Genomic DNA, 72,089 nt, shown 5'->3' on the forward strand with positions numbered 1-72,089 from the left:
GCACTTCGTCACGAGGACAGTACTCTTCACGCATCAGCTCCTTAAAATCGTCCCAAGTAGTCGCGTTCGCCATTTCAATACCCAGCATCTGAACTCGGGCATTCCACCAAGTTAAGGCACCATCCTCGAGTGTGCCTGAAGCATACTTCACTCTGTCCCCAGCAGGACAGTTACACGTCGCGAACACCGATTCCGCCTTCTCAAACCAACGCAGTTGCCCCACAGCTCCTTCAGTCCCACTGAACGTCTGTGGCCTACAATCCATGAACGTCTTAAACGTGCAAGCAGGCGGATTGTTTTGATTCTGATTTGCTTGTTGACCTAAGGACGAAAGAAAATACAGCACACGGGTAAGAGTTGAGTACGTGACACAAGAATAAAGAGTATTTGGCACATATCGTACCAGCTTGATAGGCTGCCAAAGCCTCAGCCACACGTGTGTTAATCAAGTTTGTCAACTCGGCCTGAGTCATCGCAATGTGACCACGCCCATGGCCTCGTCCGCTCATGATTCTATATAAGAAAGGGGAAAAAGGTTAAGAGTCGAGATAAAGTAGGAGTCAAACCTCACGATGACTTCTACAGACTACTAAGTTTACACCAGACAATAGAGCGGAACCCCTTTCACACTCGTTAAGCCTCACTGGGACTCACATGCACCCCACATTATTATTATTATTATTATTATTATTATTATTATTATTATTATTATTATTATTATTATTATTATGTGTGCACCCATAATAACAATGCAATTTGCATGTTTATCTCAGCTCCTCCCAGTTCGTGCTAAAAGGTTCCTCAAATTCGAGTAGTAAGAAAAAAATACTACAACATAAATCAGGAAGGTTTTAGGGAAGTATCACACTATCAATCACGTAGCGTATGTTAGTAACATAAGAACTCGTACTATAGTGCTAGGTGTGTATTCACATGCAATGTCAAACTCAAGTGTTCACTAAATATGATGTGCAATAAGTAAACGAGAGACGAATCTTGCAATCTGGAGCTGAGTGTCATGGTCGCTTTCTGAACTGTTCGGTTATAGTCTGGTTTTATAAAAACGTTTTAAAACCTAGTTCACTAAAACCAGTGGCTCTGATACCAAACTGTCACACCCCCAAAATACCACATGCCGTGACCTCGCTAGGCGTGTGACGTAACAAGATCTAGCCACTAATCACACTGAACCAGTATCAAGTTATAAAACAAGTTTCCATTTATCATGATAAAACATTCATAACATAATTCCAAGTTTAACATATTCAGCGGAAGCAAATAGTAAAACATTGTTTAAATGTTTCAAAACCAAATGTATGTGAAATCAGTAAACAAGTCATGCATATCCAAGCAGTGCGACCCATGACCACTCCAGCCATCCAGATAACAAGTTCCTTGTCCAATGTACCTAACGACCTGGAGCATGCAACAAGTGTATCAGATAACGCTAGTGAGTTCATAGTTTCACGAAAACGTTAGTTACCAAGTGTTTAGTTCAGTTCAGTAATTATAATGTTGATAATAACTCGAGTACCGTACAAGATGGCTCCAGATTATTTTTGCTCTTCCCCAATGCCCCTATCTAAACATTGGTCATGACTGGGTCATTAGTTCACACCCGTCCTCTCATGTACGGGGTGAGGGTGCCAAACCTAAATAGCGCTATCAACTAGTACCCCGTTACCTCTCAGGCATGGTTGCAAAAGTCGCTAGGCGCTTCCTAGTCGGATTCGGGAGTACTCGGGAAGTACTCGGCCTAGGCGGAGATTACTCGGGGAGTAATTGGCCTGGGAGACCAGTACTCGTGCCTCGGCAGCCTACCTTGTAGCAAGTACTCGGAGAGTACTCGGAGCCTAGGCGGGACTTTTACAACCATGCTCTCAGGTAACAAACAAGATGGGACTTAATGGTGATAGGAATTGAGTGTATTATCCAAAATTCCAGTTTTTACCCAAATGACTTATTCCTCTCAGGAATACCCAATGATTGTCCCACCCACTGGGTCGCATGCTTAGGAGGAATGAACTCACCTTTGATTTGCTCGGTATGTTAAGTTACCCGTCCAAGTTGGTCAACCCAAACCCTATCGTGGTTACCAATCAACATCAGTTTTACAATCAATCAAGTTATTAATTTCACCCAGTTTACATCTATCACAAGATCACCTTATGTTGCACATTGAGTACTCAGTTATCATAATAACTTATAACAGATGGATTGACTACCCACATGAGTCAAGTCAAAACCCTCATATCTAGTTAACATTACTATCATGCCACAAATAGAATGTCACAACACATGTGTCCAATAACATAAACATCACTGATTTACTATTCTGACCATCTATCTCCTCGGCGAAGAACCCTAGCGAAGAAGTATCTATTCTTCGTCGAAATTACATGTGACGAAGTACCTAATCTTCGTCGAGGTTACATGTGACGAAGCACTTAATCTTCGTCGAGGTTATATGTGACGAAGTACCCATCCTTCGTCGAAACTAGGTGTGACGAAGTATCACCAAGGTTCGTCAAAATCAGTTAACGAAGCCTTGATCACATAACAACAGTTACACATTTTCAGCAGGATCAATTGATCAAACAACAGTTATTGCACACATTCAAGCAAATCCTATATATCGTTCATCATCAAAACCAATAATACCACAATACAATATCCTAGGTTAACATAAGTCTTATTCATATATAATCACGATTCCAATCCAATCGCTAACATACTCATTCACATGTAAATCAGATTATCACTTCTATTATAATCAATAATTACATCATGAATATGAACGTATTCAGATCATCAACCGTCGTCATGCAAAATTCTAGATTTAGAATTTTATTAATGAATCCCTAATCTCACACAAAATCACAACAATAGAATCACAACATCAGCATCTCATCGAATAACAACGTTTGGACACTAACCGTGATACCAAAGGGTTTAGATAAATTGAGATGAAAAAATGCTTCGAGATTTCCTACTGCCGGAATGGGGAGAGAACTTTAGGGTTAATGTATTTACGGTTACAAGATTTTATACAATTGAACTCGTACTAGGCCGTGAACCTTCCTGGGCCGAAGGCCCTCTTCGGCGAAGGACCTTCTTCGACGAAGATCCATTCTTCGTCGAGATGAGGGTGGCGAAGAATCCCATTCTTCGTCGAGGAGAACTTGTGGAACCCTATTATTAATCCTTAAATGAACTATATTTAACACTACACATTTAACAACCAAGAATTACACATAAAACATTAATCATTCAGTTAAACTACACACGACACCACATAAATCAAATTGTAAAAACAGGATTGTGAAGTCAGTGATGTGTATAGGAAAGACCTTGAAATCTAGGGTTGTCACAGTTTTCTCTAAATCCTGACCCAACATATTATATATATTATATATAATTATTACAAACGTTAGTGAATAGTAAGTTCATTATTTTTATTTCTATTTATATTTTCACCATTGTATTATATATAATATGAGTTAATGCAAATCCGTGCGTTGCGCCGGGTTGTTGATAGGAATTCAACGGACATTAGTTCGCTTTCTTGCGGTACCAACACATATTATATTATACAAAAGTGATAAACACGCAACTTCCACAAATTTCTTACATCGCATACGTATCCTCATTACCATCCTCTATTCCTCTCTCTCAGATCCTCTTTCATTAAATAAAAAACATATCATTACATAATATATAATATTACAAACTTTAACCTTAAGCCAAATATTCTTATTGTTTAAACTTTATACATCAAAAAATCTATGCTTTTCCAACCACCAATATCTAGGTATGAATCTTTTAGCTTTTGAAAATGGCCTTCAGTAAGAAGCAACATCAACAAAAATCTATGCTTTGAAGCACCATCAGCAAGAAGCCAAGAACCTCCCCTTACAACAAAAGGGCCGTCACAACAACATGTATATACATTTGTAAAGCATACTTCTTAGCCAATGATGGAAAAGATATGAACAAACAAAATTACAATATACTTTTGTCAAATTGTATTCATGTTTCAACATCATCTCTATTAAAATCTACACACACACACGCACAGAGGATCATGAAATGTTTTAATATATGTTATCATATAACCATATAAACCTGACAAAATAACACCAACGGATTTAGCAAAATCAACCTTCAAAGCATGACCGTGTGAAACGACGCCATGCATTTTATTCTTCGCCCTCATTGCATCCACCTCATTCTTCAAGTACACAAACCCATAATATATTACATAAAGAGAGAATTATTCAACCATAGTATACAAAATATGAATTATAAGCACTCATTATTATTCATCGTATCGCATGAAAACATATTATATATAATTATTATTACAATTACAAACGTTAGTGAATAGTAAGTTTATTATTTTTATTTCTATTTATATTTTCACCATTGTATTATGAGTTAATTGTCATTTTATTCCCTGAGTTTTGTCCAATTTGCTATTTTAGTCCAAATAGGTTTTTTTTGCCTCTAAACCCCTGACTTTTCCCTTTTGTTGTCATTTTGATCACATACCCTATAACTTCATCCAAAAACCCCATTTTTAACCAGGGGTATTTTGGGGTTTTTTCATTTTAAATCTTTTTAATTGCCATTTTGATCCAATTCTAAAAAAATCAAAAAAATTCTAAAAAATCAAAAAAAAAAAATTCTAAAAAAATCCAAAAAATTCTAAAAAATCAAAAAATTTCTAAAAAATAAAAAAAAATCATAAAAATAAAAAAAAATCTAAAAAACAAAAAAAAATTATAAAAAAATCAAAAAAATTCTAAAAAATCTAAAAAAAATCTAAAAAATCAAACAAACATGGATAAATGGATTTCTGCCACTTTTTTAGAGTTATTATTTTTTTTACCATGTTAGATTCCCTGTTTTTTAAAATGAATAAATGGATTTCTGCCGTTAATCTGCTTAGAGACGGAAACAAAAGAGGTAAGGAGTCCATGACCCCTCTGTTGAACCAATTGATTATAAAAGAATAAAACTTTATAATCAATTTTTAACAGTAAAACTAACTTCCATTAAAACCAAAGACAATACAAATCAAAGTCTAGCAAGATGCTGAATGAAAGTAAAACTTTATAACTACCATGTTTCACCATCTTACCACTTCTCCAAAGTGACCGAGTCTAATAATTACATTATGTTACATGTTTCACCATCTTACTACTTCTCCAAACTTTATAACTACCATGTTTCACCATCTTACCACTTCACCATTTTAGAATTTTTCTGATTTTTTAGAATTTTTTTTTTATTTTTTAGAATTCTTTTGATTTTTTAGAATTTTTTGGATTTTTTTAGAAATTTTTTGACTTTTTAGAAATTTTTTGATTTTTTAGAATTTTTTTATTTTTTTCATTTTTTTAGAATTTTTTAGAATTTTTTTGATTTTTTAGAATTTTTTGATTTTTTATAATTTTTTTATTTTTAGAATTTTTTTATTTTTAGAATTTTTTTATTTTTAGAATCTTTTTTTTATTTTTATGATTTTTTAGAATTTTTTGGATTTTTTAGAAATTTTTTGATTTTTTAGAATTGGATCAAAATGGCAATTGAAAAGATTTAAAATGAAAATACCCAAAATACCCCTGGTTAAAAATAGGGTTTTGGATGGAGTTAGGGTATGCGATCAAAATGGTAACAAAAGGGAAAAGTCAGGGACCCAGAGGCGAAAAAAAACTATTTGGACTAAAATGACAAATTTAGACAAACCTCAGGGACTAAAATGACAATTAACTCTATTATCTATAATATATGCTTTTATCCATTCGGTTTACGAATTCCCTCGTAACTTATGTTCACTAATTTTTTTATGAAAGATTGAATAAGCAAACTATGTTTAATTTTTTTTTTCAATATTCCGGTATAATATATTTTTTTTTTCGAAAGATTGAATAAGCAAACTATGTAAAAATATTTTAGGCTAAAAGTTTTAAACCGATATTTATTAGACAACTGTTTTTAGGGTCAAACATTTAAATCTCAAATGTAAAACCGAAAAATGGACCTATATGTGAACTGAACCCATACGCAAAACTGAAACTGTGAAACGTAATTAATCGATTTCCAAAACCGAATATCCAAAATTCAATTCCGTTCAGCTTTAGCCTCAAGCTGACTGATGGGTACACCTAGTTTGAAGGTTAGGACATGACTGTGGATTACTAGCGATGGTGATGTCTCTAGTTAAAAGATGGAGTCATGGAGATAAAGGGCAGGTGGGGGTCAGTGCGCCTTTTATTTAATAGCTTGAAATTTCTAGCATTTTGTATGGAACTAGTAAATGCCCCGCCCGCGTTGCGGGGCGATGGCCGAATAATTCTCAACCAATTAAAAAAAGACTAATATAATTTTCCTAGGGAAAAAAAAAACCAAAAACGATGATAAGACCGTAGTAAACCAATTAAAACAAAAAACCTTTATACTTTTGGTAAAAAAAAACTAAAACGATGGGAAAAACGTAGTTTTTAACTGAGGGCGAAATCGTAAATTTAATTCGGGGATAAATTGTAAACTAAATGGACCAACGGGGAAGTGCTAGGAAGTTACCGACATGATTGTAATTTTACACTGTCACCAGGAAAACAAAACAAAAACGATGGGGAAAATGTAAAGTTAAGTTGAGGGTAAAATCGTAACTTGCGAAAGTATCAATTTATACTGGGCAAAATCGTAATTTTATCCGATGTGAAAATTACAATTTTTAGCCGGAGTAAAAACGTAAATTTATTTTTAAGCGTGGGCAAAAGCATAACTTTGAACTGATGGGAAAATCGTATATTTAAGGGAAAAAAACTAATGGCAAAACTATAAATTGAAACGGGTGAAATTCGTATTTTTTTACCGGAGGCAAAATTGAAATATTTAGATGGAAGCATAAGCGTAAATTTATTTTTAAGTGGGGGAAAAAACATAATTTGTAACTGATGGCAAAATCGTAATTTTAAAGGAGTATAAAATCATAATTTTGTTGGGCCAATAGGGGAGTGCCAGGCAGCTGCCTGGCACTATTAAGGCTGCCGCCCATTTTGCCCAATGAAGGGCCGGACCTATTGAAATCTTACGTAAGCAACTAATGTTTGTAGTATTTGATAATATGTATTGATAATTACCTTAATGGTCCCTTAGGTACTAACAAGTGATTTAAATGTTAATAGGCCTTATCATGTGTTAGTAAGTTGTTGTTGGTTACACAAAGTCGTGTTAGGTACTACCAAGTCATTTAGGTGTGTTAATAACATTAACGGTCCATATCAAGGTAGATTGAAGCATATGTCAATCGACTACATGTTTATGTTTCAAAGAACGTGGAAACAAATCGACCATTTGCTAAAAAAGTCTTAAAGAGATATACATGATCGTACTAGATTTCAATTGCGAAATCACCTATTCCAACAAGTTGGTACTACCTCATTAACTCCAATGAGGAGTTCAACATCATATTTTCTATTGGAAACAATTGAGGCTCGACAATATTTTAATTTTTTTAATGACAGAACATGTTATATGACTAAATCGGTAAGAATGGTACGAAGATAAACATATTAATTTTTTTTATCATAAGTATTTTTTTGTTAACTTGAAAAAGAAAAATATCAAGATAGTCCTTATGGTTTGCCCAAATTTTACCTTTAATCCCTAACTTTCTAAAACTACATCTATAGTCCCTAACTTTTGTACATTTATTCTCAGATAGTCTATAACATGAATGGAGGTTAATTTTCTCAATTAAATGAATAATGAAATTACTATATTAACAAAACAAATAGAAGCCACTTTAATATCATAAAAACATGTGGGGCCCACCCCACCCCACTCTCACTCTCTTTTTCTCTATTTCTTCTTATTTGCAACTCCACAATGTAAAACCTCCACCACCACACAAAATCACCAATCCACCTTCATACCAACACCATAACACCACCGCGTCATCGCCAGAAAAAGCACCACCATAACAAAATATATTTTTGGATTTTTTTGGGATTTTATCAAGTAAATGAAAACTAAACTAAGCTGTCACACACCAATATTTCCACGTATTACCGGTGGGCCCGGTGGGGAGTATCGTGACGTAGTTGATATCATTATAGACAATTTATCACAGTTTAATACACAGCGAAAGTCGAAAGATAAAATCATTATAAACCGAATGAAAGTAATATCAATTATTAAAAAAAAACGGTTGTAAAGGATCCACAGGCGGATCAAAGATAAAAAGATCATTGTTCAACAGATTAGAAACATCTAAGCTTGCAAGACTCTTTATTGATGCTGGGAGTAGCCAGTCTATTCCGTCTAGTATCTGCACTTAGCCTTTTGGAAAATACGTCAGTTTACACTGCTAAATACAATTAACCGACTCATTTTGAAAATGTTTAAGAAAATTAATTTGAATGCACAAGGCACAAAATATCTTTTATAACTTGGGACAATTATTTTAAAAATAATCATGTATACAGATTTATATGTTTGCCGTCCGTCAGGGCCGGTTAGAAGAGCCGGACAAGATTAACTGACACACCACAGGTATAATACCCACAAGGAATTTCCTCATTGTGGAGTACCTTTTTACATACGCAACTGTCAGGTGTATGCCTACACCCCGTGCTTAAGTCGTGGCCATTTCAATGAATGAGCCGAGGATATCCATGACATGGTCATTAACCCCCCAAAGGCCATATACCAAACAAAACAGATTAAAACGGGTTATGTAAATATATTAATCACAATCCAATTTAAATAACTACACACCCGACCAAGCGGTATTATTATAATACCGTATCCCAAGCCCATATAACGTAAAATAAGTTAAAAGTATTTACCTGAGCAGTTTATACAATTTATCCCAGCCATATACAATCAAGCAAGCACAGGTAGCTTTTACTGGTCCCCTAAATCTGGAAATGAAGCTTTAATAACCTATTAGATTCCAAACGGGTCTTTCTTAAGTTTAAACTTAGACCGGTTAGTTTTAAAGAAAGGTATACGGTTCAAAACGCAAGATTAAGCGAATACCGGATTAGAATGTGGTTTAGACCCAACAAGTTTAAAGACTTTTATAACATGGGTAAACTAAACACATTCTGGATTTTGAAATAAAAATGATGAGGTTTGACCCGTTTCAGTCAATTTATGCAAACTAGTTACATAAACCGTACCGAACGCGAAAATGCATAACGGGTAACCATAAGAGTCATATACAGGTTTCCTAAGTTAATATGCCTTAAATATGTTGTGATATCAGCAAGATACCTTCCATTATGCCCAAAACGAATTTAAACTCAAATTAAGCCCCGTAGGGGTATTTTGGTCATTTTAAAGGTTATAAAAGAGATTAAATATTAATCTGAGGTTAAGGTCTGATATAATCAGTAAAAATACCTAATTTAATAAGTTATATCAGTAGGGTATTGCATATATGTGAAATTTATCATTTATAACCAAACTATGCACCGAAGGGGCATTTTGGTCATTTCACATAAGCTTTAAAGGTCAAATCTGGAAATCTGAGTTTAAAACTTTTGCTTACTGTTAAAATATAAAAATTTACTAAAAAAATCATTAGGTATTAAGTTTTATATGTTTAAAGTAGTTTTAACTCATACTATGCGTTTTAAACGCGTAAAAAGTCGCTTTTAAGCGATTTTCGGGTTATATAAGAAAAGCTGATATTTTTATCATTCTAGAAGGCTTAAAATATTTTGTTTACCATATAAATCAGTAGCAAAAAGTTTGGTATCAAAATGTTATGTAAAACTCATTTTATTCAAGAAAAGGGTATAACCGACAATTACCGAATCAAAGCTAGAACCCTATGTTATGCTCAGTTTAAAAATAAATAAAAATCTTCAAAAATCCCAAAATATTATATTACATCAGTGGGTAAAAATTTCGTGTCAAAATTCGGGTTTAAATAGGCTTTATGCCAAATATGCCGTTTAATTAATAAAAAGCTTTCAATTTACGCTATTGAGCATAACTCTTAATCTAGACCTCAAACTAATGTCAAATTTTTAGGACATGTTTATAAATCAGTAACAAAGGTTTTTGTCCGCTCACATTTTCAAAAATCTCGTTTTAAGGTCAAAAGGGCATAATGGTCAACTTTTAGGCATATAACGGAAACATGCAAATGAATCGGATAAATTAGGAACCAAGTTGTATAATCACAGAGGGTTATACTAACATATAACCTGGTCCTAATGGAACTCTAAGGCATGTCTAAACTAAGCTAAATCGGGTCAGAACTGAAAGTCAAAGCAAAAGTCTACTTTTGCGACTTTTGGTTCCGAACCGAGCCTAAACTCAAAATTGTCGGGTTGAACATGCTTAGACATGTTCTTACATTAATTACCAAGTTATATGAATGATAAAAAGAGGTTTCATGGCTTCTACATTGTTAATTATGTGTTTATTTGAAAATTAGCTTTCTGTTGACTTTTTATAATTAAGTTTGACCCGACAATTGACCTAGTTAGAGCGGGAATCAGAGGGTGCCCTTTTAAGGGTTTATTACCCACATAATTACCAACTCATAGCCACTTTCAATTCGAGAATTGACTAGACCATTAGTGATTAATCACTAAGTCAAACCTTAATTACGACGATTTTGACTTTAGGCCAATAAACTAATTAAACATGAATTAGAGAGGTTAAGGATGCTTACTGAAGTACTTAGCACGACTAATGATCCTTAGGGAATGATCTTGAGCTCCAGGAGGCTCCAGAAATTAAGTTAGAATGATTTTCGAATGGCAAGTTCAATGTTTGCAACATATAACTCTTATATAGGGACTTTAATTGCATGAGATCCTTCCAACAAAGTGTACAGGTGTTTTCTGATGTTTCCAAGCGTCCTTACGCATGAAATATTGTTGGCTCAGCCCCTGGAATCGAAAACAAGGCTCTCAAAGGCGGTGCAACCTGCAAATACAGGCATCTGCCATGTTTTTGGTCGCTGGTGACTCTCAGGCGGCCCGCGTAAGAGACCTGGGAGGTCTTACGCGGCCGGTATGACTGCTGGCTTCCGGTTACAAAGTTTCCAGCTTTGCATATTTGGTCCCTGGTCCTTCCAAACTTGATTTTAACTTGTTTTAATTACATTTTAACCCCCAAACTTGACTTTTAAGGACTCTAAGTCATAAACCAACTTCGTTAAGTCCCCAGTTAGTTATACGATCACCGAAAAGTCCTGAATTTCAATGTTGACGCTTTTAACCCCTTACTTACGAATGTTAGCGTATCTTTCTCATACGTTATCGAAACCTTGTGAAATTTTTATCACTTATTCTAGTGAGCATAATTAATCGTTACAAAGCTTCTGGTTCGCTAAAAGGTCACTCAGAGGTATAAATTAAACATGTTGACACATTTAACCCTTGCGGTTTGTAAACTTTCACTTTCTTCCACAAACGGCTTCATATGTTTCGAAATTCATTCGTTTAAGGGTATAAACATCGTGTAGGGTTATTGAAAGGTATAATTATTCAATGTTGACACTTTGAATCTTTTTACACACATACTTTCTTTGTTTGTCAACCTTAGTCCCTCATATTCAATCCATTACGCGTTTAAGCTCATGACACGTGTCTTCATTATATTGGTCTTGATTTTACGAGGTGTTACATAAGCGCACCGACTCCCTCGCAACGGCGCCATTTTGATCGATGTCGAATAGTCGGTTAAAAGATTTGTTTTGTGTCATATTCACCTTTACTAGTAAGGGCAAGTAGGGTGTCGAATCCACAAGGAATTGGTGGAAATTTATAGTTTTATCTAAATTGCCTAACTATTGATTCTTGGTTTTAATTTGATTTGAGAAAAGTCATTTTTAGTTGAAAAACAATAATGAGAAAGGTAACCTCATCCAAACTTTAGGTTCTAGGTTTCACACAAAATTATCCTATATATTAAAAACACAACCTTATGAATAGTCTTTTGTTGACTTTTTTACCCTATACCCTTTTTAAGTGTGTATATATATATCCATTTTCTTCAAAGTTAGTTAGATTATTGATCATAGTGAAGTGGTTTTGTGGTTGTATGTGTTTCAAAGAGACTCAAGTTCAAATCATGGGGTCTTCTTTTTTTTCCATTTTATGCTTGTAGTGTAATTTTGTGTGCAAACTAAAGATTATACAGTGCTCATCCCTACCGTATCGTACCGAGCATTTTCGGTGCCATTATCGGTATCGAGCTCATCCAGATTTTAACGTGTTAGTACCATAACAACTGAACTGAAAACAACCAAATTTCCAGCGTGTATGACGTGTGGGTACTACTATTATATATTAGATTATTTAAAATCGTTTTTTATGACGGGGTGACTATCGTTACTACGTCATTTTTATCTGTGTTTTAATATTCAGTATCTGCTTGCTGTTGTCGGCACACGTTTTGCAGACACTGGATCCCCGCCGCAACGCGCGGACGAAAATAACTAGTTTAGTTAATTAATTAGGAACCACATAGACATAGTTCTAAAAATTAGTTAAAATAGCAATCAAAACAGGTTCTTGTCATCAAACTATGTCAATAACCCAATTTATAAGTGCCAATTCAACCCTCTTTAGTCACCCAACCCGCTTCTAAGTTTTGTCATCAACTATCAACTGAACGTAATTGTAAAGAGAGAACTCAAAACACACAAATTGTTTAAATTAACTAATACGTCAATTAGATTTAAATATTTGTCATCACAAATAAAATAAGATCCAATACATAAATCAAATAATGTGCAAAGCTATATTAACCGTCTACCTAGAGGAAGTCACAAAAGTTCTAGCAACTCATGATGGATGATGAAGGAATGATTGGAAGGTGTGGAATAGTGTAAAAACTTGCACAAAGTCACCTAGGATCGCCCCTAGCCTTGCCTCCCACGAATTGGATGAAAGAGATATGGAAAAACCCTAAAAATCATGTTTTATGGTAAACTCACGACTTTTCATCTGTAGCCACCGTAAGCTTACGGCGCTGCAGTAACCTTACGTCCATCTTGATTGCACCCTACGGTCAAAAACACCCTTACGACACCTAAACATTGAATTACGGCAATGGCTTACGGCCAGACCAGTCTTCCAAATTCCCTGTCTTTGCTCCTTTTAGAGCGTTCCACATTCCAGTTCCTCGTTTAGGCATCCTATAAGCCCGCCAAATCTACAAAAACACATTTTATCATTGTTAAACAATTTCAATTGAATAAACACCATAAAAACCCATAATTTTAAGCATTTAGACTCACTATTTACCATTCCACCACCCGTTTATCACACACCACCTTCCCCTCTTCAAGGGGGTGGTGTTCCCCTTCCCCTTCAACCTCCAATCAACAAGCAACAACAACATCATCACACAGCAACAACAACATCAGACGAGGAAATCTTCCATGGACACTAAAGAAAGGGCAGTGTTCCTCGTTGGGAAGGTGCCACCTCGACTCCCTGTACTCCTCCTCACTCTCACACCCCATCGCCTAAAAGTAATTGTGAACCGCTCAAAAGCTGTCATATGGACTGGTGAAAAAAAGAAAACAAACTAAGAATCATATAAATACTGCTATATATTATTTTAATAACAGTAATACACTATGGAGTTATGTAATCGCGATTCTCCTTTTTATCTTCCACTAATTATTAAGGATTAATTTGTATTTTATAAAATGATAACAATAAAGATAATACTTATATTTATATTATTATTATTATTTTAGCGACAAATTTCTTTTATTTAATATTGTCTGTAGGATTTGAACCCTAAAACATACTTCTTCCAAAGTATTTAAAAACTTTGCCTATGTTCAGGGGCGGACCCACATAGAGTGAGTCGGGTCCCTAAACCCCAATGTTTTAAAAAAAAATTAGTAGATTCGGTATATTAAATTGTATAAGGACCACATAAATATAATTAGGTGGACACCATAGAAAGAAAAAGAAACTTGGTGTAGTGGTAAATCACATGCTTTACCAACAAGAGGTAATCGGTTCAATCCTTGTATAACTTGTTTTTCCTCTTTTTTTTTTTTTTTAAATCTAGTTCAAACCTCGCCATGAACGAGGACAGACCCAAAAATTTTAACGTTTTGTAATGAAAATTTTGAACACCGAAAAAAATGCACTCCATTGAAAAAAAATCCTGTCTCCGTCACTGCCTATGTGACTACCACCCCATCATTTATATTTATATTTATATTTATATCATTAAAAAGGAAACAAGTAACATGGGCAGCCAGAAATAATAAAACTTTACATGCCAAGCAAAGAACGTTCAAAAGGCAGAAACTTATAGGAAACTACACAACTGCTTAAAAGGATAGCGGCCCCAAAAAAACAAAAATAGCCGCCAACGTTCAGCACTGGGTTTACTTCTTTGTCAACTATATTCATTCAGTGAACCTCTATACCGGTCAATACTGTCATCCATTATTATAATATATTAACTCTCCTACGACACTTGAGTTGCACATATTCCTTAGTGAGATTTTATTAAAGAATTCAATATTGTACAACTTTTGCACAAAAAAAAAAAAAAAAACAACTTGTGTGGCAGAATTGACCTTTCAAAAGGAATACATACTTTATTTTGAGTCCTGTTAACTAACACTCGTACCAACCACTATGAATCTGATATTTTATTTTATTTTATTTTATATTTACTACATATAAATTTATAAGTTGAGGTAATAGTGCCAGACAGCTTTCCTATTGGACCAACCTATTTTTAATTTAATTTTATTCCCAGTTTAAAGTTACACTTGCATCCTTCGTTTAAAATTACTTTTTTGCCCTCAGCTTAAATTAAAATTATAATTTTGCCTCTAGCTTAAAATTTCGCTTTTGCCCTCGGGTCAAAAAACTCATTTTTAATTTTATTCTCAGTTTAAAATTACGGTTTCGTCCTCCGTTTAAAATTACGTTTTTACCCGCAGTTCAAAATAAAATGTTGTTTTTCCCTCTAGCTCAAAATTACGATTCTGCCCTCATCTCAAAATTACGTTTTTGCTCACAGTTTAAGTATTTTCAAGTTGAGGGAATAGTGTCAGGCAGCTTGCCTGGCACTTCCCTATTGGACCAACCCAATTTTTATTTAATTTTATTCCCAGATTAAAATTACGCTTTCGTCCTTCGTTTAAAATTTCGTTTTTGCCCCCAGCTCAATATAAAATTATAATTTTGCCCCTAGCTCAAAATTACAGTTTTTCCCTCGGTTCAAAAACTCAATTTTAATTTTGTTCCCTGTTTAAAATTACGGTTTCGCTCTCCGTTTAAAATTACGTTTTTGCCCCCAGTTCAAAATAAAATGTTCTTTTTTCCTCTAGCTCAAAATTACGATTCTGCACTCAACTCAAATTACGTTTTTGCCCACAGTTCAAAATAAAATTATGTTTTCCCCCCTAGCTCAAAATTATGATTTTCCTCTCAGTTTAATATTATTATTTCGCCTCCAGTTTTAAAATATAATTACGATTTTGCCCTCTGTACAGACATAAATGTTATGAGAGAGAGAAATATTTGGCTTATTGCCCCGCAACGCGGGCGGGGCAAGAACTAGTATATATACAAAAGGAAGTTGGGGGAATAGTGTTTGGCAACTGCCTGTCACTCCCTTATTAGTTCAGGTATGTATTACGATTTTACACTAGTTCAAAATTACAAAGTTGCTCTTTGTTCAATGTTACGATTTTGCCCCAAGTTAAAAATTACAGTATTGCAATCGTTTTACCTTTTAGGAAATTACGATTTTACCTTAGCCATAAATTACAATTTTGCCCCCACTTAAAAATTACAGAATTGCTATCGTTTTAGTTTTTTTAGATCCCCACTGGCCCGTGTATGATAAAATTTTACATCCAGTTAAAAATTAGGAATTTGCTCATTTTCAAAGTTACAATTTTGCCCCTAGTTAAAAATTACAGTATTATCATCTTTTTAGCTTTTGACAAAGTACGATTTTACCCCACCCAAAAATTACAATTTTGCATCTAGCTCAAAATTACAGTATTGTCATCCTTTAATTTTTTTTTAGCAAAACTATAGAAGTGTTTTGTTTTAATTGATTGACTCGATTTAATTTTTTTCGTGTCAAGCAGCTGTCCTGACAAATTATAGTTTTGGCCCAAGCTCAAAAATACAATCTTGCCATCGTTTAATTTTTTTTCTATGATAGTATTTTTCTAATTGTTTGAGAAATATCCGGCTCCAAATCCATCAACTAGCTAGTTAGAATACAAAATAGAATTCAAAGGCACGTGGCCGGTTTTATTCTTGTAGAAATATAATATATTCTTCTTTGTTAATTCTTGTAGAAATATAATATATTCTTCTTTGTTAATGATTAACAAGTTGGTGTCTTAGACTTGTATTAAAGCCCCGATAGTTGTTCCAACAAAATTCATATTTTCTTCTGTGGTAACACATTGGTTGCTATTCATTTCAGCATTTGCACAAAGCAAGACTTTTGAATCATATTGTTCGGGGTTGAAATCGTTTTCGAGGTATGTGTTTTGTTCCTAAATATTTCTCTCAACGTAAACCATTCATGTAGGTGTTTCCGCATTCATTTGCCTTCAGTCGTTGTTCGAAATGATGCCACACTTTTAACCGCAACGTTCAGTTAGTTAATAAAATATTTCAGCATTCAACATTTATCATTCTACATGAACAGTTTTCAGGAAAGAAAGTTAGAGTCACACCATTATCTTTATAGCATTATGGTTTATAGTTCGAATCATCCTTGCCTGCTCATGGTTCTATAATGTGTTTATCGAAATTAAACGTACACAATGATATGAACTTTAACTAATTACTAGGTGCACTCTCAGTTTTTTTACAACCTTTTCCAATCGTACAAATTGCTCAGGTTTAACCTATACTAAAATATAAATTAATAAAACTTGATGTTCAGCATTGTTTATAAATCTTAAATCACTCAAGATTTAATACGAATGTTATTATGCATTCAATAGTGAATACTTGCATTCATTAGTAAAACAACCCCAATGGTTTCTAAATATTTATCATTTTCGTAACCCAATACATTATTTGCAAAATCATTATAGCATCCTAATTAACTAAAACATCCTAGTGGTTTTTAAATATTCGTTTTTTTTTTTTTTTTTTCATTCGAACACAAACCATATATACATATAGCGTACTAGGGGATGGTTCAAATGAAAACCACTTTTATCGCGAAAACTCGAAAACTAACTAAAAAAAGCCTAAAAAATACACCAATTTTTTTTTCAATTTTTTTATAAAAAATCGCAGATTTTTTTATATAAAAAAGATTTTTTTTTTCAAAAAAAAAAAAAATAAAATTTGTATCACACATGTGTAAAAAATGTGTATGTGTACTACAAAAATTTTTTTATATACTAAAAGTGGCGAAAATTGGTATGCAAAAAAAAAAAAAAAAAATTTGGTATGTTTTTTTTGGCTATTTTAGTTAGTTTTCGAATTTTCGCGTTAACTAGTGGTTTTCATTTGAACCTTCCCTAGCGTACTAAGGTTTATATATAAAGGGTTGTTAAGGTACATAGTGTAAAAGAGATTTTTATAGGTAGCGAAATTATCATCATATAACATGCATAATTGTAATAGTGTGTAATTAAGTAACTTACGCTTGCATAATTTGTATCCCATGCGTAATTATGAAACTTCTTCATGCATAATTTGTATCTTTCATGAGTAATTTTTATTTCTTTCATGTGTTTTTTCCGTTTTGTACCTTAAGCTTACTTTTTATATTATGTCATCAACTTACCGGTATATCTATATATGTATATTTATGTATTTACATATTAAAATTTTTTCTTTTCCGAATAAAAATCTAAAATAATTGCACCATTTTAGGAAGGACAAAAATGGCGTCTCTAGCTGTGGGGTCTCTTTGCAAGCCAACTTCGCTTTTGGTTTCTGGAGTCGTGAAGTCCTCATCTTCCATTGCCACAGGTACTTCCACTTTTGCCTTAAATTCAACTTGCTACTTGTTTCTTTATATTCTTTTATTTATATTTTTAATAAATTCCAAATTTTATTAATTTAACAGGAGAGATAACTTTTATTAAAAAGAAGCATGTTTAAGAAACAGCTGACTGTAATGATTCTATTTTTTTAGGGAAAAATATTTAACTAAAAGTTTTTAATTCAAATGGTTTAATAACCCGGCTATTTAAAAAATAGAAAATTTTGATAGTGGCAGAACTAGAATATTTTGATTGTGTCACAACAAAGTTTTCATTTTACATTGGTTTGAAGGATCAAATTTTACAAGAAAAAAATGAATTAATTAGTTGTCTGAATTAAGATGAAATTTGGCTTGCAAGAGGGTAGTGTGATCCTTATTACTAACTAATGAAACTTCGATCTGTTTAATTTAATAATCATTTACTTTGGTAGTTTTAAAATCTATTATCTTGTTTTTCATTGTATTTTGTCATAACCAAAACCAATGAACATATATAGGAACACAAGCTTCAAAGTTTCCTCGGATGTCGAATTTTGACGCAAACGAGTCCTTGACATTTCAACGAAGGAATTCTAATAATCACACGGATCAGAGCTTCTATGAGCGATTCACGCCTCTCCAAACGAACAAACAAAAGTTTGAACTCAATGCAGCATCCGCTAACAATCATCAGTTTGATGCAACTCATGATTTGCTAAATCCCATGGAAAAAACTATCCGTTTCGTGGATGCTTTGTATAGATTTATACGACCGTATGCAGCAGTTGGAACGGTAGATTATAAGAAATTTTAAATATCATTAACATTGATTATTTTTTACAAACTGACATTAAAAAAGACTAAGATAAAATCAATATGTCTAATCCCATTTTGTAGGTCTTAAGTGTTGGGGCCATGTCACTTCTTACTGTCCAGAAATTGTCAGATTTCACCCCATTGTTCTTCCTAAAAATGATGCAGGTATATATTTAGATTGAACCTTTAGTTCTATACCACTACAATGCGAGCGTGCGATCTTCTTAAACAATAATGTTCTTAACCTCTATATTTAATTACTACTTTCAGGCTCTTGTTGGAGGCATGTTTATGCAAATGTATGTCTGTGGATTCAACCAAATATGCGATATAGAACTCGACAAGGTTTGGGGAAAAGATAAAAAACTTAAATTTGAATTTGTCATGCACACGCGGCTCACACGTGTGTTTAGATATGTATATTATGTTAAGTTAAAGAATAGAACTATTGCTGACAATATAATGAATCTTTCAGGTTAACAAGCCATCTCTCCCATTAGCTGCAGGGGAACTATCTATGACAACTGCTATCACAGTGTCTGCATTATCAGCAGTCATGGTATGCAATAGTTTATTAATGAACCTCCTTAATTAAGGTTGCAAAGATCATATATAGGAAACCACCATATACTTTTGCCTTGAGGATATATCTAATGGTTAAATACTCACATTGGTATTCAACCATTTTGTCAATTCAAGAATGGATATCACCATTATCTTAAAACACACCCAAAGGGTCAAAATACCACATCAAAGTTTCATATAATGCTTAATGTGACCTAAAACTAATTAAGACATAAACTGAAAATAAGTGATTGTAGTATAGCTATCAGTTAGTGGTCATTCTCTTATATATCCACTATCGTTGAATATAACGGTATCATATAAAGTGTAATCCGGTTTTAATATGATTGTTTTGAATGCAGAGTTTTGCGACTGCATGGCTTGTTGGTTCTCCCGCGTTGTTTTGGGGTTTCGTCGGGTGGTTCGTGGTTGGGACTGCATATTCGGCCAATGTGGTGAGGTTTTAATAACGTTATAAATTTAGTGGCTCCAAAATATATACCGAATTAACTACTAAAGGGAAATTTTCTTGTGTGTGTACAATTCCAGCTCCCCTATTTGAGATGGAAGAGGTTTCCTTTCACAGCAGCTTTTTACATGCTATGTGCTAGAGCACTGATTGTTCCTATTGGATATTACATGCATATGCAGGTATTTTTTTTCCTACTTCATCTATGGATTATAAAATGAAGTCATCGTCTGACATAGCGACTTAAATGGCAAAAAGATAAAAGCTCTAGACACTCATCTTAGATTTACATACTCCAAAAATCTAAAGTCGCTAATTTAGATGGCGACTATACCATTTTTCGACAAGTACTCGTTAATTAACATTGTTCGCTTCCGCTTCAAATTTTTTTTATACCATCTAGGGTTTATATTTTTTGTTCTTCATGTCTTGTTTCTTTGCACTAAATAAAATGAAAATTTATAGACTTCTATCAATGGAGGAGCAAGTCTACTTTCAAGGCCAATATTATTTGCAGTAGGAATGCTTAGTGCCTTCTCAGTCTCAACAATATTCTTCAAGGTAAACACCATAGCAGCTGATCAAACTTGTAATTTAAATAATCTTGAAGTAGTAAACTAATGGCATTGCTTGTCACTAATCTGATTATTCCTTTGATAGGACATCCCGGATATTGAGGGAGACCGAATGCATGGAATTAAGTCCCTGGCTATAAAATTGGGCGAAAAACGGGTTAGCTTTTATTTATTTATTTTTTTTTAAATAAGTTTACTTCATCCATGAAACAAAATAGTATATGATGGCTAAAGATTTTATTAAAAGGGTCTGACCTTGTAGCACTAACACATTAATCTTTGCAGATGTACTGGATATGCATTTGGATTCTTGAAATTGCTTATGTTGCTGCTGCTTTGGTGGGTGCAACTTCACCCATCGCTTGGAGCAAATATGTAACGGTAAGGGTTTTTTTTTTTTTTTTTTTTTTTTTTTTTTTTTTGGTAAAGGGGACGGTACCCAAAATTATTTATTAACAAAGAATGAACGATTACAAAACTGAAGGAATTAGCTAACCCCCGAAAGTTATAAATTTGCGATGTAAACGAATTTAAACTAGTTATAGAATATTTTACACTAATAAGAATATTATCATCTAAAAAGTTCCGTTTTAACGATCAAGCTTATTACTGAAGCTCAAATAAAAGTATCCAGCAAATAAATTATGAATCTTGAAATATATTCCTTTATAGGGTGATACACACAGATGTAAAACAAAATATTTCTTGAACATATGGTGTATTTTATTTTTTACCCTAAAGAATATTAACTCTTAGGAATTCTATAAGTAATATCGATTTAGTTATATCATAGATGTCAGGAAACATGTCATCTGTTCAAACAAAATTGCCTGTGATTGCATCTCCGTTCAACCATATTTTGTAGCAAACTAACAGTGCAATATACGTGTAGGTTATTAGTCATCTCGCGATGGGAGCGCTGCTTTGGATACGTGCCAAATCAGTAGATTTGAAAAACATGGAAGCCGTTCAATCCATGTATATGTTTCTTTGGCAGGTATGTTTCAGTATAAGTTGTATCATTTATCTAATTCGATCAATAAAATCTAATTCGATCTGCCACTACTTTAGAGTATAGTTGTGGCGTGACAAACGTTAGTACAGATGTCGCATTTCACGTTTTTTAGCTTCATTGTGATTTTCGAGTTTTATCTTGTTAATCATTAGCATAAACTAGGTTTTATCTTTTCTTTAGTTTGTAATAACTTTTTGTATATGTTGCAGCTCTTCTATGCTGAATATGGCCTTATCTCACTTGTTCGATGAGCTACCAGTCTTCTAATGAAGAACATATCCCCTCGCCATCCAATAAAGTAAATCTTCACGACGACCTAGCTATGAAATTCCCGATCCATCCTTCAAGATATAACATCACCCTATGTAACATCTCGATTTTTTATGTAAAATATATGGAATAATTTAATTCATATTATAATAATCTTTTATTCACGACGTATTGGTATGAGTACATTTTAATTATTGTTAGAATTGGACTAGAAATATCCAAATATTGAATTATTCACCACGTATAGGGATGAGCACATTTTATTCACGTTGTGTTGGTATGAGTTCATTTTATTTTTTACTCAAGGATGTAAATGTCCAAAGTACAACTTGGACTTCAAAGAGTAAAATGAGTAATTGAAACTCACATAAATCCCCGAATCCATTTTTATAGAAGGAAGGTCGATTCTTGATGGGCCGTGTATTTTAAGTGAGATTATTTCTTGGGCTAAATCTTATAAAAAACGAGTTCTCCTTTACAAAGTTGACTTCCAAAAGGCGCATGACTCTGTCAATTGGGCTTTCTTTTGGTCATCCTTAAAGGTATGAATTTCCCGTCCTTGTGATGTAATTGGATTGAAGCTCGCTTGAGGTCAGGGAAGGCTTCGGTCTTGTGAACAAGTCCCCTACCTCTGAATTTAAATTGTCTCGAGGTCTTCGCCAAGGAGATCCTATTTCGCCGTTTCTTTTTGTTCTTATGTTGGAAGCCTTGGAGGTCGGTACGAGAAAGGCGGTGGAAGTGGATTTTTAAGGGGATATAATTACGAAATGGAGTCCCACCATAACACACTTAGGTTATGCCGACACCATTGAATTTTTAGTGAATGGTCCTAGGAGAGCATTTTGAACCTTAACTAGACCATGAGATGTTTTTACCTTTGCTCTGGGTTAGTGGTTAATCTAGTTAAAAGTTGTGTCTACGGACCGGTACAACCGATATGGAAGTTCAAGAAATGACTACCTTGATTCATTGCAAGGCGGGTAACTTTCCGTTTAATTTTATTGGCCTCCCAATTGGGGCTAATATGAAATGAGTAAAATTTTGGAAGCCGATTGTAGAAATTTCAATTCAAAGTTATCCGGTTGGAAGGCAAATAGCTTGTCTCTAGTGGGAATAGTTACCTTAGCCAAGGCGGTGCTCAGCACCCTCCCAAACTATCATTTCTTGCCTTTTAAAGCGCTCAAGAGTGTCATTAACACCTTTGAGAAAATCCCAAGAAACTTCAGCTTGGGATATAACAATGGAAATAGGAAAGTTAAGCGGATTGCATGGGAAAAAAAAGGTGGCCCTTAGTCCCGAGATTCCACTAGGTGTAATGGTATTTATCAAATGTGTGAAAAAGAAGTTGTATGGATAAAAAATTTAGAGAGTGCTCCTCTTTAAATTTACCATGGAACATAGAATCTTTAAGTCTGTGCGTTTCCCTCCATCTTTAGAACCACCATGTTCATTCTTAACCACACCAATGGAAGACTCATTCAACTGTATTAAAGTTTGTAATAAACAAGATAATTAATCTTGCATTAAAACCGTGTTTAATCTCTACATAAATGGGTTTTAACTCACTAGTGGGTGGACTAGTTTTACTGGTTGTGCATGCGCCTTAGTGGAACCAGTGCCAAGGTAGCGCTCAGACATGTGTCCCCTACCACAACCTAAGACATCCCACCGCATGCCGGCCCACGCGCCATCTGGACTGGCATCGCCGTGCCGTGTCAATGAGTGCTCATGACTCGCGTCATGCACCTAAGAAAAATGCACCATCAGCGCGTCACATTGCGATCATTACCCACGCCATGCTCGTGCGTGTGCGAGTTAGGTGTAGAGAAACCTTTAGGGTCCCCACTATTGTTGATCTACAGGTAAACAATATACAAGGGTGCTTCTCTTTGTAACCTACTTCAAGTTTTGTCATCCCACCTATATGGTACAACTTGACAAACTTTAATTCAATTTTCTCATCTTTGGTTAGTCCAATCATAGAACTTTGAGCATTGCTATCTCATTCATCTTAGCTCCATTTTGAGCATTGTTTGGTTCGTTATGAGCCTTTCAAATAGTAGAACACAAACCCACAAATGAGTATTTATACAACTCTATATAAATATATTTATCTACGTCCAAAATTAGTGAAAAATTAATTTTCACTAACATTTTGTCCACATAAATGGTGATTTAGAAAAAAAAAAGTGTTGTATGCCAAATTAAGCTTAAAATTTATATAATATCAGTTAGTAACTGCTTTGTGCAGTTGCTAATTGTACATGTGACTTCAATGCTTTTTTGTGCTGATCTTTGTTTGTCTAGGTGCTTGTAAACCTCTTTTTAATAACACACATACTACCAGAAATAATAAGAATCTTCTAATTCCACATGTCTACAGAAAAGGATATATTTGTTACCCCTATTTTCAAAGCTCGAGAGAGAAAACAGTGGCTTTGCGGTGAAACCACAGCCAGTTTGGTTCCACGTTCAATCGAACGGATAGCATGGTGTTAATCACTTTCATCTTCAATTATTTAATTCTTGTAACAGACGATGGTGGTGGTGTTTGTGAACCTAGCGCTGGCGATGGGTTGTCCAAGCCAACATCAAGCAGCGGTTGCAACTGAATTGATAGCATCACTTTTTGTGGGTGGTGACGTCGATCAATGAACTCATCAGGACGACAATGATGGTTCCGAGTTTAGATTGAATCATCAAGCGTCTAGATGGTACACATCGAATTCAAGTTTTGGTTGTTAACAAAAATCTGTATGATCCTTTCTTCTACGTTAAATTAGCCTATCTTTTTTGTTTGTTTGTGTTTCATAGTTGATTTATGTGTTTCATTGGTACAGAGACTTAACTCGCAAGTATCTTAGTGGTACCATCCCTCCAAAATGGGGTTTCATGTAGAAAATTCTAAACACGTAATCCTTAACAAACTATATCTGTTTAATATGAACTAGTTTAATACCCGTCCGGTGGACGGGTTACGTTAATGTATTCTATAGTAATAATATGTATGAACCTAAAGAAATAAATCAGAGTCATATTACACAAAATAATATGAATAGTGTAACAAATAAAACTATACACAGAATTAAGTAACATGACAAACAAAATCACCCTTATTTAAGAAGATAAAGAGGCCCATATAAAGTATACTTCTTGCTTGTCTTTAGTAGTCTGCAAAGCATTAACATATGACTTTTTATTTGTTAGTTTTGTAATACTCACCTTACATTGTGTTTCTTTCTCTTGTACTTTTTTTTTTTTTTGAATGGCTCAGCGGAACACACCTAGACGAAGTACCTCCGCCCCCCGGGATCGACCCCCGGGCCCCCCCTAAGGTCCAGCCCACACCAGCTTTCGACCGGCTGGTAGTCGACCCCTTAGCTCACCCGTGCGGGAAAACCGCTCTAGCCCGGGATCGAACCCGTGACCAGAGGGTAAAACCCTCACACCTCCACCCAGCTGAGCTGGGCTTCATTGGCCTTTCTCTTGTACTTGCATTGTTGTTTCTGAAATATTTTATCATAACTCTATCAACACCTCCATCATCAAGCCGCATAAGCGTGTAGATATGGGATTGACTGATTGTTAGATGAAATCCGATATATGAACACATAAAGAAGGCTAAATAACAAAATAAGCTTTGTACCGAGTGCATGCCTTGGCAATACGATTGGGCAAGGTGTCAACCTTGTTTAAGGATGCGCTAGTTGCAAAATTAAACCCCGTCTAGTTTCCGGCATTTTTATCCGTAAATATTTTCAAAATTTGGTAAAGATTATTAAATAGAGAACAATATTAAACAACATCCAAACAGTTACCGTTCGTTTAAAAACAGAATTTACCAATAAAAACTACATGTCTGAAACCCAAATTAGACAATGTTATCAAACAAAAACCAATGTCAACAGTAAACAACTACAAAGTAAAGTGATAAAAAAGTATAATCGATCCAGTAATTTTGTTAAAGGTTGAATGGCTAAATATTATATAGCATGATATCACTTTCAAACACATATATCCACACAAGTATCAACCAACGATTTAGGGAAAAGGTGAGTTAATAACCTGAACAAAATGAATTAACAGATATTGCATACCAAAAAGCAAAATTATATGTACATTTGTTCCAACTATAAACATTATTTTTAGCAAAACATCACACCTGGTTTGAAAGGCCCATGCTCAACAAAAACCCCTTCTCCAAGTGGGAATGTAGAGCTCCAATGAGGTATGAACGATGATTTTGCCTCCATTAGTATTAACAAACTGTCAATAAATCGTATGAACTTTTTAACAAAAATTTAGTAAGAAATCTAAAAAAACTTGTTTGTTATCAATTTATTAACAAATAACAAATGTCCAAATCCGAACAACCCGAATAACCCAACCCAGCGAACCCGATAATCGACCAACTCAAACCTGACGAACCCGATTGTGATACGGATCGATTATTGCATACAATATAATACACAAAAAACCCGAACAACTTGAAATCTGAATATAAATTTGATCAACACCCCTACAACAAATAACCTGTAAGACGCAACTGAATCAAAATAAAAAAAAACGCTCAATGAGATCTTGATGCTATTATAAAACATCATATATACATATATGAATTAGCAAGGTGATTTTGCAATATATATATAATATAAGCATAATGAAAACTTATATATTAATGAAACCAAGAAACTTACAGGCTACAACAACTCTTGAAGAATGATGACATACTAAAGAAAGATCCAGTAGTAACAGGAGGCATACATGACGTGCCACCCTCTCTTGGAATAAACAAACTTATGAGCACATAGATCAAATGTTGTGACAAAAAATAATATACATTCATCGCTCACCAAGTTAATTGGATATAATCTCACCAAGTTAATTGGATATAATCAATGTAAAATGGAGAAACACTTGTCGTACTCGTGTAGATGGTAGAGAATGACTGCCTACATAAAAACAATATAGAAGAGCAATGAAAATTACAAAAGATAATAGTAAATGCAGGGATATAAGAAACAAAACAAACATAATACCAGACTATGTTGAACATTGCCACAGTAACTTTCTATCATTTCATTTTCCATGATATTTTGATTTGAGTTGGAGGACCTGGAAGTCTGTTGAGACTTGAATGGTGTCATCTGCACCAATGTCCTATGCAATTAATAATCACTGGTGGTCTACATCAGCCATTACAATTCTTGGAGCTGCAAATGCACGTGCAGCCGACATGGTCACAATGCCTATGGGTCCAGCCCCAAAGATCGAAACTTTATTGTCTGGGTTGATATCGACACGCCTACAATCATGGACACCAACATTAAGTGGATCTCACATGGCCCCTTGCCCCTTCTTCCAAACTCGCATTATCTGGTGTAGTTAGTAACTTTAGTGTATGGGTTCCACTCAACATACTTTTTATATCCTTACACAAGATAACAAAATAGAAAAAGTCATATGTGTAGTTAGTCAAAAGCGATCCCTAAAAAATATGGAAAATAGCAAATCACATAGACTTGTACCATGAGAACAATCAGATTGCTAGCCTCAACTAATGACCTTTGTCCTGTGGTCCCTCTCACTTGGGACTTTCAAGTTGAAATGTCTTTCTCTTTAGGATCTTCTGCAACTAACGATTTATCTCCACTAAGCCTTAACTGAAAGATGAAAAACCCAAAAATCTAAGCAATAGACAAGTAATAAAAATGCAAATAAACAACCAAAATACCCAAATTGTACATATATGAGTTTGATAGTAGAAATCAATAACCTGAGATAGAAATTGATCCAAGAACATTAAGGACCTGAAATAAACAGAAAAAAAAAGTGGAAACCATGAAACCCTAACGCCCAAATTCGTCGTTTGAATTGATGATTGTGGTCCCTTAATCGCAATTTATGCTACCAATGACCATTTTGAATCAAGAATTGCGTACCTTGTGATCGATTTCAGAAATTTTGTGGAGCCAGTATGTGTTAACGGACGACGACAGAGTGTATAACCGAGGCGGCGCTGGTGTCCGACTCAAACAACAGTGGCAGCGAGTAGAGGAGAAGGGCTTCCCAGTGGCAATTGTATGAAGCAAACCATTAATACTGTCTTTAAACTTTGATAACCACTCACCACTGTCAATGAAAACGCCCCTGTGTCGCCACCACCTTCCAGCAACGTGGCGAAGAAGGGGAAAAGAGTGCTCGTGATGGAATAGAAGTGGAAGAGTTTTTGGTTCACTGGCAAACATATGTTTTTAAGAAGATATAAATGTCAGATATAAGGAAGGGTATATGAAGATTTCTGCAAATCGTGAATTGATGTAAACTGAAGATAAAAATCTAGAATATAGCTATACCTTCGAATCTAAACAAATGGAGACTTGCCATGGCGATGATTTCCAGCGACGGGGTTAAACATCAAAGATTTCAGGGCTTCAATCCGGAGGGTGGTCGGCTGCATCATCATCTGAAGAAATTAGGGCTGATACGCATCGATCTGGTTACGATTGTGTGTGTATGTACATACTAGATTGGTGTGGTTGTTTGATGGAGCATGTTGGTTGAATTTCATGGGAGAATTGGAAGAAACCCTTGTATAGTAATTGGATAGAGAGCGATGGAGGGGAATGGGGTAAAAATGTAGGTTTGAGATACATGAGGTCTGCTTTTAAAGGAAGTGTACATGGAAGTTACAGGGAGACGACGTGGGAGAGATTAACTGTTTAAAACTTCCTTATTTTAGGAGAGAGAGAGCATAACTTGCATGAACTACCAGTATTGCAGTTTTTTATTTAAGTTTAAAGGGTCAAGATCAAAAGTTGATGAGTTTAGATGGCTAAGATTATTCTAAAAGTTGGTTAGACTTAATGGGTTCCATATATATATATAATTACAAAGTATTATGTTTCACGCTAACAAACTAATTGGCAGTTCTCTTATCACGAATCAGTTGAACAGACCAATCTCAAGGGAACTCATAAACATCAGCACTTTGAGGTCTTTGTAAATTTCTTTCATCAATTATCTCATCAAATTTACTTTCATTTTTACCTTATGTAACTGTCAATTCAGGAGTCGATGCCATGGTGCATGCTTTTTGCAGATGATATTGGATTAGTGGCAGAGACTAAACAATGCCTGAACGTGAGGGTAGAGGAGTGGTGGGTAGTTTTAGAGCGCAAGGAATTAAGAATTACCCGTTCAAAGATTCAGTATCGTTATTGTGATTGTAGGGGTGTAGCCAATGAAGATGGCTCCCAGATCACCATTGAGGGTCAAGTGTTCCCGTCAACAAATAGGTTCAAGTAACTAAGATCGCTTGTGCAAAAGGATGGTGAGATATATGGTGATGTAGCCTACCACATCTAGGTTTGCTTGCTGGTGTAGATGGAAAGTTGCCACGGGTGTATTATGCGACAAGAGGTTCCACCCAAATTAAAGGGGAAATTTTATAAGTTGGCAGTTAAACATGCTATGGGACAGAGTGTTGGGTTATCAATAAGACCCAAGCACGCAAGATTGAGGTAGTAGAGATGACGATACTGAAGTGGATGTGCGGATACATGAGGTTAGACCAGATAAGAAATAAGGTTTTTAGGGAAAGGCGGGGAGTGGCTCGTACTTCAGATAAGATTAAAGAGGGGCGATTGAGATGGTTTGGGCATGTGAAGAAGAGGCAAACGACGACACCAGTTACAACAATGGAAACCATCACTATGGAAGGGATGAGTGGTAGAGCCGTAGAGATAGACCCAAATTGACTTGGGATGAGTGCATTAGGCATGATTAACTAGAGTTACACCTCTCTAGGGACATGGTACATGATAGGAGTTTTTGGAGGCATGGGATTAACGTTAAGGACCTTGTAGAGGCGGGTACAGTAAGATATTATCTTACTAATGTCTTAGGAACTTAGATTTTTCTACTCTTTTAGGGGTCTTTGTAGGCGATTGTCTTCGTGTAACCATGCTTACATCATATTGTATGAACATATATATATATATATAATATATATATATATATATATATATATATATATATTTGTTTGTTTGTGTCCTTTTTGTAGTATTACTCTCTCACCACTTTTTCTGTGCCGGTAGCTCCTATTTCTATGTTTTGAGCTATGTTTGTTTGTTTTTGAGTTAGGTGTCTCTCTCAAAGTAACCTCCTTCCCAGACCCTACCAGTAGCATTGTTATTTATGAGATTTATTAGGCATGGTTGCTATTTTACTACAATTAATCAATTATGTTGTTAATTAGATTCGTAGAGGACAATATGAACATGTTCTTCCTTTTCTTATTTATATTATATTATAACTTTGTAGTTGAATTCATGGTGTGTTTGTTGTTAGTTTGTTGTTTTCAATCTAAAGCCAAATGGCTTTATTTTTCGTGTCGTGTTCTCCAAACAGGGTGACTCAACGGGGTGTGTCGGTTCGGTTGAAGATTATTAAGATGTTCGTCAAACTCATCACTAAGATATTCATCTCCTCGATCCGATCGAAGTATCTTAATGGTCTTAGACAGTTGATTATGTACCTCATTTCGGTACTCTTTGAACTTTTCAAAAGTTTCATGTTTTTGCTTCAAAAGATAAATATAATCGTAATCTACTGAAATCGTCAACAGTAAATGAAACGAAGTACCTCCTCCGCATTTCTACCTTTTTTTCTAAAAGGTACGCATGCATCAGGATGTACCAGTCCTCATAGATCCTTAGCTTTTTCGTCAACATTCGTGAAAGGTGCCTTGGTTAACTTTCCACTTTAACTTGATTTGAATTTGTCAACATACCCTTTTCCTGTGGAATCTAGGTCCCCATCGGTTTAGAGTTTCTTGACACAATTCCTATTCATGTGTCCAAATTAGGGATAAGATCGGTACCATACCGATACTGTACCGGTACTAATACCGAAAATACCGATACCTTTAGTTAAATGGTTTGGTTTTGTTACAAAACTTTGTTTCGATCCTCATCAATAATTGGTTTCTTTACATTGGGAATAATATGGGTTTGGGTTTTGTTTTGCAAGACCAAATTGGTAGTTTGTGAATAGATCCCTCTACAATATGTCCTATAACTATCACGTATATCAAATAAACGAAAGAATTCATGTGTATGTGGTTTCGTAACCAGGTGGAACTAGATCATACATCTTATTTTGCAAACCTAAAACCCAAAGATTGGTCATCTTTCTCATATATATTTTAAACCTAATTTCATTTTCTTTTAGTTCTAGCAATTCATCAAATCAATCAACTTTTTGATTTTAATTTTAATGTTTAGTTTAATGAATTACTTGACTTTTGATAATTTTTGCTGACTCTTTGTGGATATGATACAATACTTTCCCTTACTAGTTAAAGGTAGCTAACAACTTATTTTTAATCTTATTTTTTATTAATCTTTCGCTATCGATCATGTATCGATCGAACAAAAACTTTAGTGTTACTGGTATTTATATTTATGGTTTTCGTTTTTGATACGAGACAGATTCGCTATTTTTACACTACCGCTAAACGTATAAATAAATAGGTCATACTTTGTGTAGGAAGAAAATAAAGTTAATTATGTTTTTCGTCCATTTGGTTTGTCAAAAATCATTATTCAGTTCATTAGTTTACAAAATGTCAAAACAGTGTCTATGATTTCACTTTCATAACTATTACAATCCACCCACACTAACGTCATCCAATTATTCTGTTAGTCTATTTGAAATGACCATAATGCCATGCCCCTATTATTAAAATTAAATAAATAAAGAGTTATTATATTTTTTGTCCCTATGTTTTGTTAAAAATAACCATTACAATCCATTAGTTAAAATTTTCCAAAACAGTACCAGAATCCTTCACTTTACTTTTCACTCTTCCCGTTTCTTGAGATCCTACCAGAACATCACCTGCTCCGCTTCCCCAAATCTGTTCCGACGACTTAGTTTCACCACCGCTCCCCTCCACCGTATCACCATCAATTAGATCTCTTTCGTCACCTCCGCCGGCGTCAAACCTGTCTCCGCCCGGTTAGACCATAATCAAAATCGCTGACCACCTACCTTTACCCATCACAATTGAAATCGTTGGCCACCTGATTTTCCACATCACAATCGACGTCAGTAGGAAAACTTGAGGCTTACCTGAAAAACATGAGGGGTGGAGATGAAGGTGTTGTTTGTTTTTTAAGTGGTAAAACGTCTGCATTCTGCGGACCATATCAGCAGACATCTGTAGAAGAAGAGGTGGACCAAACCTCTGCAGTCTGCAAGAAGAAGACTGTTTGTTTTTTTAACGTATGTAGACTTCTAAAATAAACTGGTGGTGGTGTACGAACGGTAGTGGTGGGTGGTGGTGGTGCTGCTGGACTGTGGGTGGTGATGTGCGTAAAGTGTGTTATATTTTTTATATATATATTAAGCCCTTTTTACACTTTTTAGCCAAGTTTCAAATTTATAAAACACGATATTTACTAACACTAGACACATATATGGGCAAGTGCACCCATCGTGGACGTAGTATAGTGTTGGTAAGATACCGAGGTCGTCCAAGGACACAAGAGCTTTTAATACCGGTTTATCCTCAACGTCTAATCAAATCAAAATGTTAGAAAAAGGTTTTTAAACTAAGAAAATAAAACTAACTAAATGCTGAAAAATAAAATAAAAGTAAAAACAGATAGACAAGATGAATCACTTGGATCCATGTAACACCTCGAAAATTCACGTCCTATAATGTATTGACACGTGTCATAAGCTTGAACGAGTCAATGAATACTATAGAGGGACTAAAGTTGACAAACATAGAAAGTATGTGAATTCAAGGGTTCAAAATGTCAACAATGGATAAATATGCCCTACAATATCCCTACATGATGTTTATACCCTTAAACGAATGATTCATGGGTCATACGAAGCTCATTGTGAAAGAAAGTGAGAAATTACAAACTACAGGGGTTAAATGTGTCAACATGTTTAAGTTATACCTCTGAGTGACCTTTTAGCAAACCCGAAGCTTTGTAAAGGTAAATTATGCTCACTAGAATGCACGGTAAGAATTTCATAAAGTTTCATTGCCGTAAGAGAAAGTTATGATCAAATTCGTCTGCGAGGGGTTAAAAGCGTCAATGTTGAAAGTTAAGACTTTTCGGGTAATAACAGGGTAAACAAGGACTTAACATGATGGGTAAAAGTCTAGGGGCCCTTGTAGGTAATTTGGAAGGGGTCAAAGTGCAAGAGATAAGTTAAGTTGACCTTTCGAAGAGCCAAGAGCCAACCTGCAATTAATGAAAAGATTTGGAATCAGATCTGAAGGCTCATGCGGGCCGCGTAAAGCCAAGGAGGATCCTTACGCGGGCCGCCTGGCACACCCAGATGCAGAAAATCGTTTTTGTTGCCTGTTCAGCCCATGTAAACGACTTATGTTGCCTTTAAACACTTCCAAGAGCTGCCTAAACATCCCCTAGACATTTAGGGACACTTGTTAGCGATCAAACATTAATGGTAGACCTTGTTGTCAACAATCTATGAAGTTATGAACACTATATAAAGCCCATTGTTGCACACTTTGATCATTCATTCATTCCTTCATCTGCTGATCATTTCTGGAGCTCAAGACCTCCTTCTAAGCTTCCCTAGTCGTGCATAGGACCTTTGTAAGTATGCTTGACCTTTCCATATTGAGTTTTCGCTTAGTTTTAGCATAGAAGTCAAACCGTCGTAATTAACGGTTGACTTAACGATTAATCACTATTGGTCTAGTGATTTGTCGAATCAAAGGTAGTTATAAGTTGGTAATCATGTGGGCTTTAACCCTTAAAAGGGCACCCTCTGATTCCCATTCTAACTAGATCAAATGTCGGGTCAAAGTTGTTTATAAAAAGTCAACAAAAGCTAGATTTTCGATTTAATGCATAAGTAGCAATGTAGAAGGCGTATAACCTATTTTATCACTCATATAACTTGGTAATGAGTTTAAGAACTGATCTAAGCTTGTTGATCCGACAATTTCCTGTTTTGACCCGGTTCGGAACCGAAAGTCGCAAAACTTTGACTTTTGCTTTGACTTCAGTTCTGACCCGTTTTAGTATGATTTAGATATGCCTTAGGATTCTCTTAGGACCAGGTTACATGATGGTATAACCCTTTGTGGCTGGTTCGTTGTTTGTCCGAGACGTTTGTACATTTCCGTTAAATGCTCAATGTTGACCATAATGCCCTTTTGACCTTAAAACGAGAATTTTGGACATGTGAAAGGACAATAACCTTGGTTACTGATTTCTAAACATGTCCCTAAAAATTTCATGTCAATCCGAGGTCCAGAATAGGAGTTATGCTAAGTAGCGCAATTAAGAAAACTTTTGTAATTAAACGGCGCACTTAGCATAAAGCCTATCTAAACTCAAATTTCGACACCAAACGTTTTACACACTGATGTAGAATAATATTTTGAGATTTTTAAAGATTTTTAATTATTTTTAACCTGCTCATAGCCTACGGTTATGACCTCAATTCGGTAAATACCGAATATACCCTTTTCGGACATAAAATGAGTTCTACATAGTATTTTAACACGAATCCAATTGCTACTGATTTTAAATACCTAATCAGAAAACTCAGATTTCCTGTTTAACCCGGAAATCGCTTTTATAATCTTTAAAATGACCGAAATACCCCTACGGGGCGTATATTGGAGTTAAACTCGTTTTGTGCAAAATGGAAGATATCCTACTGATATTACAACATATTTAGAGCATATTGACTTAGGAAACTTGTATAGGACTCTTACTGTTACCCGATACGCCTCCTGCGCGTTCGGTTCGGTTTATGTAACTAGTTTGCATAAATTAGCCGAAACGGGTCAAACCTTATCATTTTTATCTCAAAATTCAGAATGTGTTCAGTTTACCCATATTATACAAGTCTTCAAACTTGTCGGGTCTAAATCACATTCCAATCAGGTCTTCGCTTAATCATGCGTTTTGAGCCGTAAACCTTTCCTTAAAACTAACCGGTCTAAGTTACGACTTAAATAAGACCCGTTAGGAATCTAATAGGTTAATAAAACCTTCGTTCCAGATTGAGAGCCCCAGTAGAAGTACTTGCGCTTGCTAATTTGAATATACGGCTGAGTGTAAATTGCTTTTGCTAGCTCAGGTAAATACTTTTAACTTATTTTCCCTATACGGGCTTGGGATACGGTATTATAATAATACCGCTTGGTCGGGTATTGAATGTTTAGTCGGATTGTGATTAAATTATTGAGGTAACCCGCTTTAATCTGTATTGTTTGAAATAAAAGCTTTTAGGGGTTAATGACCATGTCCCGGATATCCCTGACATCATTGTATTATAAAATGGCCATGTCTTATGCACGAGGTGTAGGCATACCCCTGACAGTGCATAAGGGAAACGGTATCTCACTCTCTTGTGGGCCTATACTTGTGGCGTGTCTGTTAATCTTGACTCGATTTCTACATCGGGCCCTGAACGTACAACGAACATGTAAATCTGTATACAAGATTATAAAGATAATTGTCCCAAGTTATAAAAGATATGTTGTGCCTTGTGCATTCAAATCAATTTTATTAAACCTTTTCAAATGAGTCGGTTAATTGTATTTACCAGTGTAAACTGACGTATTTTCCAAAAAAGGTTAAGTGACAGGTACTGGACGTAATTGGCTGGAAGCTCAGGGCGTTAATAAGGAATCTTGCAAGTTCTAGATGCCTAAAGTCTGTTGAACAGTTTTCTTTTATTTGATCCGCCTGTGGATCCTTTACTTTCCGTTGTAATACTTTGACATTACTTTATATTTGGAATGTAATATATTTATCTTTTGCTTCCGCTGTGCATTTATATATTGTGTTGTTTGACTATGATGACATCAATTACGTCACGATACTCCCCACCGGGCCCACCGGTGATACGTGGAAATTCGGGGTGTGACAGGTTGGTATCAGAGCCAACATTAAGTGAATTAAACACTAGCCTTTTGTGTTTAATCTCAATGACACAGTAGCACATTCCTTAAAAACTTCTGAGTCTGGACTTAACAAAGGAATACTCTAAATTCTAATCTGGAACTTATTGCTTCCAAATTTTTATTGGATACGTCGCCAAGCGAAGAAGCTGTATTAGAATTTCTCCTCATCCAGAGCCTAGAAATGCTGAGCTTCGTACCGCAACTAGGATAAAACGTACATCCAGGGAGAAAACATTCAGAGATAAAGTGAAAACTTCTTGTGCTGAAGATCGTATCTACAATAAGTCCTTATAAGGACATGTTTATCTTTTTAATCCCTTCTTGGACAACATCTTTCCTTTCAAGTTCCATTAGGGCAATTACATACTCCTGTTATCGTTTTGTATGAATATAATATATCAAATTAATCAAATATTTATCCATTTTCATAATTGATCTACCAGAATATATATTGAAAGAATCTTAAAGGGGTAAAGCCTAGCTTGAATGTCATTAAAGACCTAGCTATGATGGAAAAACCTGTTTAAAAGAGATTCAGATTCTTGTTAACATCTGAAAACATGTTAACGCTCCTGACAACAATAATATGATAAAATTACACTTGTCATCTTTGCATTAGGGAATTCCAAACCCTTATCTAGCCTAGTAATTTAGAATCATGGCTTAGATCATCAAATGAAGATGATCATATTATAAACATCCATAAGTGATGAAATGCCTACGGGCCATACTTATTGTCCTAAGGGACAAAATACAGTTGATGTCTTTGACTCTCTGTCAAGAAAAGGTAATGAAACATGTTCAAACCTTAGTGCCTAGACTCTCTGAAGTCATGGCTTATAAATGTAAGACGGTCCTTGTGACTAGGCCTTCTGTGCCACTTTAATATCCTTAATGTTTCATAACTAGGATAAATGATAATGAAGATACTAATTAAATATAACTGACAAATTAACCAATATGGTTCATATTACCATGGTGGATGAATCGTCAAAAATGATGATTCCAAAATAACATCTGAGTAAATAATTGTCATTATGTATGTAGCAATCAAGCTACATGGCTGGATCGGATGAGGTCAACAGCCATCCGAGGGAGGATAATGATGCTTCCAGAGTTAATATAACTGGTGCGGAACTGCGGGCAGTAATAGATAATGCCGTTACACGAGCTCTCGACAGACAGTGTGATGAATCAAGTGATACACACTCTAAGACTCTATCTGTGGCTCGTAGTAAGCCCCTTTCTAAATCACACGAGTCGAAGGAAGACGATAATCGTAACTCGTCAAATCAAAAGAGTGTCCCGTCTAGACAGGTGGTGCTTTATCAAGAGGCACCAGTTAAGACCTGCTCATATAAATATTTTGTCTCCTGCAAACCCAGAGACTTTACAGGAGAAAAAGGAGCCATCGATTGCATGACGTGGCTCGATGAGATGGACACCATTGTAGATATTAGTGGATATGCAGACCAAGACATTGTGAAGTTTGTTTCACAATCTTTCAAAGGAGAAGCCCTAGCTTGGTGGAGGTCACTGATTCAAGCTACGGGGAAGACCCCTTTGTACAACATGACTTGGAATCAGTTCGTTGCTCTTATCAAAGAGAACTACTGTCCTCAACATGAAGTTGAGAAAATTGAGACTGAATTCTTGACATTAGTCATGGAGAACTTAGATTGTCAAGCATACCTTACAAGTTTCAATACTATGTCTCGATTGGTTCCTTACTTAATCACGCCGGAACCAAAGCGTATAGCTCGCTTTATTGGGGGTCTAGCCCCAGAAATAAAGGCAAGTGTGAAAGCATCGAGACCTACTACGTTCAGGTCAGCGGCCGACCTGTCGCTGTCTCTTACACTCGATGTAGTCAGAAACAAGGCTGCCAAAGCCTCTGAATATGGAAACCGTAAAAGGGAGGATGAGGATTCTCATCGCTCCGATAAGAAGACAGAGAGGAACTCTGAGGATAAGAAGAGTTCCGGGTTTAAGAAAAACAGCCAGCAGTCGGGTGAGAAGACCAGGTGCGAAACCTGTAGGAAATACCACCTGGGGAAATGCAGATTTGAGTTTTAGCCTCTGCTTTGTGGGATTTGCAAGTCTAAAGAACATAAAACGTTGGAATGCAAGAAGTTGAAGGATGCAACCTGCTACGGTTGCAACGAAAAGGGGCATATCAAGACTAACTGCCCTAGAAATCAGAAGAAGTCCGAAGAAGCCAAGAGAACAAACGCATGAGTATTCAGGATGAACGCCCAGGAGATGGTGCAGTATGATAAATAATATAGCAGGTACCTTTCCTTATCAAGCAGTTATGCAGAAATTAGTTACTACTGGCATATATAATTCTATAATGAATAATAATTGTTGAGAACTGTTGTCTCCGCCTGTTTAGGACTCCGGTCATTTAATGCTTGATGTAAATTTGCCGATGATACTTAAGAAAACGCTCCAACAAATCTTAGATTGATATTTGTATCTATTAGGAATTACTCTTTTCTGATACCCTGATGACAAGCTTTCAAGCTATCCAAAACTCATCAATATAATAAAGACAGATGTGACATTGTGATCCCCTGTCAAAAAGATGATGGATTAGGTCCAAACCTTAAATGCCATTGATGGTCTTTCTTGACCTAGGCTAAACATAATGAATATATATTAAATAACATTCATTAAGAATGTTAGTACTATATTAGCCTGTATGGTCTATAGATACCATGGTTAGTATATGTTAATGCCATCAGGATGAAGAATAGCATTTGTTGGATTGCAACTAAGGAATTGTTTTATTGATATTAGGAATCAATATCGATTATGGAAAACTCGGATAAGACAGCGGTTGATCGTGTTATGAATGATGCGACACATTCCAATGATACTACGATTGTGAGCCTTAGAATTTCCGAAGATGCTCTTCAAACTATGATAAACGCAGCTGTTGGGAAGGCTGTGAAGGAGGCTGTGAAAAAGTTCAAGGAGCCCCATGCTACTCGCTCCAAATTTTATCTAGGACCACATTTCCTTACTCATAAGGAGGACCTTGTTCATACCTCAAATGCAAAAGATAAGCTAAAAAGGAAAAGGGAGGGAATTAACTCTCAGAGCTCTATAAAGAAGAACAAACAAAAGTCCAACCAGAAACCGGTGTGCAAGACCTGCAAGAAACGCCATTATGGAAAGTGCAGGTTCGAACCAAAATCCCAATCACAACCAAGGGTTTGCGGGATCTGCAAATCAGGGGAACATAAAACGTTGGACTGCAAGGACATGGAGAATATAGTCTGCTTCAGCTGTAATGAGAAAGGCCACATCAAGACCACGTGCCCTGAATATGTCAAAGGAAATGCGGCTAAAGAAGGAAATCCTAAGAATGAAAACGCCTAAATACCTAAGCTAGTTCATAAATAATGGCCTCAGGTACATTCCCTAACTTTTTATCAGAAATTTAAATGCTAAGAGTTTTTATTTTGGTTCGGACACCAATAAATCCTTCATAAACGATAGGTGTAGCAAGCTTTTAAAAACGTTTCATAAAGACCCTATATATTAAGCGTAAGGTAAAACCTACACGTAGAAAATTCACAGGAACTATTCCTTCTATTCCTGTCAGAAATCTTCAATCATAAAGTCCTAATGTACCCTTTCTCCAGATAAAGTACAACATCCTATAAAATTGATATCCATTTGATCTCCATTGATTTCAAATACCAAATGGTATGACGAAAGCGCCATATGAGAATTCGTGTATCTTAATATGTTCCATAGATTGCTTCCATGCCTGATCAGTATGGGGGTTTAATGCATGGAACCACAAGGATATTCAAATAAGCATATGGTACCAAAGTCAACCAGTAGTATTCAAAGAGGATATCTAGAAAATGGAAAAAAAATTTTCAAGTAAGTGTCTTTGATTAAATCTGTGGACTCGTACACGAGTCACTCATTGGACACAAGCAAGGATGGATGAACTGGAGCCTGAGATTCGGAAAATCTCTGTGATCTCCCTGCATCTTGATTATCTTCTCCTGAGACTACCCTGTTTACCTCCCGAGAGCGAGTAGAGTTAAGATTTATATCCCATTTAGGGCTGCATCATTATTATGAATTCTCCAAGACAGCTAGTACCATTATTGGAAAGGGTCGAAAACCCTGATTAAGTAAGTTTTGAAATAGAGGATTCATGTAGCCTAACTCAATATTCCGAGAGTTCGGTATAGTTAATTAAGTAAGACGGTTCATTCTGCTTATGCATTATTACCGCAACCCTAAAATAGGCATCGATCAGGAAATTCCATCAACTGCCCAGGATCGTCGATTTGTTCGACTAACGACAAGGATTAGTTATTCCCTGAAATTAATTAAGCAGTGGTTGGAATAACCATCTTACCTTAAGATAAGCTTTCTATAACGATTGATATATAAGCATCAAGGCTGCTCCTTTGGAGACCTTGTATAGGTAGAATGTTAAACATCTATTGTTCGGACAATAGATTGGTAAGCCCAATATTCAGGATCCGAAAGTTGCATTGGAAACAACAAACAAGATCATACAAATCCCTAATCATCTGTAAGAAGCCAATATTCGAAAGAAAATCAAGGATTACGGAAAATAGCGAACCTCCTAGATTCTTGGTAAGGAATAAGGTTCAACAAGGGATATCACCCAGGAAGGTATGCCAAATTGTTAAATTTTCAGGCTAGTTAAGCCCTGAATATATATAGAATCATTCGAAGGAAATCGAATGTATCAAGATCAAGTAGCTTATAAGCTAAAACCTATTTAAGAAGCTTGACGGAGCTCGCAATATACTGCACACTAGTGACTAAAGGATGTATTTCACCAATAAGTCAGGAAACACTATCACACAATGATGTGCAGATTTGTTATGTGATAAGCATCCTGTGTCGATTAAGGATCGACATGATTAGAAGCCCCAAAAAAAAGATACATGTACCTATTATAAAGGTCAATTGGAGTACCTTAGAGGCTTAAAGGTACTGGGGAAGATTAAGCCCAAAATAAGACAGAAAATACTTCCTTTACTTTAACAAATCTCGAGGTTGAGATTTCTTTTAAGGGGGTGAGGATGTAACACCTCGAAAATTCACGTCCTATAATGTATTGACACGTGTCATAAGCTTGAACGAGTCAATGAATACTATAGAGGGACTAAAGTTGACAAACATAGAAAGTATGTTTATTCAAGGGTTCAAAATGTCAACAATGGATAAATATGCCCTACAATATCCCTACATGATGTTTATATCCTTAAACGAATGATTCATGGGTCATACGAAGCTCATTATGAAAGAAAGTGAGAAATTACAAACTACAGGGGTTAAATGTGTCAACATGTTTAAGTTATACCTCTGAGTGACCTTTTAGCAAACTTGAAGCTTTGTAAAGGTAAATTATGCTCACTAGAATGCACGGTAAGAATTTCATAAAGTTTCATTGCCGTATGAGAAAGTTATGATCAAATTCGTCTGCGAGGGGTTAAAAGCGTCAACGTTGAAAGTTAAAACTTTTTGGGTAATAACAGGGAAAACAAGGACTTAACATGATGGGTAAAAGTCTAGGGGCCCTTGTAGGTAATTTGGAAGGGGTCAAAGTGCAAGAGATAAGTTAAGTTGACCTTTCGAAGAGCCAAGAGCCAACCTGCAATTAATGAAAAGATTTGGAATCAGATCTGAAGGCTCACGCGGGCCGCGTAAAGCCAAGGAGGATCCTTACGCGGGCCGCCTGGCACGCCAAGATGCAGAAAATCATTTTTGTTGCCTGTTCAGCCCATGTAAACGACTTATGTTGCCTTTAAACACTTCCAAGAGCTGCCTAAACATCCCCTAGACATTTAGGGACACTTGTTAGTGATCAAACATCAATGGTAGACCTTGTTGTCAACAATCTATGAAGTTATGAACACTATATAAAGCCCATTGTTGCACACTTTGATCATTCATTCATTCCTTCATCTGCTGATCATTTCTGGAGCTCAAGACCTCCTTCAAAGCTTCCCTAGTCATGCATAGGACCTTTGTAAGTATGCTTGACCTTTCCTTATTGAGTTTTCGCTTAGTTTTAGCTTAGAAGTCAAACCGTCGAAATTAACGGTTGACTTAACGATTAATCACTATTGGTCCAGTGATTTGTCGAATCAAAGGTAGTTATAAGTTGGTAATCATGTGGGCTTTAAACCCTTAAAAGGGCACCCTCTGATTCCCATTCTAACTAGATCAAATGTCGGGTCAAAGTTGTTTATAAAAAGTCAACAGAAGCTAGATTTTCAATTTAATGCATAAGTAGCAATGTAGAAGGCGTATAACCTATTTTATCACTCATATAACTTGGTAATGAGTTTAAGAACTGATCTAAGCTTGTTGATCCGACAATTTCCTGTTTTGACCCGGTGTGGAACCGAAAGTCGCAAAACTTTCACTTTTGCTTTGACTTCAGTTCTGACCCGTTTTAGTATGATTTAGATATGCCTTAGGACTCTCTTAGGACCAGGTTACATGATGGTATAACCCTCTGTGGCTGGTTCGTTGTTTGTCCGAGTCGTTTGTACATTTCCGCTAAATGCTCATTGTTGACCATAATGCCCTTTTGACCTTAAAACGAGAATTTTGGACATGTGAAAGGACAATAACCTTGGTTACTGATTTCTAAACATGTCCCTAAAAATTTCATGTCAATCTGAGGTCCAGAATAGGAGTTATGCTAAATAGCGCAATTAAGAAAACTTTTGTAATTAAACGGCGCACTTAGCATAAAGCCTATCTAAACCCAAATTTCGACACCAAACGTTTTACACGCTGATGTAGAATAATATTTTGAGATTTTTAATTATTTTTAACCTGCTCATAGCCTACGGTTATGACCTCAATTCGGTAAATACCGAATATACCCTTTTCGGACATAAAATGAGTTCTACATAGTATTTTAATACGAATCCAATTGCTACTGATTTTAAATAATAAATAAAGCATTTTCAACTTTATAACCTAATTTGAAAACTCAGATTTTCTGTTTAACCCGGAAATCTCTTTTATAATCTTTAAAATGACCGAAATACCCCTACGGGGCGTATATTGGAGTTAAACTCGTTCTGTGCAAAATGGAAGATATCCTACTGATATCACAACATATTTAGAGCATATTGACTTAGGAAACTTGTATAGGACTCTTACTGTTACCCGATACGCCTCCTGTGCGTTCGGTTCGGTTTATGTAACTAGTTTGCATAAATTAGCCGAAACGGGTCAAACCTTATCATTTTTATCTCAAAATTCAGAATGTGTTCAGTTTACCCATATTATACAAGTCTCCAAACTTGTCGGGTCTAAATCACATTCCAATCCGGTCTTCGCTTAATCATGCGTTTTGAGCCGTAAACCTTTCCTTAAAACTAACCGGTCTAAGTTACGACTTAAATAAGACCCGTTAGGAATCTAATAGGTTAATAAAACCTTCGTTCCAGATTGAGAGCCCAGTAGAAGTACTTGCGCTTGCTGATTTGAATATACGGCTGAGTGTAAATTGCTTTTGCTAGCTCAGGTAAATACTTTTAACTTATTTTCCCTATACGGGCTTGGGATACGGTATTATAATAATACCGCTTGGTCGGGTATTGAATGTTTAGTCGGATTGTGATTAAATTATTGAGGTAACCCGCTTTAATCTGTATTGTTTGAAATAAAAGCCTTTAGGGGTTAATGACCATGTCCCAGATATCCCTGACATCATTGTATTATAAAATGGCCATGTCTTATGCACGAGGTGTAGGCATACCCCTGACAGTGCATAAGGGAAACGGTATCTCACTCTCTTGTGGGCCTATACTTGTGGCGTGTCTGTTAATCTTGACTCGATTTCTACATCGGGCCCTGAACGTACAATGAACATGTAAATTTGTATACAAGATTATAAAGATAATTGTCCCAACTTATAAAAGATATATTGTGCCTTGTGCATTCAAATCAATTTTATTAAACCTTTTCAAATGAGTCGGTTAATTGTATTTACCAGTGTAAACTGACGTATTTTCCAAAAAGGGTTAAGTGACAGGTACTGAACGTAATTGGCTGGAAGCTCAGGGCGTTAATAAGGAATCTTGCAAGTTCTAGATGCCTAAAGTCTATTGAACAGTTTTCTTTTATTTGATCCGCCTGTGGATCCTTTACTTTCCGTTGTAATACTTTAACATTACTTTATATTCGGAATGTAATATATTTATCTTTTGCTTCCGCTGTGCATTTATATATTGTGTTGTTTGACTACGATGACATCAATTACGTCACGATACTCCCCACCGGGCCCACCGGTGATACGTGGGCACGACGCCGTGTCCACTGGGCACACCCCCATGTTCACTGGGCACGGCCCCGTGGGGAGCAATAGAAGCTTCTACAGGTTTGTCTTTTCTGCTGCTTCTTGGGCACGGCCCCGTGCTCGCTGAGCACGGGGCGTGTTCAGCCTTCTATCTTCCTTGTTTTGCTTGGGAGGATGCTGTCGAGGGGTCGGGCAATCCACTTTTGTTCCTTTTCTTGTATTTATGTTAGATTTAACTGCCTTTTTGCTTCTTTTGTTAATTTGAGCTCATTTAATCCTGAAAATACAAAAGGAAGACAAAAACACACTTTTTCCAACATTAGTACTTAAAAAGGGTTAGTTTTATGCCTCATTTGATGTAATTTATATGTTGCATTTTACACACATCAAATACCCCCACACTTGAATTTTTGCTTGTCCTCAAGCAAAACTCTTTAATATGTGGCTTACACTCCCAAATAGAATGGGTAGAAGAGAAGGTTTTGGCTTGTCATAGAGTGTCGGGATTTTCCAAGATTGTTTAGGTTTTATTTTTACTTATTTACAATCTTATTCGTCATGATTTATTAAAAACTTTTCATAAGGTAAATTATTTATTAAGGCATAACATACTTTTCTAAAATTCCATTTATATATACAAGTTTACATACCTCACGGGAGAAATCACTCACACTCGGCCGAAGGTGTATTTTTAGTGAATCACTCGAGAGCGGCAAGGAACTTATTCCTACCATAAGCTTGCCAAGCAATCAATCCTCCTCCTTTTTAACTTTATACCTTGGTAAATATCAAGAGGACTTTTTTAGGGTGAAGGGTTAGGCTTGGGCTAAAGGTGGGTAGTTGGGTTAGTGGTTAGTAGAAAAGGGCGAAAGTCGTAAAAAGCGTCGGTTTTCGTAAAACATTTTGTTTTTGTGACTTTTTATTTTAAATGAAGTATTTCTTCAAAAAAGCTTTTGTTTGAGGAGCTTTGTTTGTTTATTTCTAACTTCATTGTAAATATATATATATATATATATATATATTTTAGTCACACGAAAACCGAGCTTGTTACTAAAATAAAGGGTAAAAATAAAAAGGGTTTTTGGTGGGTAAAAAGGGTTTTGGGTTAAGAAATGAAAAGGTTTAGGCTCAAAGGGGTTAACTAGGGGGAATTTTTGGGTAGGTGAAAAGAAAAATAAAAATAATGGTGTTGAAAGAAAAAAAGGGTTAGTTCTAATACCTCCATCATTTACTTACTTGGGTTTAGGTTGGTAAGGACCGGGAAGGAATTGTCGTGGCAAGTTCTAGAGTCGTAAGAACCAAGCGGCTATTCACACAAGAAACGAAAAAAATGAGCATTTAACGTAAAGATGTATATTTGTATGCTCAATAAAGGCTCAAAACTCACTTTTGTGGGAATTGGTTTTTATGTGATCGAGTATATATAATCGAATTTTAACTAAGCTTGTCATGCCGTTTCATAATTTTCTTATGTTGGTTCTTTTTATCACGACGTTATCGGTTGTAAACTTATAAAAATATAACCTTGTTAGTCTTAGAATTCCCAACTTAAACTTAGACAAGTAAAAAAAAATGAAAATTTTTGAAAAAAATTTGGGGTGATTAGCGGTTCCAATAGAGTTTTGTGTAAGGCTTGTTATTAGGATTTGCAAAATTCAAGGTTTTCGCATCCCCCCACACTTAAATTACACATTGTCCTCAATGTGTCCCAAAAATAAATTTTTAGGTTGATTGAATGTGTAAAATAGTGTTAAAAGCAAAAATTTATGTTACTGGCAGTCTGGACACGGCCCCGTGGGGACCGGGCACGGCCCCGTGTTCAGGTGCCAGTAACAATAATTAAAGAAAAGAAACAGTAGCCTGGACACGGGGGCGTGTTTGGTGAACACGGCCCGTGTCCAGTTACCTGAACTGGGCATTTGTTTGCAGGATGTTCAGCACGAGGCCGTGTTGGCTGGGCACGACCCGTGCTGAACTTACTGTAATGGGGAAATTGTTGTCGGATGCCTTGTTTTCATGCATGGGTTTATGTTTCTCGTTTCCCTTGTCATCCTTGACCATCATGAGTGTGTTTTATTCCTGCAAATTAAAACTAAAAGATTAAGCTTAAGCTAAGGATAGTTCCGCGGATTGCCTCCGTGGTGCGCCACGTTTATAAGGGTCCTTGGCTAGACCCAAGGCAAGGTTATATGTTTTCTGAGCGGGATGTTTTGCATCCCATGTTGCACCGTCGGAGAGCATCATCCAAACTCAAATCAATAACCTTCATGTAATTGACCGGGTCATCGTCCTCTATTTTCTTCCCAACCCCGAACTTTACTTCATCATCCCCATATTTCAAAGTGAGTGTTCCGTCATTCATATCTACCACTGCTTGTGCGGTGGCGAGAAATGGTCTCCCTAATATGAGGGGGACTTTGGTGTCTTCTTCCATATCAAGTATGACAAAGTCGGCCGGGTAGACGAAATTGTCGACCTTGACTAGGATATTTTCAATGACACCTTGCGGGAATTTGACGGATCGATCAGCAAGTTGTATACTCATTTTTGTAGGACTCGTTTTTCCTAGGCCGAGTTTTTTGAACATTGATGAGGGCATGAGGTTAATGCTAGCCCCAAGGTCGGCTAGTGCATTACGAACGGGGGAGTCACCGATTGAGCAAGGAATTGTGAAGCTTCCGGGATCGATTTTCTTTTGGGGGAGTTTGTTGAGTACGAGGGCAGAGCATTCTTCGCCTAAGTTAACTAATTGCAATGTTTCAATTTTCCTTTTATGAGTGAGGAAGTCCCTCATGAACTTAGAGTATTTAGGCATTTGGGTTAGGACATCAATGAAAGGAATGTTGACATGCAATTGTTTTAGTAAACTTTCGAATTTTGCGAATTGCTCATCGGTCTTTTGTCGGATTAACCTACCAGGGTACGAACTCGAGGAGCCTTGGTAGGCTCTGATGAGGGAGGGGAACCTTTCTCTTGTAAGGGCGGTGTTACGGTCTCCTCGGTAGGCGGCGGGCCTTCCGTAGGACCCACGGTGCGGTTCCGTAGTGTTATGAGATGAACTTGCGCCTTTGGGTTTGTTTCGTTATTGCTTGGTAACGCGCCTTGTGGTCTCTCGGAGAAATTTTGTGCTACTTGACTTATTTGTTTTTCGATGTTTTGAATACTAGCTTGTTGATTTCTAAAATTTGATTCTAATTGTAGAAACCTATCCGAGTTTTTCTTTTCAGTGTCGGAGATGAGGCAAGATATAGTATCTTCAAGCCTTTCTCGTCCACCTTGTTGTTGAGAGAAATTTTGTGACTCATTTCTTGGTTGTTGAAAGTTTGTTCGTTGGTTTATGTTTTGTTGGTTACTACCATTGCCGGGTTCTCTCCAACCAAGGTTAGGGTGATTTCGCCATCCTTGGTTGTAGGTACCCGTTGGAGGACCCGACGGCCTAGGTCTATTATCAATGTAGTTTACCGATTCTTGTTGATCGTCTGTTTCTTTCATACAACTCCAATTTTCATGTGGCCCACCACACCCTTCACAAGCCATAACCAAGACTGTTTTTGTCATTTCCAATTTTTTATTTTCGAAGAAAGGGCCTCGATTTGGGCTTGTAAAGAAGTGCTTTCATCAACCTTATGGGCGCCAGGGGCAATGGATTTATTGCCTCGGGGAGTGTGCCACTGAAAATTGGTTTGAGCAATTTCCTCAATTTGATTATATATTTCATGTGGGCAGCGATTACCTAAAAGTCCCCCGGAGCTAGAGTCCAGTGTTTGCCTTGTGTGTGGCAACAGCCCATTATAGAAAGTGGACACTTGTTGCCATATCGCAAGGCCGTGATGTGGACACTTTCGCAATAGCTCCTTGAACCTTTCCCAAGTTTCATATAAGGATTCCCCGTCCTCTTGTGAATATGTATTAATTTCAGTCATTAATTTAGCCGTTTTAGCGGGAGGGAAATACTTATATAGAATTTTTTGGGCTAGTTCGTCCCAAGTGTTTACCGATCCAGCTGGGAGGGCGTTAAGCCAAGCTTTTGCTCGGTCTTTTAGTGAAAAGGGAAACATTCGGAGGCGGATGGCATCATTTGATGCTCCATTGATCCGAAAAGTATCACATATTTCTAAGAAATTAGTAATATGTAGATGGGGATCCTCGTCCGCAAGCCCATGGAAGGTTGCAGAGTTTTGAAGCATCTGTATCAAATGCGGCCGAAGTTCGAAGTTATTGGTTTCAACATTCAGTGCATTGATAGCGGCACCGAGATTACCTACGGTGGGTCGTAGATAATCCATGAGGGTACGTTGGTCCGCCATTGGAAGTGGGCTCCCCGAAACCTTCTCTTGGCTTTTAGCTTTTAGTCTTTTTCTGAGAAAGCGTTCGGGTTCTTCTAGAGGTTCTTTTATGTCTTTGTTAGAATTGGAGCTCATACACTACGTAGCGGTGGCGTCTGGTTCCAAGTTCTGCAACAAAAACAAAAAAGATTGTTGGTCAGAAGGTTCACCATGGCCCCGTGCTCAGTGAACACGGCCCGTGGTCGGAGTTACAGTGATTGTTTTCCAGATCCCAGTTACTTGAGAGTTGGACACGGCCTCGTGTTGCACCGACACGGCCCCGTGGTCAGCCTTCTGTAACTTGGAAAACTAAAAACTGTTAGTAACAATGCTGGGCACGGCCCGTGTCCGACCAGGCACGACCCGTGCTGAGCTCTGCAAAAGCTGAAAAACTAAGAAAATCCTAAAAAATTAAAAAGAAGATAAAAAAATGATTAGGCCATTGATTCCTAACTTTCTTAAAATCCTTGTGTCCCCAGCGGCGCCAAAAACTTGATGTGCGTAAAGTGTGTTATATTTTTGATATATATATTAAGCCCTTTTTACACTTTTAGCCAAGTTTTAAATTTATAAAACACGATATTTACTAACACTAGACACACATATGGGCAAGTGCACCCATCGTGGACGTAGTATAGTGTTGGTAAGATACCGAGGTCGTCCAAGGACACAAGAGCTTTTAATACCGGTTTATCCTCAACGTCTAATCAAATCAAAATGTTAGAAAAAGGTTTTTAAACTAAGAAAATAAAACTAACTAAATGCTGAAAAATAAAATAAAAGTAAAAACAGATAGACAAGATGAATCACTTGGATCCGACTCGTGTGTTAGTATAACCTTTGATTATTTTCGCACTTTTGCACTTGTTTAAGAGATTATCTTAGTTATTGTAGTAGGCCCCTCTTTTGAAGGCGGCGTTACCCTCAACCCAGTAGTTTGAGTCAGCAAGGATACAATCCTAAAGGGTCGAATTATTGAAAGATAATGAATTAAGTTATTAATGCAAATTATGGTAGGCCCCTCTTTTGGAGGTGACGTTACCCTCGACTAAGTAGTCTGAGTCAGCAGGGATACAGTCCTAAGTAGCCGGGTTATAGTATTAATAGTAGTTAACTTATGAGGGGATCAAAGAGTTTGGACCCCCGCCATCCAATTCCTTTGGGTATTGAAGGAGATCCTACTAAATTTGACCCAGGTCCCTTGCAGGACCTCTAAACGCTGAACAAGGGCAAGACCCTTACCAAACTGTTCCCTTAACCCCCGACCAGGTAGCCAACATACCTCCATATAGACCGTGGAGATATGAATGGTGAAAATCTTTTATTTTATATAGACAGTAAAATAATGCCAAGACACCACGGACAAACGATAAGGAAGAATCACCTTCAACATAAGCAACTAGTTATTAAAGTCATTAATACAAAACCAATTAAGAAGTGCAAAAGATTAATAATAAAAAGTATTATACTAGACACTTGTCTTCACCAAGTGATGTAAGAGACTTAGGCAAACTGTTGGTGCATTTCATCTGTTGATTTCGTCTTAGATCAAGTCTTTGTCTTAGAATGTTATTTTTGGGCTCATTGTACAAGAAAACAGGAGATTGTAGGTGTTTAGTGTGCTAGGTTCGCTTATATGACCATATGATAGGAGGTCCGCTTATACGGACATAGGAGGTCCACTTTTATGTCAGGTCCGCTTATACGGACATAGGAGGTCCGCTTTTATGTCAGGTTCGCTTATACGGACATAGGAGGTCCGCTTTTATGTCAGGTCCGCTTATACAGACATGTCCACCATGACTATATATAGGGGACACATGAGCGAATCTAGTAGTAGTGAAGGTGATGGTCTTGTAAGGTACGGCGAAGCCCTGCCATTTTGTCTCCGGAGCTTGCAATTTGTCAATAGATCAATAAACGAGACGTTAAATAGTGAAATCAAGCTACATGAAGACAGAATCAATGAATTCCACCTCTGATTCTGTCTAAGCACTCTTCTGATCGACTCGACAGGTCGTCAAACGTTCCTACAAGTGGTATCAGAGCTCAGGAGGAAGAGTTCTTACCGTTTAGCTCGATTTTCGTTCAAAATTTTGTTTTCTACACCTTCTTTCATCATTTCAGACACTTTCAACGGTCAAAAACGGCTCAAAATTTCAAGGATTGTGCACAACACTATAGAGACAAACCCTTGAAAGTTTCAGACGAAATTATGGACTAAAAGTGGGTCAAAAATGTGTCCGAGATAGGTCCGCTTTTACAGACGTTTCATAGATTCGCTTGTAAGGTCCGCTCCAAGTGCTTTTTAGATCCGCTCATAGTAATAATTGAGGTTCGCTCATAGGTCTCACTAGTATAGGTTCGCTCTGAATAGAGTTTAGGTCCGCTCTTAGTCATTGGTTGGTCCATTTATGTGACACCATAAGATCCGCTTTTGTGACATAACTTGTTCCATAGATCCGCTCATACGGTCCAATAGTAAGGATGTTGCACCGACCCACTAATCTTTAAAGGCCCAATCACAAAAATTTGTCAGTTATTGGAAAAGCTCATTGAAGATTGTGATGACATTGTCACTTAATGTCACGTATTGGACAAGCTCATTAATGGCCCATGTGATTGGTTGTTTTAAATGGCCCAATCAAAGTGAAGGGTGAGATTGTCGGTTTTGTTTGTATTTGTTTTAGATCAGGTTTAATCAGGTTGCATGTGCCGCAATTTTAAGATCGGCCCAAAAAAAATTGTTATTGGTTATAATTGCCGGCCCAATCAAAGCCAACAGTTATTAATTGTGTTCAGTGGTACAATAATGAAAGATCATGTGATGAGTCAAGATATCGGCCCATGTGACTACATCGGTTAATAGGTCCTATCACCTTCTTGGGATATTAAAATTGTTGACTTGTGCAAGGGTTTGTCAGTTCACTACCGAAGTTGGGGCTCATTTGGTTTCATTTCGAAAAACTAATTTGTCGGCTGGATGTGTAATCTTTTAGAGTAAAGTCAGTGGTTGCGGTCCAATCAAAGTTTCAAGTGTGTTTCATTTTTAAAAAAATTGTCGGCACTTGGGTAAAGGATTTAGTTGTGTTAGTTCAAGCCCAGTTACGACCCAAGTTTCATTATCATCGACCCAATCAGTAAAGGCCCAATCAAAGTGTTTGAACAGTTTGTGTTTGAAAAAATGGAAACGAGGTTTGATGAAAAGGAGAATGAGTTGGTTGAAAGGTTAAATAGATTTGGGAGGTATCATACGAGTATGTTTGATCAAGATGATAAGCATATTTGGATTCTTAGACTTGAAAACTTTGCTTGTCAACAGAATGAAAGCTTGAAAGAGATGGAAAAAAGATTTGATTACTTGATGGACAAGTTAAAATCGTTTGGAATAAATTTGACAGATACTGAAAAGATATCAAAGTTGGAAGCTGCTTTACCTGCCGAATGGGATGATGTTCTAAAGAAATTAAAACAAAAGCCTAAATTCTCGAAATTACATCCATCTGATTTCATCAGTAAACTTCAAAAACGTCATTATAAAAATCTTGATAAGAAGAAGATTTTGATGAATAAAATCAAAGAGCATCTAGATGAACTGAATCTGGAAATCTGGATAAAATCAATTTGGATGTAATTACTGAGATTAATAAAAGAATTTGTATATGTTTTGGTGCAAAACAAAACATGAAGTATGATTATAAGAGAGGATGTTATATTGATGAGAATTTAAAACCTCTTGATTTTGTTAAAATTGTTTGTGCAGGAACATACAAGGCAGAGATAAAAGAAATGTCAAAGAATGAAGAATCTGTGGAGAATGAATCTTCAAGTTTTGCATCAGTGTGCTATAAATGTGACGACTTTAAGACTAACAATGACAAACTCGTGAAAGATGCGGAAAGTTTGACATTGAAAGTCAAGAAGTTGGAAGACGAGAAACAAGTTGATGTTAAACAGATTCTTATGTTGCAGGGAAATTGTGAGAAGTTGAAAGCCGAGAATGACAAACTGTTGGATGGTTTGAACAATTTGAAATTTAAAAACAAAAGTGAGAAAGAAAAGACAAAAGTTTTTGAAAAACAGATTAAAAATTTGAAATTGAAAAATCAAAAATTGAGAAAGAATTTCAGAATCAAATGAAAATTCTTGAAGATGGGAGAAATGCTTTTAGTTGAAACAACATTGAAAAACAGAAAATGATAAATTCCCATCTTCAGAAAATTATAAAATTGGAGAAAGAAGGTGAATGTGCTAAAAAGAAAATCAAAGAGTTGGAAAAAGAGCTTGAAAGCAAAAAGAAATCTTCAGAAGATGAGGATTTCTGGATTAAACTGGAAAACAAGAATCTGAAAGCAAATGAATCAAAATTCCAAGAACAGATAAAAGTTTTGGAAAATGAAAAGTCTGTTCTTGAAAATTTGAAGAATGAGAATGAAGAAGACCAATCAAGATTGAAGAGCCCTAGAGATTGTTCAAGACTAAAGAAGTACAGACACGAAGTTGCCAAAGACTTGATGAACGACTCCATCAACATCTGAGGGGGAGTCTGTTGGTGCATTTCATCTGTTGATTTCGTCTTGGATCAAGTCTTTGTCTTAGAATGTTATTTTTGGGCTCATTGTACAAGAAAACAGGAGATTGTAGGTGTTTAGTGTGCTAGGTTCGCTTATATGACCATATGATAGGAGGTCCGCTTATACGGACATAGGAGGTCCACTTTTATGTCAGGTCCGCTTATACGGACATGTCCATCTAAGAGAACCCACCATGACTATATATAGGGGACACATGAGCGAATCTAGTAGTAGTGAAGGTGATGGTCTTGTAAGGTACGGCGAAGCCCTGCCATTTTGTCTCCGGAGCTTGTAATTTGTCAAAGATCAATAAACGAGACGTTAAATAGTGAAATCAAGCTACACGAAGACAGAATCAATGAATTTCGCCTCTGATTCTGTCTAAGCACTCTTCTGATCGACACGACAGGTCGTCAAACGTTCCTACACAAACATGGCCTTTGATTGTCAAGAACTCTTACGATCAATCTTGGATCCCGAGACGACTCACACACTCTATGATGGATAATGGATGATGGTGGTGGATGATGGTGTTGTGATGGTGGTGGGTGGTGGATGAAGTGTGAGAGAGGTGGTGTCAAGGGATGAGTTGCAATGAACCAAAGCACTCCTATTTATAGGCTGAACAGAGGCCTGAGCACGACCCCGTGTCCACTGGGCACGGCCCCGTGCCCGTCTGACACTATCTCTCCTCATTAATTGTAATTCGCAATTACAATTAATGCGCCTGCAGTACTTTGGGCACGCCCCTCGTGTTCACTGGGCACGGCCCCGTGGTGAGCAATAGAAGCTTCTACAGGTTTGTCTTTTCTGCTGCTTCTTGGGCACGGCCCCGTGCTCGCTGAGCACGGGGCGTGTTCAGCCTTCTGTCTTCCTTGTTTTGCTTGGGAGGATGCTGTCGAGGGGTCGGGCAATCCACTTTTGTTCCTTTTCTTGTATTTATGTTAGATTTAACTGCCTTTTTGTTTCTTTTGTTAATTTGAGCTCATTTAATCCTGAAAATACAAAAGGAAGACAAAAACACACTTTTTCCAACATTAGTACTTAAAAAGGGTTAGTTTTATGCCTCATTTGATGTAATTTATATGTTGCATTTTACACACATCAGTGGTGGTGATAGATGGTGATGCTGCTGGACGGTGGACGGTGGTGGTGCTGATGGACGGTGTTGGGTGGTGGTGGTGATGGACGGTAGTGGGTGGTGGACGATTGTGGTGGTGCTTAACCCTCTGATAACTTTAGAAGATCTTAGAAGTGGTTGGGCCAAGTCTGCACCAAGAAGAGCTCGCGCAGACATTTTTTTTTAAAGAAACGTCTTTAGAAGAACAAACAGTCTGCTGATGGAAATGTTTGTACGTGGTCTACACGACGCAGACAGAAGAGGCTGCGCATGTAACACCCCGTGTTACCGAATGTCAAAGTCAAAGTCAAAGTCAAGATTGACTCCTTTGACCATAGTTTTAACGTCTAATTTATGTTTGCAATTACGTTAGTTGTATTATGTGGAGTAAGTATTATTAATCAAAGTAATCGAATGTCCAAATCAATGCGAAACGCTAAACGCCTGTGAATAATAGGAAGTAACAATGCGATAAATTCAAATTAATCAATAATCGAGCTAATCTAATCATCATCGAACTCGAGACTCGAATTACATGAATTCTGGTGTTAGTATACGTGTGTGTGTGCCTTATGTGTTACTTGTACGTGTTTACTTTATGTTATGTGTGGTGATCAATCGAAACTCGAATCGAAACTCGAAACTCAAACCAACTCAACCAAAATCGAATTATGATAATTGGTGGCGAAAAGACAGCGCGAGCCATAGGTGATTGTATGTTAGATATAGTGGTTGGGATTAAAAGTAATTTGTATAGGAAACTCTATCGTATTCTCATCAATCGCAATCGAAATCGAAATATCGAAAATCGTCGCACCGAACGCTCGAATCAGGCAGCTGAACGATCAGGCTCCCAGCCGATTGAACAGCCCAGCCGATCGGACTGCTGTCCGATCGGACAGGCTGTCCGATCGGGGTGCCTGACCGATCGGCCAGCCCTTTCCTCTTTTGGAAGCTTATAAATACCCCTTGTCACTTTCAAACTTTCTACTTTTGGAAACCTCTGACCGACCAGCTCGTGCTCTCGTCCATTTTCTCAGATTTCTTCCAAATCCGGTAAGATTTCATCCTAATTCTTGTACTTTCTTGATCTATACACACTCCTACACTTTTCTATCTTTCGAATCTTGATTTCTAACCGTGAAATCATCAAGATTCAAGTGTTCTAGGATGATGTCATCATGGTTTCTTGAAGAACTTCATGCTTTGGCCTCAATCCACCAAGAATCACTTGGATCTAGCCGATTTCCACATAAATAAACAAAGATCTATCATAGATCTAAACATTTACACGGTGGAAAGGATTGAAAGAATGTTTTTCCAACTTTCTTTCAACTTTTTTACGCTCAATGCCTTCAAACCGGTAGAAACGGAGTTTGAACCGACTCACTTATCATGCTAGTAGTTGTGTGGTTCAAGATTTGGGTTCTATCCGCGAGGTCACCGATTTCGGGTTAAACGTTAAACTCCGTTCTGAACAGTCCACCGGTCGGGTTTGGGTTATTCCTGTCCAAGCAGGAGAAACAGGTAAGGACGAGGGTTCTATGGTTTAACTCGTTGTCAAAGTACCTCGATATAGCATCAAATAATCAAAACAGCCAAGTGTTAGACAAACCGGCCGACCAGGTAAGAAAGCTGACCGATCGGGCTGGCTGTCCGAACGGACAGCCCAGCCGATTGGATAAGCCAGCCGATCGACCAGGCCAACCGATCGGCTAGCACATGGCCCCACACCTTAACAAATTCACGAAGTCTATTATTAAATGAAGTGCTGATCGATCGGACTACGGTCTGATTTGAATTACTCTTCGGATCATGAGATACTATGCTTCAACACTTAATCGATTTTCATCTTGTTCAACACGTTGGAGTGCCACCCGATCGCTCGAGCCGTCCGACCAGGTGACACCCTGATAAGAACTTGTTGCTGAAGTACCTAACCGATCGGTTAAGCTGGCCGATCGAACGGTCCGTTCGATCGATCGACCTGAAAGGTAAGGATACTCCAATGTTTTCAAATACTACAACGAAAACCTCAAAAGGTCAAACCATCATACACAAACACATCCTTCTCAAAGAAAGAAACAATCCAGTCGAACAGTCCATCTGATAGGCCTACTGACCGACCGGACAGACTGTCCGAACGGACTGGTTAACCGAACGATCAAGCCGTCCGATCGGACCTACCGTCCGATCGACCAGGTTGTCCGACCCTCCGACACTTATTTACGTTTTACGCGTTGCTTATTGTTATGCTATCGAACTATTCAGGCTAGCCATACTCTCAAGTGCTCCCTTCAATCCATCAATCACTGTGAGTATACTCGAACCCTTTTTGCTTTAGCACTTTTGGGTGTTACATACGTTACTTATTCTAAATCACAATCGAACACACTACTCAATTATTTCAAGCGCTAACCGATACAGCATGTATTACGTGACTAAATGAATGCTTGTTGTTATGTTCACACGTGTAATGCTGTCTACCTGCCTTAACGACGATAGTACTATAGTTTGGACTCAGCACCCGTTCACACGGGGGTTGTTAAGGACAATTACTTGCATGGATTACGGTGGTAATCATGTATTACGAACTGCCTCGGGCAGTCAACCCGCAGTCATTGGTATCGATAGATCTTAATTAACATGCTTCGTTTTCCTCTGTGTACGTGCTGGTTATGCGTAAACTATTTCGAACTCTATTATGCTATTATCAAACTTGTATGCTCACCTTTACATTTTATGTATTGACTTTATTTTAACGTATGTGACAGGCAATTAGGATGCTTATCTGCTACGAAGGCGAGCTTAGAATAAGCGTCTAGAGCATAGTTGTCTGTAGATCTTGCAGATCGAGTCTCTAGAAGCACTTAAACAATTTTTATATTTAAATCTGAGTTGTCGGAACAGAATATTTGACTTGATGTTATCTGTAATAATTTGTTTGCTATTTAAGGTACGGTATGGGACGTATTATATAAATTGAATAGTAATAATAATTGTTATGGAAACTTCTGGACAATCTTTTTCGCTCAGTGCCATGCCCCGATGATTCCGCCATCGGCTGGGGTGTGACAGATTGGTATCAGAGCCATAACTCTAGGGAATTAGGCTAAACTCGACCTAGTCTGGGTCGACGTCTTAGAGACCTAGACTATAGTTAGGAACCAACAGACCAAGCTTATGTGCTATATATTATGCTAAATCTCATCAGCACTGCACTCGAGTTTTCAGACAAACGACAAGTGACTCAGTCGGGATTAGGTGTGAAAACCGCAAACTCTCGACTAAGCTGCAAGGTTAATGTTGTTTTATCAATGAATTCTTCACTATTTTTCAATAACGAACGCTTGTTTAACGAGGAGAATTATACCAAATCAGGAGTGAAATCCATATTTTGATGAATAATCTCCTCAATTTCACTTAAATAAGGAAGAAGTTGCTAAGCCAGGGGTGAAACCCTAACCTTGACAACTTATTCCGACTTTTATTTATCTCACCAAGGCCTCGAGGGACTCCAACGACCTGAACTCACGAGTATGACCTATGGAATACGGGCTGGATGCCCAAGAATTGAGGCGGAAACACGATCCCGAAAGTCGAAATGTGATGACAAGTCTACTGAGAATAGTCGAATCGCTTTGCGTAGTCAATGTCTAATAGCCGCAGACAATCAACTTCTCGATTTTTATGTGTTTCGATTCTGAGCCCGCAACTGCTGACCCTGATAATTCGTCGATTTTACGTATTTTAAGTGTGCGTATCTGTTTATGTGTTTAATTTTGGTATTTATTCGATTATTGCTCTCACTTTGACCGACACACATGACTCGCATTGCTCTTCTGTCTCAAAACGGTAACAAGTCGCTGCAATCTAGACGACATTAATGATACGATATACGCTTATACGATTATACTATACTGCTCGATAGGCTATACTATTCGATATATTATACGCAATCGACACGCGAGCTTTGAATGATAGGTTTCTGTATTCTGACTGCATCTGTGATTAAATGTGTATGTGCTTCTGTGTTTATGTGTCTCTGTGCTCTACATGCGTATGTGCTTCTGTGACTACGTGAATCTGTGATTATGTGCTTATGTGTTTATGTAATACATGTTTCGACATGTTCCTGAGCTTTAGTAAGTAGTAGACGTGTGAGGTGAGATTCGATTTTGATGTGTCTGAGACCTACGATGATGTCTGTTGCAGACCATGTCGTCATAATAAATTCAAACCCCACTTACCCGCCAAGAGAAGAGAGATAGACGTCTTGCTGCTATCATCGTCAAGCAAGTGGCAAAGGCTATGAGCGATGTCTATGAAAACGACAGCAAATCTTCTGAGGAGTCGAGAACTGAAGCTCCCAAAGACGCTACCAAGACTGTTTTCAGCTTTAAACAGTTCAAGGCATGCGGACCAAAGGAATTCACCAGAGAAGATGGCCCAACAGCTATGTTTCAATGGTTTGATTCCATCGAAGTCACTCTGCGCCAAAGCGGCTGTCTAGAAAATCTCCGTACCCTAAACGCTACCGGCGTCTTCCAGTCCCAAGCACTAGACTGGTGGACGGCCGAACGAAACAAACGCGGGAATGATGCAGCTTATGAGCTGACATGGAAGGAGCTGAAATCCATCATGATGGACGAATTATGCCCTCCCCATGAATTCCAAAAGCTGGAGGACGAGTTTTGGAACATTAAGCAGAAGGATGGAGATAACGCTGCCTTGACCGCTCGCTTTAAACAGCTCAGCATCATCTGTCCCGATCAAGTCAAGACATCAGACATGGCCATCAAGAAGTACATTCGAGCTCTACCCGATTGTGTTGCCGATTTTGTTCACGCCGCGAAAACCTCATCGATCGAGGAAACTTACTTGCTTGCTGCCGAGATCAATGACAAGCGAGTAAAAGCTGGTTTTTGGGATAAGCCCTCCAAGTCTCTGCACCAAGCCACCACTGCATCAACCGCCGACACCACCACTGCTCAACTATCCAAGTCATCACGCCACAAGAAGAAGCACAACAACAACAACTCCAGCAACATGAACTGTGCTGTCACTACCACTGCTGCTCCTCTGCAAGCCGTATCGGCTCAAGCACCCGCGATCAATGCTCGAGTCTGCTTTGCATGTGGTGACCCTAACCACTTTGCAAACATGTGCTTGAACAGGGTTGTGAAGCAAGAACCCAGCAGCAGCAGCCCCAGCAGCAGCAACAAGCAGCACACGCCAGAACCTTCAACATCAATGCTCGTCAAGCCGAGGCTGACAACAACGTGGTTAATGGTACGTTCCTTGTGAATGGTATTTATGCATCATGCTTGTTTGATACTGGAGCCGATAACAGTTTTATGTCGTTTGAATTCGAGAAGCTCCTTAGTCGTAAGCGTTCTTATCTCCCCTCGTCATTCGAATTTGAAGTCGCTACTGGAAGAATTGTCGCCGTTAATTCTGTTCTTCGTGATTGTACTCTCGAGCTCAACAATCACGTCTTCCCAATCGACCTTTTTCCGATGCAGCTCGGAAGTTTTGACATCATAGTAGGCATGGACTTTCTACGCCAAAACCATGCTGAAGTTGTGTGCTTCGACAAAATGATTCGATTCTCGCTCGCGAATGGTGATTTATTATGTGTGTACGGTGAAACTGCTTCGAAAGGTCTCAAGCTCATGTCATGTGTCCAAGCTAGCAAGTAACTCCGCAAGGAATACAGAGCTTTCTTGGCCAACATTGTAGTAGCGAAGAAGGAAAAGAAAAGGAAGACAGAAATCAGAGACGTCCCAGTGGTCCGTGAATTTCCTCAGGTGTTCCCTGACGATCTTCTCGGATTACTGCCCAGTCGTGATATCGAATTCCGCATCTACCTATTCCTGGAGCTAACCCCGTAGCCAAAGCCCCTTATCGACTCGCACCATCCGAAATGTGGGAACTCTCAAACCAACTCCAGGAGTTACTTGAAAAAGGCTTTATTCGCCCGAGCACCTCTCCTTGGGGCGCACCAGTCCTTTTCGTTAAAAAGAAGGATGGGTCGTTCAGGATGTGTATTGACTATCGGGAATTGAATAAGTTGACCATCAAGAACCGATACCCTCTACCTCGCATCGACGATTTGTTTGATCAGCTACAAGGTGCTACGTGTTTCTCGAAGATCGATCTACGCTCAGGCTATCATCAGCTATGCATTCAAGAGGAAGATATACCTAAAACCGCTTTTTGCACTCGCTACGGCCACTATGAGTTCGTTGTTATGCCTTTTGGTTTAACCAACGCACCCATGGTTTTTATGGATCTGATGAATCGCGTGTGTAAGCCTTATCTTGACCGTTTCGTCATCGTATTCATCGATGATGTCTTGATTTATTCCAAATCGAAAGCCGAACACGCGTAACATCTACATTTGGTTCTCGAGTTACTCAAGGGGAACCAACTCTATGCCAAGTTCTCCAAGTGCGAATTCTGGTTAGAAGAGGTTCAGTTTCTGGGTCACATCGTCAATAGTCAAGGTATCCATGTCGACCCTGCGAAGATTGAAGCAGCTAAGAGTTGGATTACGCCAAAGAACCTGTCTGAAGTCCGTTCTTTTCTCGGATTAGCGGGCTATTATAGACGATTTATCGAAGGATTCTCTAAGATCGCTGCGCCGCTTACCGCTCTTACGCATAAAGACAGGTCTTTTGTTTGGGGAACCGAACAAGAGTCTGCTTTCCAAACTCTCAAGCATAAGCTATGCAATGCTCCTATTCTCTCGTTGCCCGATGGGAACGACGATTTCATTGTCTACTGTGATGCTTCCAACCTTGGCCTTGGTTGTGTCCTCATGCAATGAGACAAGGTTATAGCTTACGCTTCTCGACAGCTCAAAATCCACGAGAATAACTACACAGCCCATGATCTCAAGCTAGGCGCAGTTGTCTTTGCATTAAAGATATGGCGACACTATCTGTATGGTACCAAGTGTACGATCTTCACCGATCACAGGAGTTTACAACACATCTTTAATCAGAGGGAACTCAATATGCGTCAACGTCGATGGGTAGAACTCCTCAACGATTACGACTGCGAGATTCGTTATCACCCAGGCAAGGCAAATGTCGTTGCCGACGCGCTCAGCAGGCGGAGTTATTTGCTCAGTATTCGTAATACCCAAGCCCAACACGATCTCGAAACCCTCATCCGCGAAGCCCAACATGCTTACTTTAATGAACGCACCTTGAAGAAGGAGAGAATCTATCATGATGGAGCTCAGCTTGTAAGCAAATCGAATGGGATCTTATAGTTTCTGGACCGAATTTGGATCCCTAAGCGGACCGAATTACGAAAGATTTTAACGGATGAAGCCCACAAATCTCGGTATTCTATACATCCCGGTGCCGATAAAATGTACCAGGACCTTCGCTACAAGTACTGGTGGCCGGGTATGAAAAGGGATATCGCCCTCTATGTCGGAAAATGCCTGACTTGTGCAAGGGTCAAGGCTGAACATCAAAGACCCTCTGGCTTACTCGAACAACCGCCAATTCCTATATGGAAGTGGCAGAGTATAGCTATGGATTTCATAACCAAGCTTCCACCCACGTCATCAGGTCACGACAGCATTTGGGTTATAGTCGATCGTTTGACCAAATCAGCCCACTTTTTGCCAATACGAGAAGACTACAAGGTGGAACGATTAGCCCGAATCTACACCGACGAGATCATTTGTAATCATGGTACGCCTCGTGACATTATTTCTGACTGTGACGCTCGGTTTACCTCGCGATTATGGGAAACGTTTCAAGCAGCTCTCGGTACGTCGCTTAACCTAAGTACCGCATTCCATCATCAAACCGACGGACAGACTGAAAGAACGATCCGTACTCTTGAAGACATGCTCCGTGCGTGTGTCATAGACTTCGGTGGTAATTGGAACAAATACCTGCCGTTAGTCGAATTCTCGTACAATAACAGTTATCATACAAGCATCCAAATGGCACCATTCGAGGCCCTATATGGAAGGAGATGTCGGTCGCCTATTGTATGGCACGAGATCGGTCACTCGCAATTAACTGGTCCTGAGCTATTACAAGAAACGACTGACAAAATCCTCCAGATTCGAGACAACTTGTCGAAAGCCCGGGATAGACAGAAAAGTTACGCTGATAGAAGATGCAAGCCCCTGGAATTTGACGTTGGCGACTACGTACTCCTAAAGGTATCACCTTGGAAGGGTGTGGTCAGATTCGACAATAAAGGGAAACTAGCGCCTCGATATATTGGACTTTTAAGATTCTGGAAAGGATCGGAAAAGTCGCCTACAGACTCGAACTACTGGAGGAACTCAGTAACATCCACCCGACTTTCCATGTGTCAAACCTGCGAAAATGCCTGGTTGAACATGACCTAATTGTACATCTTGACGATGTTCAAATAAACGAAACGCTACACTTCGTGGAGAAGCCTGTCGAAATCATGGATCGCCAAACCAAGCAACTCAGGCGCTCGCGCATTCCTATTGTGAAAGTCCGATGGGAAGGCGAACGAGGCGCAGAGTTCACTTGGGAACTTGAAAGCGACATGAATGCGAAGTACCCGTAGTTGTTCAAGTGAAAGTCTAGAGAGAGGAAGTTCCTAAACGTGATTCACGGTGATGTACAACTTTCAGCCTAATTTCGGGACGAAATTCCCTAAACAAGGGGAGGCTGTAACACCCCGTGTTACCGAATGTCAAAGTCAAAGTCAAAGTCAAGATTGACTCCTTTGACCATAGTTTTAACGTCTATTTTATGTTTGCAATTACGTTAGTTGTATTATGTGGAGTAAGTATTATTAATCAAAGTAATCGAATGTCCAAATCAATGCGAAACGCTAAACGACTGTGAATAATAGGAAGTAACAATGCGATAAAGTCAAATTAATCAATAATCGAGCTAATCTAATCATCATCGAACTCGAGACTCGAATTACGCGAATTCTGGTGTTAGTATACGTGTGTGTGTGCCTTATGTGTTACTTGTGCGTGTTTACTTTATATTATGTGTGGTGATCAATCGAAACTCAAATCGAAACTTGAGACTCAAACCAACTCAATCAAAATCGAATTATGATAATTGGTGGCGAAAAGACAGCGCGAGCCATAGGTGATTGTATGTTAGATATAGTGTTTGGGATTAAAAGTAATTTGTATAGGAAACTCTATCGTATTCTCATCAATCGCAATCGAAATCGAAATATCGAAAATCGTCGCACCCAACGCTTGAATCAGGCAGCTGAACGATCAGGCTCCTAGCCGATCAAACAGCCCAGCCGATTGGACTGTTGTCCGATCGGGGTGCCTGACCGATCGGCCAGCCCTTTCCTCTTTTGGAAGCCTATAAATACCCCTTGTCACTTTCAAACTTTCTACTTTTGGAAACCTCTGACCGACCAGCTCGTGCTCTCGTCCTTTTTCTCAGATTTCTTCCAAATCCGGTAAGATTTCATCCTAAATCTTGTACTTTCTTGATCTATACACAATCCTACACCTTTCTATCTTTCGAATCTTGATTTCTAATCATGAAATCATCAAGATTCAAGTGTCCTAGGATGATGTCAGCATGGTGTTCTTGAAGAACTTCATGCTTTGGCCTCAATTCACCAAGAATCACTTGGATCTAGCCGATTTCCACATAAATAAACAAAGATCTATCATAGATCTAAACATTTACACGGTGGAAAGGATTGAAAGAATGTTTTTCCAACTTTCTTTCAACTCTTTTACACTCAATGCCTTCAAACCGGTAGAAACGGAGTTTGAACCGACTCACTTATGATGCTAGTAGTTGTGCGGTTCAAGATTCGGTTTCTATTCGCGAGGTCACCGATTTCGAGTTAAACGTTAAACTCCGTTCTGAACAGTCCACCGGCCAGGTTTGGGTGATTCCTCTCCGAGCAGGAGAAACAGGTAAGGACGAGGGTTCTATGGTTCAACTCGTTGTCAAAGTACCTCGATATAGCGTCAAATAATCAAAACAGCCAAGTGTTAGACGAATCGGCCGACCAGGTCAGAAAGCTGACCGATCGGGCTAGCTGTCCGAACGGACAGCCCAGCCGATCGGATAAGCCAGCCGATCGACCAGGCCAACCGATCGGCTAGCACATGGCCCCACACCTTAACAAATTCACGAAGTCTAGTATTGAACGAAGTGCTGATCGATCGGACTACGGTCTGATTTGAATTACTCTTCGGATCATGAGATACTATGCTTCAACACTTAATCGATTTTCAACTTGTTCAACACGTTGGAGTGCCACCCGATCGGTCGAGCCGTCCGACCAGGTGACACCCTAATAAGAACTTGTTGTTGAAGTACCTAACCGATCGGTTAAGCCGGCCGATCGAACGGTCCGTTCGATCGATCGACCTGAAAGGTAAGGATACTCCAATGTTTTCAAATACTACAAGGAAAACCTCAAAAGGTCAAACCATCATACACAAACACATCCTTCTCAAAGAAAGAAACAATCCACTCGAACAGTCCATCCGATCGGCCTACTGACCGACCGGACAGACTGTCCGAACGGACTGGTTAACCGGACCTACCGTCCGATCGACCAGGCTGTCCGACCCTCCGACACTTGTTTACGTTTTACGTGTTGCTTATTGTTATGCTATCGAACTATTCAGGCTAGCCCTACTCTCAAGTGCTCCCTTCAATCCATCAATCACTGTGAGTATACTCGAACCCTTTTTGCTTTAGCACTTTTGGGTGTTACATACGTTACTTATTCTAAATCACAATCGAACACACTACTCAATTATTTCAAGCGCTAACCGATACTGCATGTATTACGTGACTAAATGAATGCTTGTTGTTATGTTTACACGTGGAATGCTGTCTACCTACCTTAACGATGATAGTACTATAGTTTGGACTCAGCACCCGTTCACACGGGGGTTGTTAAGGACAATTACTTGCATGGATTACGGTGGTAATCATGTATTGCGAACTGCCTCGGGTAGTCAACCCGCAGTCATTGGTATCGATAGATCCATGTCGATAATTAACATGCTTCGTTTTCCTCTGTGTACGTGCTGGTTATGCGTAAACTATTTTGAACTCTATTATGCTATTATCAAACTTGTATGCTCACCTTTACATTTTATGTATTGACTTTATTTTAACGTATGAGACAGGCAATTAGGATGCTTATCTGCTACGAAGGAGAGCTTAGAATAAGCGTCTAGAGCATAGTTGTCTGTAGATCTTGCAGATCGAGTCTCTAGAAGAATTTGAACAATTTTTATATTTAAATCTGAGTTGTCGGAACTGAATATTTGACTTGATGTTATCTGTAATAATTTGTTTGCTATTTAAGGTACGGTATGGGACGCATTATATAAATTGAATAGTAATAATAATTGTTATGGAAACTTCTGGACAATCTGTTTCGCTTAGTGCCATGCCCCGATGATTTCGCCATCGGTTGGGGTGTGACAGCGCATATGTGTTTTAGAAAAGCAAACACCCCCGCAGTATGGGCGGTGCGCTGTGTAGTGGTCGGAATTGGTAGAATTCATCGGTAGAGTAAGAGTTGGTTGATAATTTGTTTGAAGAGAATGGCCATGGGGTGTGGGGGTAGGGGTGGATGGTAGTTTGATGACCGTGGTGGGCATAATGGGTGGTGGAGGTGGTCATCGTTTAGGTGTGTGTTGTGGTGGGAAATGTTGAACATGGATGAAGTGGAGAGGGTGTGGGGCAGGAATAAGTGATCTTCCGGCAGGATTTGAGGAAACAAAGTGTGTGAAGAGTAGAGTAAATGATAGTAGATAGATGAAGTTGGTAACCGCCATTGTTGGTGAGTTGAAGGTGGAATTTGTGAAAGTATCTGTAGTGTTTTGACAATTTTTAAACTAATGGTCTGTAATAGTTATTTTCAACAAACCACAAGAACGAAAAGCGTAATTAACTTTTTATTTATTTATTTTATAGTTTTAATAATAGGGGTATTATGGTCATTTCATATAAACTAACAGAATAATTGGATGACGTTAGTGTGGGTGGACTATGATAGTTACGAAAGTGAAACCACATGGACTGTTTTGGCAATTTTTAAACTAATGGCCTGAAATAGTAATTTTTGACAAACCACATGGACGAAAAACATAATTAACTCAAGATAATATATTGTAGATGCATTTTAATGTCAATAGTCGATAGGTCTTAGGTGTGATTACGAGTCTAGAATACTTTGGTTTTGGTTATTATGTTTAAGTTAGCGTTTGAGGGCAATTTACTAATCGACACAAATGTTTAGGGATGTAACAATTGAGTCAAGGGGTTTAGGTGATTCGGCTAATTGTTTAGACCATTACTATATAAACCCAGTCATTTGCATTTCCTCATAACTTTTTCATTTCCTTGGAGTCAAATTCTCTCAATGTGTGTGTTTAGATCTAAATCATTGTAAACTTGATTTTGTTAATCAATTGGAGGAGCTCAAAAATGTTTATTTACATGCGTTTGTGACTTTCGTATGTGTTGAATTGGATTCCGCACTCTTCTACACATAGTAGACTCGTAGATATGAATCTGACCTACGTATATAAATTTTCGTTACATCGCATAAGAAAACTACCTAGATAATATAAGAAATCCAATAATTTCTACACTAATTTTTCCAACATAAAGTAAACTAAGGATACTAAGACGTCGCACTAGTATCTTGAATTGGAAAAGGTTTACGCACACAAACAATGTATTCTCGACTGACTCGAAAGAAACATGACACGTAACTTCATGAAATCAAGTTTTCAATACCAATATAAGAGTACCCAAAACACCGACGAACCGACCCTATATCGACATCCGTATTCATTTCGATATTATCGAAACTGATATCAGTATTTGTATATTCGATCGAAGCAAAACATGCGCTAGTATCCTTTTATCATAAACTATATAGAGTATTGTATAGTAGTAGTGTCGTAACGAACCGAACAAATACCTAGCAAAACCGAATTTCAGCTCCATTGTGCGAAGGACTTTAACTAGTAAACAATTAGAAAAATGTGATAAGATTAACAAATGAAAAATATATAAAATGTATATTTATTTATAACGAGCTTAACGTGTATAATTGAAACCATGTTATTTATTAATGAATTAGTGGTCTAGAGGTATAGTAATTGTCCTTTACAAAAGTAATTCGTGTTCATCAATCGCTGAAATTTCTAGAACTCGACAAAAACAATCATGAGAATCTTCTCTGAAAGTACCTGAACTCTCTTTCGACAATTGAAGATTCCGATTTCACAAACCTCGTTTCGAACAAACCAAACGACGTCGTTCTATGTTTGGATGATGACCTTAAGGTTCTCGATACAAACCAAACGGTGTCATTCTGAGATGTAAGGAGTTGAAGCTGTATATGAACACCATACACCCCACAGACGGAGTTTAGGGTTTGCGGCGATGGATGGTCAAAGGTGATGTATGCTTGTGTGGTGGGGGTGGATGTTCGAAGTTGGATGGTGGGTTACAGAGATGATGGATGAGGTGTGACGAGGTGGATGGTGGTTTGAGGCGGTGGTGTATGCTGGGTGTGGTGGGTGTGGTGGAGGTGGATGTTGGTTTCTGGGTCAAGGATTTTGATAGTAGATAAAAGGGAAGAAGATTGGATTGTGCTTGTTTGAAGGTGGGTTGGGTTGGGCGGGATAAAATGGGTTTTGTTTAAACAAAAATAACTGGATATGTGGAATGACTAAAATACCCTCGCATAGGATCCACTTGATTAGATTTAATCATGAATAAGTAATTAAGTTAGAGCTAAAGGACATAACGTGCAAGGATTTGCAAATATCGAGTATGTTTTTTATACTTTTTTGAAAACAAATGATAGATTTTGCAATCTAGTGTCAGCTTTAAAATCAAACAAAAACTACACTATTTTACGTGTTTATTGAAGGAGTAAAAAATTATGTGTTATTGAAGGAGTCAAAAAGAAACCAAGATTAAAATGTATAACATGCTGAACACGAAAAACATGTTAATTAATTTGCATACATGTAATCCGTTTACATAATTACTAGGTTAGAATCTCGTGTAATACACGGGTTGAATAAATGTAATTTTATATATCAAATAATAAAAAAAAATATCTTTAAAAACCTCGTTTATTACACGGGTTGAATAAATGTAATTTTATATACCAAATCCTAAAACAATATATCTTCAAAAATCTCGTTTATTACGTAGGTTGAATAAATATAATTTTATATACTAAATAATAAAAAAAAATATATATCTTTAAGAACCCTGTGTATTGTACGGATTGAGTAAATTTAATTTTATATATTAAATAATGGAAAAAGTTACATTTTTAAGAAACTCATGTATTGTATGGGTTGAACAAATGTAATTTTATATACCAATCAATAAAAAGTTATATCTTGTTATATCTTTATAAACCCTGTGTATTATACGGATTGAATAAATCTAATTTTATATATCACACAATAAAAAGTTATATTTTTTTAAAACCTGGTGTATTACACGAATTGCATAAATATAATTTTGTATAGTAACTAATAAAAATATTATATCTCTAAAAAACCTCGTATATTACCGGGTTGAATGAATCTAACAAAAAATTATATCTTTAAAAAAAAGAGTTAATTACTGTTTTCGTCCCTGTGGTTTGTCAAAAATCACTATTTCAGTCCATTAGTTTAAAAATTTCGATTTCAGTCCCTGTGGTTTCACTTTCGTAACAATTACACAATCAATTAATTGCGTAAAATTGACCAAGTAAACGTGTACCGTTACACAATCCATTTGCCTGATTAATGTTTCTGAGTAACATCACTATTGCACCAAGTTTCAATACTAATTTATAGTTAGGTAAACCAGATAAACGAAGATTGTTTAATACATTAGGAGGAAACAATGCCATGTTAAGCTCTGATTCTTCCTCAGATTGACAAAAACTATCTGAACTAAAATAAATCTTCTCTTTACAAGGCAAATTCTCTAACAACTCTTTATTTATTGAATCCACTACTTCATTAGTTGGAGCAAGAATCGCTCTTTGTTGGAAATACGTTAAATCCCACATAAACTTATTCATGTCCGGATATGTAAATGAAATGAGAGAAGAAATAGGATTGACTTGGTCATGAATAAGTAAACCATCTGGAATTTCAATATCTATCTTATCATCATTTTCTTCACATTCATAATATAGTAATTACATATATGTAACTAACATCTTCTTCATATGTTGATGTCCACGGTTACTTATTAGAGCATCTCCAATACGATCGAAGATCCAGACTAAGTCCGAAAGCAAACCGGATTGTTGTGGCGTTGGAGTAGGCAAAGGGAGGTTTGATCTGCTCAAGCGGACCCAAGGGGTCAGGACCACACACACATACGCTGTTTTATTATATGAAAGTGTTGTGTGAAGTCAAGGTCTGAATTAGTTAGCATTTAGGGAAAAATACTTTTTTTAAGTAGAGATCTATAATGATGAGGCGTGTTGAGATGGCGAGTCTAATTTGAGTTTTTTTTTTTTTTTTACTTCAACCAGGTCGATGTCCTTGACAACGCACAACTCAATGTTTTAAATACAGGGTTGAATCGGCCGATAATACCGGTTGAACCGGCTACCGTTTATTGTCCTGGTACGGTTGAGCCCGATATAAATAGGGTTCCGACATACTCTTTGAACCGCCAGCTTATCCGGTAATACCGGTTCATACCGGCGTATGGGTTTAATTCCATGTTAAAAATTTGAGTTTAAATTAGCAATGATAGCGAATTTCATCTTTTCCATGATCGTAAACTTGATGCATTCAACACTTCAATGTTATAGTCCTATTGTACATTTTATTTAATAAAACTTTGTTGAAAAGTTTTATTTTTGATTATGAAATCACGTAGTTTTAGATTATTTTTTGAGTTGAAATTGTATTTTTATGGAATTATGAGGTTAATTAGTCATCCCGGTTTAACCATCTCATACAACCCGATACAATCGATTGAACCGTTTCTAAGCCTAACCCGATAAATTAAAAAAACCGCTTTTAAAACATTGACACAAGTTACCCTCATTTAGACTTTTTCTTCCAAATGCAGCCGACTTCTTTGAGTTCTCCATAACACTAGTGATACTTTAATGGTGTAGTGGACTTATATACCAAGAAAACAATAAAATATTAAGTAAACGGAAAGAAATGAGTGCATTGGACTGAGAACTTTCAACATAGGAAATTTAATGGAAACTGTTGAATAAATTGGATAACAAAGGATTGTTAATTAATTAGTAATTAGTAATGGGTATGCTAAACTTACCCGGCTCTATACTATTTTTTACTACTACTATTCTCCTTGAATTTGTCCATTCAACTTTCATATCTCTTTAATTAATATTTTCCTCAACTTATCATCCTCTACAACTTTTTTTTACGCATACCCCCTTAATATGTTGAACTAAAAAAAAGGAATATGCCATACTTAAATATGCTACGTAACTAAAATATAACACCGGGCCATTCCAACGTTTTTGAAAACCCTAATCGAACTACAAAGTGGAGACTCTTTTGCAAAATATATAGAGATTAATCTAAAAGTTAGCCACTAAAGTTAACCTACGTTGAGTAATTAGCCCTAATTTCGCCCATAAATTCTCCTCCAATCCTGACGGACCTGATGTCATGAGTGATAGTTGATAACCTAAAAATCAACAGAGCAGGTTGCAAAGGGAAGTGGGAAGTGGAAATGATGACCACAACTCTATTTTAGGGATTTTAGGCGTTGATTCGCTGAATTGTGATGAGGTCGAATGGTCGATGGTTGCTGCAGTTATATGTCTGTAGTTTAATTTCAAAATTGGACCTTGAATGTGAGCTTTTTTCCCTAAACAATTTTTATCTGGACTTCTTTATTAAATAAAAAGGTTTAGTTTTGGTTTTATCTGGGTCTAAGACATATACAATATATAAAGCTTACAAAAAATTGGAGCCCCTTGATTTTTGATGGCTCTAGACCCGTGTCTAGGTTGTTAAGCCTAACGAGCCGGCCCTAATATAATATCTTAACTTTACCAATCAAGCTTAAATATGCTAAGTAACTAAAATATAATATCTTAACTTTACCAAGTAATAAAATGAAAAATTTCTATTTCATTTTAGCCCCAGTTAATTGACGATGCTGTCTAATTTTGAATTATCACTCATATTTATTAACTACGGCTTGATTCTTCTTTATGTTTAAACGGCTTCATTTTTATTCTAAAAGTTGTTAGAGCAAAGGGCTGGGAGCAGTCAAATACCATTTACATAGAAATGACTGAAAATTCAAATTCTTTGACTTGATGCCTTATAAGAAAGTCTTTGAACTAAAACCCACCTCAATAAGTCTTAACTAATAAGCGACGATTTCCATTTCAAATTTCAAATGTATCTTAACTTTTTGTACAAAAGCGAATTTGTTGTGTTAGGCCATCACACCTTCTAAATTGAAGAGTCTCATTGTCTCACACGGAGTTTGATCAAAAGTTTTGAGAGGACGGAAAGTCATAAGACCTAAAAAAATTTTCCTTTCGTCATGTTTCGGGTTATATGTCCAGGTTGGCTATTCGATTCAGGTCGGATCAAACTATAATAACTCCAATTAAATATGGGCCGCAAGCATGTATTGTTCCTTTTTTTTAGTTTAAACATCTTTTAATTAAGCCAAAAATGAACACATAAGTTTCATTTATAAAAATAAATAGTTTTAAACTTTATTTAAACTCATTTTAAATTTAAAAACAATTTATCAAGGAATCAAATATGAATTTGTATGCCCTCTATCACAGAAATGGATAGAGGGCTCTTGTAAAGCATGAAAAATTAATCACAATGGACCCAAGAATCACCTTTCAGAACTTCACTCTACGATTTGTCTCCGTATGGGTTGGGTCACTTTTCACTTTGCCTTCTTATTTTAAAGACTTTTTAACTGTACCATAAAACTTCCATTTTCTTGCAATTCGAAACCCTGTATTGTTTTCCGTCAGATCTGTTAACCAGCCGTTCATTTCTGTGATTGGTTGAAAGAGAAG

The 72,089-nt window shown here is 37.3% G+C and overlaps 1 protein-coding gene and 1 non-coding gene across 2 annotated transcripts; both read left to right on the forward strand.

Moving 5' to 3' along the window:
* Window positions 1-16,374: 16,374 nt before the first annotated feature.
* LOC110877485 (homogentisate phytyltransferase 1, chloroplastic) lies at window positions 16,375-21,862 on the forward strand. Its single transcript, XM_022125636.2, has 13 exons — window positions 16,375-16,531; window positions 17,889-17,987; window positions 18,501-18,775; window positions 18,880-18,963; window positions 19,069-19,143; window positions 19,274-19,357; window positions 19,725-19,817; window positions 19,912-20,013; window positions 20,297-20,392; window positions 20,492-20,563; window positions 20,692-20,787; window positions 21,299-21,403; window positions 21,631-21,862. The coding sequence occupies exons 2-13, from the start codon at window positions 17,900-17,902 to the stop codon at window positions 21,670-21,672; spliced, it is 1,212 nt and encodes a 403-aa protein (XP_021981328.1). The 5' UTR covers window positions 16,375-16,531; window positions 17,889-17,899; the 3' UTR covers window positions 21,673-21,862.
* A 25,961-nt stretch (window positions 21,863-47,823) lies between these two features.
* Window positions 47,824-47,930, forward strand: LOC118482434. The gene has a single exon (XR_004868473.1). It is a non-coding gene; the product is annotated as a small nucleolar RNA R71 (small nucleolar RNA).
* Window positions 47,931-72,089: the final 24,159 nt, after the last annotated feature.

Source organism: Helianthus annuus, chromosome 9, assembly GCF_002127325.2.
Source record: "Helianthus annuus cultivar XRQ/B chromosome 9, HanXRQr2.0-SUNRISE, whole genome shotgun sequence".
In the NCBI taxonomy this organism is placed as follows: Eukaryota; Viridiplantae; Streptophyta; class Magnoliopsida; order Asterales; family Asteraceae; genus Helianthus; species Helianthus annuus.

Excerpts from the sequence above, each read along its gene's own strand:
- LOC110877485 (XM_022125636.2), top strand. The coding sequence starts at position 17,900 with ATGGCGTCTCTAGCTGTGGGGTCTCTTTGCAAGCCAACTTCGCTTTTG. Across the intron at positions 18,776-18,879 it reads CGTATGCAGCAGTTGGAACG|GTCTTAAGTGTTGGGGCCAT; the intron begins GTAGATTATAAG and ends CCCATTTTGTAG. Across the intron at positions 21,404-21,630 it reads TGTATATGTTTCTTTGGCAG|CTCTTCTATGCTGAATATGG; the intron begins GTATGTTTCAGT and ends TATATGTTGCAG.